This window comes from Harpegnathos saltator, unplaced genomic scaffold (genome assembly GCF_003227715.2).
Source record: "Harpegnathos saltator strain DR-91 unplaced genomic scaffold, Hsal_v8.6 scaffold103, whole genome shotgun sequence".
Classification (NCBI taxonomy): Eukaryota; Metazoa; Arthropoda; class Insecta; order Hymenoptera; family Formicidae; genus Harpegnathos; species Harpegnathos saltator.
The window spans coordinates 1,138,110-1,209,968 of NW_020229877.1; the positions used below are offsets into that span (position 1 = coordinate 1,138,110).

The following is a 71,859-nucleotide window of genomic DNA, read 5'->3' on the forward strand; positions in this document are numbered from 1 at the left end:
ATGTCGGCCATCATGCGTATCGATGTTTTGCGGACGAATAAATTATACGTTGTTATAAGAATTGAAGAACAAAATGTCATATACATGGAGCGGTCAATCCGAGGTGACACTTTGGGTAACCGTATGTGCGTATTTGTATTATAAATTATATATATGCATACAAAAATGTACGAAAGTCACACTATTATATAAGGTATCCTGAATATCGATTGTATAACTGCATATCGTATATGTCAGCAGGGAAGTTGAGTTAATTATTTTCGTTTTGTGGGAACACGAGAATAGAAATCTACTCGGCTCTTACGTTTGTTTCTAGATCTACATCTTGTAGAATTGCTATAAGTCATATAAAGATATATATAGTCATATGTTATAATAATCTCTTATAGAAATTTACTTATCTCGAGCATGTAACATATATTGCGTTATAAAGCTCAGCTGGTATCTATACAACACATATTATATAAACAAGTATATGTATCAGCCGAGTTTTCTGGTACAATATACAGGGTGTCCCATTTTAAAGGACTCACTCAAATATCTCAGAACCATTGCGTTAAATCGAAAAATGCTTAAGACAAAAGTTGTTTGGCTTGAAGGAGGACATAAGATAGCGATAACATTTTGTTTATAGATGGCGCCACTTTCGAGATATTCACTGACCATCAATTTTTATAAATGAAAATCCCAATGTTTTATTATATCATCTTTTTCTACCAATTAATTTGAATAACTTTTGTCTGAAACATTTTTTTATTTGCTTAATATATTTTGAGATATTTAAGGAAAACTTGGTAACTTTTCCAACATTTACCTTACGATATCTCGCTAACTATTCATCGGAAAAAAAATAATATTAGATTTTTTTACTTTATTTATTATCAAGAATATACTACAATAATAGTGTCCTAACTTTTATTAATTTAATAATTTTAAAATTTCCAAAGGTCGATAAGTTAACAAAAGTTAGGGCACTATTGTATGTATGTATGTATGTATGTATGTATTTATTGTTCTCTTCCTTGGAGTTACAATTCCTTTTACAATTTCTCCGCCGCCGCCCTACACTCTGCATCCTACGCATCTCGCTCCCTTCTTACCCCTCATACACACACACCCCTTCTCTCCGGCCTAATTATCTTATCTACTATTTACATGCTACTTACACACTACTTAACTCTATCTTATGTACTTATATATACTTGTTCATATTTATTATTATTGTGGTGGGACTTCCGTTTCCATTCTTTCACTCTCTCTCTCTCTCTCTCTCTCTCTCTCACACACTCTCACACTCCCCCACTCTCTTTATCTCTCTCCTCTCCTCCCATCTCTCTCCCCTCCTCCCAATCCCGTTATCCTCCACTACCCTCTCTCCACTCTTCTACTATCCTCATCCACTTCTCTCCCTCTCCTCCTCCTCCCAACATCTTCTCCACTATTCCTGCCCATTCCACCTCTTCACTTCCTTCCCATCTCATGCACTCCTCCCATATATGTTCCCATGTCTCTTCTTCTTCCCCGCACACTCTACATTTCCTTTTCTCCTTCTCTTCCCAATATTCTCTCTCCCTCATTTAATTTCCTATCCTGAATCTCAACACCCTCCTCCATCTCCCTTCTCCCTTCTACCCATCCCTTCTCTAAGTATTCTGGTATCCCCTCTCCTTTCACATATCTGTACCATTTGTTATATTTTGAATCCCTTATCTTTCTCCATCTTTCTTCCCATTGTAATTTCTCTATCTTTTCCTTCTACCTCCTCGTATTCTATTGTTTCCCGCTTTCCTTCCCCTATCCCTCTCTCCTTCATGAACTCCTATCTCTCATGTTCCCATTCCTTGTTTCCTATCATCCTCTTCCTCTTCCACCTTTCTTTCATTTCCTTTCAGCATCTCCTTGCCACCTCTCCTCCCTCTCCCTTCTGTAGCTATTTCTCAAACCGCTCTCTTCCCTGCTCTCCCCCTCATCTTCTCTCTCCTTGTTTCCTCCCTCACCAAGTACCCTGGTGTTCTTCCCTCTGCCCCCATCGTCCATCTTATGTACCTATTGTATGTCCCCTCCAGTTTTTTCCTTTCCTTCCACCCCCATACCTCCGCTCCATATCCCATCACTGTCCATACCAGTATATCATATAACCACAATCTTCTTGTCCAGTCTTTTCCCCACACCCTCTTCCCTATTCCCCATACCACTCTCATTACTACTGCCGCCTTACTATTCCTTTCTCTTACATGCACTTCTTGTCCTCCGTTATTCTGAACTGTGTACCCCAGATATTTATATTCCTTCACTTCTTCTAATCTTTTCCCTTTCCATCTCCATTCCCTCTTCTTTTTCCTTCCACCTTCGATTCTGAACCTCATCATCTTCGTCTTTTCTACATTCACTTCTATCCCTTTCCTTTCTACGTATCTCTCCAGCCTTGCTATCATCGCCCTCATCTCCTCCTCCTCCTCCGCCATCAATACCACGTCGTTCACATATGACAACGTGTATACCTTCTCACCCCCTACCTTGACCCCTCCCCATTTTCTCTTTTGTATCTCCTCTTCTAAGTCCGCTATCAATATATTGAATAGCATTGGGCTCAGTGAGCATCCTTGCCTGACTCCCCTCGCTGTCCAAAACTCTTCTCCTGTCTCCTCTCCTACTCTCACTCTGCTTTTTTTTCCCTCATTACCTCCTCCACCCTGCTCACCAATCCTTCTCTCACTCCTCTCTCCCTCATCGCCTCTATTAATTTCCGTCTATCCACTGAGTCGAACGCCGCCTTTAGGTCTACGAACATCACCATCAGCTTTCCTCCTTTCCTTCCTATTTGTCTGTTGATCAAGTAATTCAGCGCGTATACTTGATCCACTGACTCCATCCCCTTCCTGAATCCCGCTTGATTCCCCGATAACAGTTTTTTCCTCCTCCTTCACTCTTTCTGCTAGCACTGCCGTGTAAGTTAGGGCACTATTATAGTAATATATTCTTGATAGTAAATAAAGTAAAAAAGTCTAATACTATTTTTTCTTTCGACGAATAGTTAGCGAGATATCGTAAGGTAAATGTTGGAAAAGTTACCAAGTTTTCCTTAAATATCTCAAAATATATTAAGCAAATAAAAAAATGTTTCAGACAAAAGTTATTATAATTAATTGGTAGAAAAAGAAGATATAATAAAAAATTGGGATTCCCATTTAAGAAAATTAATAATCAGTGAATATCTCGAAAATGGCGCCGTCTATAAACAAAATGTTATCACTATCTTATGTTCTCCTTCAAGCCAAATAACTTTTGTCTTAAGCATTTTTCGATTTAACGCAGTGTTTCTGAGATATTTGAGTGGGTCCTTTAAAATGGGACACCCTGTATATATTAAGTGTGTAAAATAATTACATTATAAAATAATGAAGTGCGTTACATATATATATACATATATACATACATATACATACAGACATACATACATATATACATATAACTGTATCTTAACAATATCCGTAAGATTGTTATGTTAATATCTTGTAGACACGAGTTTTTCCAATTAAATTGGATTAATTTCATTTGAGATAGATCAATGTGCGTCTTTGTGAATGGTTTGGTCCAAGGTAATGGAATCTTATGAGATTGCATAGGAATTTATTGAATGTATTCTGAACTCGATACTTGTTGAAGATTAAAACATCATCCATGTATGCGCGCGCACACACTCACACACCACACGCATTTATTTTTACCCACAATTTAACTGAAAATATAAATGCTATCCCTGGATAGCATGAATCATATATTGTAGGGCAGCCATAAATTAAATACCTGAAGGTATCTCTAACCCAAGTTAGATAAATGTAAATGTAGGGATCGTATGACGTACATGTAAGAGGAACGCAACTATATAAAAAGGAGCTATAAGTATTATTGTAATCCCTCTTATAGAGGAATAGCGAAAGAGATGGGTACGTTCTCGAAAAAAGATCACGAGCGCGCAGCAGATACATAAAAATTTATATATAATGACATATCACGTGAAAATACGACATTGTGCGTAGCTTTAGCGTAGCGAACGTATCATATGCTTATTATTACATATCATATGCTTATTATATACTTATTACTTGCACCCATCAATACTTATTTTCCCCATCAGCCGCTTGTGTGTATGTGTGTGTTTATTTTTTTATTATTCTTCTTTTTGTTTTTATTTTTATATTTAACAATTTGTATCTCTTCTTGACGGGTTAAAGTATAATTATTAATAATTATTAATTTAAAATGTGCGGGATTGTATAAATACTTGGACATGTTTGTCGTTAAAGATAAATTTTGTGCAATCTATTATTTTATAAAATTTGCAAAAATGGAAGCAAAACTAATATGAATAAAAGTGCATTCAACGTACTTTAGCAAATAATAGTTGCCTCATAACAGTTAAATTGGTTTACAAAGTTACATCATTATGTATTACATTGTATAAATGACACGTGAGACAACCAGCAGACATGTATCGACATTTTAATTTTTATTTCAATAAAATATTTAGATAAATTGTGATTTGGCAAAACTTGTCACCATTTGTAATTTGATTAAAAAGTTTAGTGAAGATTCATCATGTCATCTTTCAGTTTAACTTGATATTCACAATACATATAATTAACAATCGTGTCATAATTGCAATAAAACAGCAATTCGTAAGATTCTTTTGTCTTTTTTAAAGTAATTTTACAGTAAAAAATGTTGCGAAGTTATATTATAATATAATATTTTATTCGCTGTATTGCTCACAGACATTTTTCTATAAGAAAAATTTGTACAATTTTATTCGCTTAATATTATTTGAAAAATGATATGAAATTTTTCTTAGCAATTACATCAAAAAACTTTTAATATATTTCATATGTATGTCAAAATTTGCACAAACGGTGTCAAGTTGTCGCACTTTTAAAGCAGCCTTGTTACTTTGCTCGCTATACTCATATATATTATTATATATATATTTATTTAGTAAAATTTTAATTTACAAGTTTCTCAGCTTATGGTAAGTAACAATTATTCTCATAACATTAATTTTCTATTGCAAACGACGTCGTTTTTTTTATGATAATAGGCACAAGCAGTCAAATGCCTGAATAGTCAATTTGCTTCATTTAAGATTAGCATTTGTATTATAATTTATTGTTATCCAAATATTTCCTGATTAATTAAGTGTTAACACATCGCCGATCGGGGAGAATCCTTCCTTTTCGTAATGATCTATCAGAAAGAATTTTGAAGTTACTTTTATAAAATTAACTATATATGAAGTTAATTATAATTGAAGTTAATTATATTAACTTAAAATATCTAAATTTATAAGAATGTTACTACACATGTTTGTATGTGAAAAATGTGCGGTGGCAGCGCATAGGCAAGCATGATTCACGCGGTTGGCAATGTGTTAATAAGTGAGCCATTCGGATAGTTATATCGGATGGTTAGTACATTGTCGACAACGTTAGCGTTTTTCAATTAATCGACAGGTCAAAGGTTATTGATGTATGCTGACGTTCTCGGCGATTTAGAAATAATAAGAGGACGCTAACGATACCGTAAGTAGTATTGAAGTGACATGCAAAAATCTCAAGCATATCATTTGATGTAGCTTCCTAGTCAGAACCAAAACGTTGATTCGACGTCGATGAGGGTTGAATTAACGTTGATTCAATGTTTCGTCGACCATTTCAACGTCAAATCAACGTTATGGTTCTGACTGGGTTCTGTTATATTGATACTTATCGACTCGATTGGACCTCAATGACTGAAGAACATAGATGGCAGCAGTTTGACTCCGAATGATTCACTTTGCACACTTGGTGACCCAAGACGTTCATTTTTCACAGCTTTTGGCTAATATTTTGCTACGACGGACGCGCAAAGGTCATCTTCGATGTGCTTTCAGCAGTCTCGATACCTTCTTTAAAAATCAATTCTCTTTGAAGAATCGCGAAAATTACTGAGGCAATCATCTGAATCCGAATCATTTTGTAACGAACGCGCGAATTAGCACTCCTCCCCGTTTTGTAAAATTTGTCTTCGATGTTTTCTTAGCGACTACCATAAACGCGCACGATACTTTCGACATTTCCGGTGAATTAATAGTTTAAACACGAGACTCATTCTCGATGAATGGAGGTTAAAACGTGCTTTCGGATCGGCTTCGCGGGCTTAACTTGTTATCCAGCGAGAACCCAGTCAGAACCACAACGTTGGTTCGATGTCGATAAGGGTTGAATTAATGTTGACTCAACGGTTTATCGACCGGTTTAACGTATTTCAACGTCAAATCAACGTTGAATCAACGTTACGGTTCTAATTGGGAAATGAGTCATTGATTGTTGTTGAAACAACATCGAATCGATGTCGAAAAATTCAACATCAATTCGACAGTCTTTCGTTGGCCTTCGTGGCTGTTGGATGTAGTTTTTGTTACAACGAAACTACGCATACCCAGATAGACAAATTTCGGGATATTGTCTGCATAGAGACTGAATTCGAGAATTAAAATAGTAACATAAATACATAAAGATATATCTTCATACAAGAAGCATTATAGCAGCATATAAAAGAAGCAATCTGCTGCAATGAAAATTGTGGCACGTATTGTGTTGCGGCAAGGAGACGCAATTAATCAGCAATACAAACAAATTGATATTTTGCTGCAAAGTATGGGATAATAAATACGTATTTTTTACAGCAAGCATATTACAAACATATTATGCCGCTTCAATAGCATTATAAAATATACATTGAATGCGTGCATGCTATTGCCAACACATGTCTGTCTATCTGGGTAATTTTTGATTGTTGGAATTGCGTTGTCCCTGTTTTTACTCTACCTCATCTTTATTTTATTTTAACATTTTATGTTCGATTATCTCAATGTATCATATAATAGCATTGAGGAATTCGCTTTAATAGGCGTCTAGAGCTAATGTTGAAAGAGAAAAGAAGAGAGAGGGGGAGGGAGAGACATTGTTTCGATGTCAATCGATAAGTCATTTCTCACTGGATGAGATCGCTCAAATCTGACTGGTCACACCGCCGTTTCGCAACTGATTGAAATTGCAGCGCATGAGTTTCTCGAACTGCGATATTATGTCTATTCGAGAAATATCGATTCGTTCGACACAGTAACTTCAGTCGTGAGAAATGAAATCGTCGAGCATAATAGACTTGAGAATTGACGTACGTTAAATTTTCACGAACAATGTAAAGAAATTCTTGTCGGAAAACTTTAATATATCGGGATATTGGTATCCCATATGGATATTGAAAAATTTCAAGGGAAGTGAATGTGAAACCACTTCCCTTCAAAATTTCCTTCTGGTTTCCTTCTTACACGTTTAAATTATTTTGCTCGCAATAAAATTGTCGTAAAATGCCACACCGATTGTTGATGGATCGATATTTAAGGTCAGAAATATCGACTTTTTGTTGTCCTACTCAGGAAAATAATCTGTCGTTAGAAATACTGTCTGAGCGATTGCAAACTAAAGAATATACCTACATCGCGGCGATGACACGTAGACACAACATTTAGAAAGGACGACGGTCTGTTTACATCGCCGTGATCCTTATTGCCTTTCTGACTGTGTGAGTGGTGCCCGCGTTTGTACGTACGAACGTGTAACGTGTCATTGAAAAATAACATTTGCAATAACAGTAACGGCAAATTGATGTAATTTTGCATCTCGAGACGAGCGGAACACGACGGATTATATCAATTTGTCGTTACCGTTAACGCGAGTGTTATTTTGCAATATTATCACCGAAGAAGCATCGATTAATCGCATCAACAGATATACATTTGATAGATACAGATAGCACGTAATCGTACGGTATCGAATACCGCTAAAAACTTCCGATCGCCTGGTGTTCGCTACCAAGTCGGTGACTGTTTTAATTTACGTGAGATGAAAGAGTCAAGGGCGGACCTATACGAAATTGTAATTACGGTGACGCGTATATTGGTGCAACGTTCGCAAAGTCTCCATCGAGTGTGTGATTACGCGTGGCGTTCACGCCTGTGTGCTCTCTCGCGGAAAGGCCTGCTGAAGAAACTGCGGTTCTTGATAAATCATTCGGACCTGCGTACGATTGTCAAGTGTTTTAATCGCGGGATATTCGCCGACGACCCGGACATTCTCTGTATCGTGTACGACGAAATTGTTTTACGTGGCTTACAAAATACCGTGTACGTGGAGGGCATAGTCGGACGGTACAAAAAATATTACCGTAAGTATAAGAAATCTTTTCTCTTCACGTCGACGTTAATAATTCCTACGGAAATTTATTACTGGCTGTAATAAATTTCCGTTAGAGAAGCCGCAACATATATAATTCAACCTGGTTGAATTAGAATCCCAAGTAAAACAGGAAAGATCACGAGAAAGCGATCGAACTGTGGTTGAAAAGTCAGTTTTTATAGTCATTTTCTCGCGTTTCTTTTGATGCCTCGTGGTTTTCTGCTCTACTCGGATTCATGCATAATAATCGCGTTCCGTTTGTCAGCTACTATTTTGAACGTTTGCAAAAAATACATTTCACTGAAAAAGAGCAAATGACTCATCAGATGACATGCACATACCGGGTGTCGATCAACACCTTCCGATCTTTGTTCAGGCATTAGGGTGTTAGATATGTGGATTTTTGTGCGTCTCAATTTCAAATAATCAATGGAGATATGACTTGTTTTCGTCGATAATTGTGATAAATGAATTGACGAAGTCGACGAAAGAAGAAGTACGATGTGTTCGATTAAAAAAGTCAAGGCAAACATATTAAAAGTTGGAATTAATGATATACACTTTCAATCTTCATAATCAGATATTTTCGAAACGGAATCATCGATTCGTTCTTGGATACTCGTGACTCGTGTTGGTTACGGAGTGACCAAATGACTTCCTTATTGATCACTTGAGGTTACGGTATGAAAATATATTTGGACGTTACGCGTTCGTTTCGAAAACGACTAAAATGAAAACGGAAGGCAACAATAACGTCACACGTTATTGTACATACTTCGATCGCATTTGAACTGTATTTGATGGCGGTGGGTAAATGTAAGGCTGGGCTTGAGGACTAGGGTTAGGTTAGGTTGGACCATTTATGCGAAAAAACGGCAATGGCGCTGCGGATTTTCGTAGTACCAGAATATAATTAAAATCAATGTAAGTACATAGTGCGCGCGGCGTATTGCGAGCGTTTATTTTTGCCCGTGTATTTCCAAGTTTTCTAAGCAAGACGCACCATGTCAACTGGACTGGCGTTGCTAAATAACAACCAACAATCGAGTCAGACAAGTACGAGAAATGGCTCTATTGATTTTCCATAGTTACTTGTGGTATCTTCACATGTTTGTACGTTCTGTGATTTTTCAGAGTGCGACGGTTCAATGGTTGCCGCTAATAATACTTTAACGGAAAGTCCGCAGAATGGAAATACATCATTGGTGAGTGGAAATTTTATAATTGTATGTGAAGGGTTACATGACATGAGGGGTTATACAAAACTGTCTTCCCACCTGTTAATAGAATTTAGGTTATCTTGGGGCATCTCCAAATGAGAAGTTTAACATATAATAACGTTGTGAGGTGATATCTCATACTGTTCTTAGCATTGTAGAGTAATGTGATATGAATTATACTGAGCAGATATTTCTATCTATCTTTTCGGTTAGAATTATCTGCAGGGTTCAGTCCGAGTGCTTAGGTACAGGTACAAAATTTTCCACAATTTTGTAAATTATCACGGTAAAAAATTATTGAGATATTAACGAAAGAAAATTAGCTAATCAATAGGCACAATATGATGAGGCTAACTTCAAACCATATTAATTCATTATATCTGATCCTGAAACCATCCAAGCTAGTTTTAGTTAAATCTAAATAATGAGATAAATATTTATATTAGGAAGGATCTCACCTATGACCTTGACATATATTGTCAAAGTTATGATTCAACTATCAAAATTTTTAATATATGTTAAAAACTCAACGATTCAGTCAGTAAGAGGAAAAATTTATATCATATTATGCTTTGAAATTATGTTCTGATAATAGCACTGATACTAATACGTGTTATTCTTTCAAATTTCTTTTATTAATAACTTTTTAATAGACAATGACTGATGGTAAAAAATTTTTGATAGTTTATTATCTTAATGATTTTAGTCACATATAAATATTTTACTTAATGATATTAAAATTAAAAGTTTAATATAATAAGTTTAATATGATGTAATAAAAATTTAATATAATAAGATACTATGCAATAACAAGATATTTTTGTCATTAGCTGATTTAACCTTTAGTCGGTGTTGTGAGTTTTACGTTTGTATTTGATATTGGCTGTATCTTAAATTATTCATATTATTTATTATGCATCACATTTTGTGGCATAGAACAAAACTGAACACAAAAATACACATTCACCTGTGAGGAAGGATAGCATCTAAGAAAGCCTTGAATTGGCACAAGTTGTGTACTGGACCATGACACCAACTAAAGGTGAATGATTTTGAAGTCAGCATAACATAATAATCTCGAGCTGTTATTCCGCCAAGCAACTAATTTTTTTACCACTTTGTGCTTCTCAATGTATAAGAAGCAATTTGTTAATAATCAATGATATTACTTCTTTTCTTTTGTGATAGTATAAAAGATTTATTTATTTTGTAATCTATCAATTAATACCATACAATAGTGGGATAATGTTAAAATAAAAATTTAAAATATATTCTACGTCAAATAAGTTATAACTTTTTTTAATTTGCACTTCTAATCTTGCTGATATGGAACAAATGCAGGATAAAACTCAAAATACAAAGCTACTTGTTTGCTTGATGGAATAAACATGGAGAAAAATGTTTGGTTGAATTGGATGAAATAATTTTGTGTTGAAATATAAACAATTTAGAAATTGCAATTGAAAATGCCAGAATTCTATTCAAATTAATCAGAAATCTTGGTAATTTAGATTGAATTCTGATAACTTCAACCAGAATTTCCGAATCATTCGTATTTTATTGAAAAATTGTTTCATTCAACCAACCATTTTTCCCCGTGAAACATTAATTACAGTCTCATGAATTTATTTCACAGATGGGGCAAGGAAGCTTGTCAAAAGCCATCCTTAAAAGAGCATCAGAGGCTGATATAGAAGGTCAGTAATTGTTGGTTTCACATACACCTATCTACATTTCATATTATGTATGCTACATAAATTATATTAATAATAATAATTCATTAGAATAGCACAACAGATATTGATTTTTTTATTTAATTAGATGTCAGTAATGCTAAGAGACGTCATAAGAATCCACAGCCGAAGAATGCAGTATGCGCGCTGAACGAGCTAAAAACTGGAGCTATTTACAAAGTGGTAGGCCAGACTGGACCCACTCATGCTCCGATATTCACAATTGCGGTACAGATCGATGGGCAAACGTACGAGGGAAAAGGACGCACGAAGAAAATGGCAAAGCATGCAGCTGCGGAACTTGCTTTACGGAATATCATTCAGTTTAGAAATACACCGGAGGTTCATCAAGCCATCAATACTTGTCAATCTGTTGTACCTCTCGAACCGGATTTCACAAGCGACGTGACTGAACGCGATAATCATCTTGTCAACGCATTTAAAACACTAACGCAAGAGCCAAAGAACACGAGTAAATTCTTGGATAAAGGTCCAGTGGCGTTAATCAACGAACTCTATCCAGGCGTTATATACAACTGCATATCCGACAATGGAGAGAGTTACGCAAAATTCACAATATCCGTAACTATTGACGGAGAAACATTTGAAGGAACAGGTCCGAGCAAGAAACTGGCCAAGGCAGCGGCGAGTAAAGCGGCTTTAGCGAAATTGCGAAATGTTCACAGTTCCTCATTTTGTATACCGCTCCCTGTCCGCATCTTGCCCAATTTCTCTAATTCCGCACATTGGCAGGAACAAATGACTCTTCCGCAAATGTTAGCCGACAAAATTGGCAAGATGGTGAACCAGAAATTTAGCGAACTCATCCAAAGCAAACCGCAGCACGCGAGACGTAAGGTTTTAGCTGGTATTGTACAAACGAAAGGAACAGACGCTGAACTGATATGCGTCACTACTGGTAAGATACTTTGAGTTTTGTTTTGCACTCACGATATTGAAGCAATGATTTAAAGGTGTTCCCTGTGAAACGTTTACTGAACGTCTTCTTTTTCGGAATTGAAGGTACAAAATGCGTGTCGGGCGAACATTTAAGTGTCAGCGGTGGTGCCGTTAACGATTGCCATGCGGAGGTAGTGGCACGTCGATGTCTCTGTGAATATTTGTACAAACAACTAGAACTATACACTGAGGGCGACAGTATGGAATCTATTCTCGAGCCAGCTAAGAAGGGATTCAAATTAAAGCAAGGCATTCAATTTCATTTATACATAAATACCGCTCCCTGTGGAGACGCGAGGATTTTCTCGCCTCACGAGGAAAACGAGTCCGTGGACAAACATCCCAATAGGCGAGCGAGAGGTCAATTACGTACAAAGATAGAATCCGGCGAAGGGACTATTCCCGTCAAGAGTAACGAGGGTATCCAAACTTGGGACGGCGTCTTGATGGTGAGATCCAATTTATCCCGCCGTCGATAATATTTGGTAGAAGAAGAATCCGGTAGTCTTTTTCACACGTGTCTTCGATAAATTTTTTAGGGTCAAAGACTGCTGACGATGTCGTGTTCGGACAAAATAGCTCGATGGAACGTACTTGGTGTGCAAGGTGCGCTTCTAAGCCACTTCATCGAGCCAATTTACTTCCACAGCATTGTTCTCGGCAGTCTTTTGAACCCCAGTCACATGTACAGAGCAGTGTGCGGTCGTATCGAAAATACCATTCAGGGCTTGCCGCCGCCGTACAGACTCAACAAACCGTTAATGAGTCTAATCACATCATCTGAGGTCAGACAACCTGGAAAAGCTCCTAATTATAGCGTCAATTGGACAATCGGTTTGTACTTGTTCTTAATCTAAACACACGGTACGTACGGTTAATTTAACGAACACTTCTTTCTCGTTGCGTATTTTAGGACAGAGCGAAGCCGAGGTCATAAATTGCACGACTGGGAAAGACGAATTGGGAAAACCTTCCAGAATATCTAAGCAGGCATTCTTTAGAAGGTTTTTCAATCTCTTAGGTAAACTTTCGACCATAGAGGATGTTGATGAGAATCGTTGTCGTCATTATCTTGAGGCAAAATTGTCGGTACAGGACTACTCGGTAAGTATGATCACATCGCTTACAAATATATGTATATATCATACGTATCTAAATACGTGTGTGTGATAAAGTATCTGTATTTATCATATTCCGTTTCTCTTCTTTCCTTTTAACTAGCTTGCTAAACGTCAATTGAAGGACGCTTTCGTGAGAGCGCAGCTTGGCAGTTGGGTGAAAAAACCGATTGAGCAGGATATGTTCGAGGTCGATATCTGACTAAATCAGAGTAATAGTAACACCTCACCAGAGAAAAGTAACGAAAAGAAACAAGTCGCGGAGTATGTAGTTCCTAGTGCAAAATAGATCGCTCGTTCGGCGTGTCATAATATGGCAGAATTTGGTATCAGTAAAGCATAAATCGTAGGATCTCGCGCATATAATCGATCTTGCGCCCTGTATGATCTCAATATATTCATCGTGTTCAAAGTGTGTATTACGAATCATTTGTTTTATTAATTACCAACAGTAATTTCGACGCAATGTAGTCGGTAGAGAGAGGTATGCACCAGGACTTAAAGCTTACGTTATTTTGACGTGTCTCAACCAGCGATTATAGATTATAGATGTAAAGTCGATTCAGCACATATCTATAATGGAATTTTATAGTACTAGCATGGTACAATATATATTATTTTCCATTTTCTTTCTTTTTTCTTGGATACATTTCCTAATTTCGATATACTATCTGAAGAAGAGAGCAAATGAGATCTGTCCAGTGGTCTTTCTCTTTCTCTCTCTTTCTCTCTCTTTCTCTCGTATAAATGAGTTTTGCCGAAAAATTTTATTGTTTTGTATACAGATACTTTTAAATATATAATTTCTACCTGTCCGTTTTCATAATGCGTGAGCGATTAATGTCCAAAACCACTTTGAATAGTTCTTGAATTAAAATAGTATCGATAGGCAATATAGTTATACTATACTATAAATGCATTAAATCTTATAACATACCCAGATAACATTCTACTATGCCAGAGATATGCAAATTATACAGCAGAGAGGTATAATCGCAGTCTTCTGAATAGAATTGTAATTTAACGTTCGGTACGATGCATCTGACATGCACTATACGCACGATAACGTAAACATCATGTATTATACACAATGGACATATCTTTGCGTAACTGTGCACGAAAGATCAGCGTTAATCTCGAATGATCTTGTATGTTTCGATCTCTCAAAATATCGGAAATTCGGAACTTTGCTGTCAGTTTACGAAATGCTATCTGGGATCTTTCTATAGAAGTACATTAGGTATCGTAGCAACGAGTTAAGTTGCAATATTTTGCACTCTCAACGGCTGTGATTGGATTCAGATCTGAAAAATGGATCTTAATCATAAAAGATACCACTTCGTCGTGAAATTCAGTGAAAAAGACGGACAGTATGTCTCTCATCAATATTTGTACATTAATTGCAACTTTCCATTATTTCCGTAGCGACCAACAGCGTTCTCGATTATTATCGCTATTCTCACTAGAACTCTAGCATCATATCTGGGAATGCATCCAATTCTTTTTTTATTTTCAACATGTTTCCTATATATATATATATATATATATATATATATATACACATAGCGAGAAGAGTATATGATTTAGACATCGCGTAGAAACAAAATCCCTGAGAACGAGTTAGGAACGGATCGCACGTGTTTTAATATTAGAATTACTGATTTCAATACAATTAAAATCGTAATGTACATCCGTGTACTTCGTTACGTATGAAATCTGCAACTGTCCGCAGCCACAGATTAATGTAGTAGTTATTATTCAATGTACAGGATATCTCTCGCATCAAGCGGATTTACTTTGAAAACTTTTCTCCTTTACCTCTCTCTCTCTCTCTCTCTTTTTTTTCTTCTTTTCCCCAATTTTGAGTAAATTTTTCCTTAGCAAGAATGTCAAAATTAAGATCGTTTATGGGAATTTTCTAATTTGTAACATTGTATGCAAATGTAAACATCCTTGAGTTTTAGAAAATTTTGTAATATATAAATGGCATGAGTTTATAAAATTTTATTGCGTTGAAGTTAACTTGAAATGCACTGAGATATATGAAAAGTGACACAATATTATAAAGAAAAAATTGACTCAAGATTGGCCAAAAATACAATCCCAAAGGAAATACGCTTAGTGCGGCACATCCTGTATAGAAATTAAGTGAATGGAAGAAAATGGAAGTGGTGTAAAAAGAGAACATGATAATAATTACTTGTGCGCGCGACATGCATAATTATATAGTTTTTCAGGTAAATACGTTAAATAAGCATCAAAGTAGTGTATTTAGAGAATCCTAAGGTCATTGCCTCACTGTGCCAGTATTACGATTAATGCAATTCTGCCGTAGTGACACACTGCCCGGTGCTGGTCCAGTTTTGCATAAAGAACTCGGTTAATTTTATTTAAACTAATGCGAACAAAAGACACCAAATAATAATTTATTTTTTAGAGTTGCAATATAGGCGATTGTTAGCGAGACGTTATCAGACGTTATGTATTATTTTCTCGAACAAGTGTATATCTTTGTAGAGGAGTTAGAGAGGGAAGGGTGAGAAAGAAGGAAAAAAATTAATATAAGCGTACGAATTTAACTTAAGCATAAGTGGTACACGCAATCGTTTCGACAGATACACAACTTTACGATTAATAAGTCAAGTAATTTCTTTTCTTTCCATTTTTATAACCAGTGGAGAAAATTGATGTATTTGCGTTTGAGTTTGCTACGTTTGAGTTCCTAAGAAGTGCGCGAGACATCAGAGCGTCCGAAACAAATAACTTATTTTCTTGCTTTCTGTAAGGACCTGGAGAATACTTGAAACGTTTTCTTCTTTGCATGCGCGTATCTAATATATTGCATGCGATAAGTTGGCTCGCGTATAATCATATTAATACATAATACACCAGTCGTGTATTCGTGCCAAGCGCAATACGCGCCAACGGCTCAACGAATTTTACTTTATCTTCGTCTGTGTTCTCTAGTTTTCTAATAAGTGCATTTTTCTAATAAGAGTACGTTTTTCGTCTAAAGAACGATAATAGCTGAACTTCGATATTTAGAAAAAGGATGCCTCGTTATGTTGCACGAATCTAACGAGTTAATAGCCGAAGGCGGTGATGTACTGTCTGTGAGAGAAAGTGGCGTTTTAACAATTGTACTGTATTATGATGCTGCATCGCTCTCGACTTTTCACGTGCAATAATGCTCCGAATGTCGATGAGGCAAATTTCGCTAATATAGCGCTTACATATGCATATACGTGTGCGATATGTCGTTCTATAACTGGTGATACAAGCAAGAAGATGCGCACATGTATGAGACAGAAATGAGAATATAAAGCTATTCCAACCAAAAAATAAATCGAAAATATAGAGTGAAATAATTGAAAATTATTCAATGAGGAAGAAAAAAGAAAGAGACATTCACTGTCCAGTATCTGAAGTCTCTTTTTCTTGAGAGCAAAGCGTTGCTTGAAGAAAAAAGAAAAAAATTTATCCTGTATTTCCGATTTAACTTTTTATGTGGAGTCATCATCTTACTTCCTGATGATCATGTCGCCAGTTACAGGATACTCCATATATGTCCGATTCTGTATAGTTTTGAATAGTTAATGAATAGAGTCATAAGAAACTATTTTTAACGCATTTGCGGCATAGAGGCAGCGATTAATTATAAATAGGTTATACAATTATATACAAATTAAATTATATAAGAGAAAACCCAAAACGATTATTTCGTTAGAACAACTCTAGGTTGACTCAGATTTATCAATAGGCATGTACACAGCGAATTCAAATATAACAAATAGATAATACGAGTAAGGATTAGCAAAACATGTTTATTTGTTACATGATCTTGGCTGTTCGATGAAGTTTCAAGAAAGCAAGATTATAAGTGTGATCTATATGTTATATTCGAATTCGTAATGTCCATGTATTAATTCAGTATTGTTAAAAACACCTTGTTGCCGTACATATATACACATATATGATTCATATAATTATCGCTTACTGTAAAACGGCGCGCTGCAATTATGTTAGGAAGTTTACGATAGTCTTCATCTATTTATTTTCTGTATTAAAAAAACATCAAAATCATGTTATTTATCGTGACTTATGAACGTATTGTTCGCATTGTATATTATGCCGCGTATATAGCCAGTGGTGTTGTTTATACATTGAAATCCCATGCGCGCTGGCTATCCCACGTTGTGAATATTTCAATTGTTGTCAGTCTAACATTTATATCCCAAAATTAATTTATTATTTCATCGAAGATGTATTCTCGAGAGATTCTGAATAATTATTCCTTCATTCTCCATTTTTTTTGCGCTTCGAATTTTGTTGCTACCGTTTTCCTTAACACCTCGAATATATTTATATTTCCTAGATGTTAATCGATCATTCCATTAATCAACGATCGTAATTCGATCTTAAACTACTTAACACTAGAAGGTTGCTTTAGAAATCTACGTCTGTCTACGTCAGACGGCGTGTAGCATGGGAATAATCACGAGAATAGTAAAATGGATTTGGACTTTGAAGTTATGCCTGTTTGAAATCAGTGCAAAGGAAAATGATAATCAAGAAGAACGGCACGTAAAGAAGAAAAAAGAACATATAATTTTTCTGTATATTTATATATATTTAATAATGATCAAAGAAGCAAAGAATACGAAAGTATTAAAAAATGAAGTAAAAACTTCCCTTTATCTCTCATAGTAAAAAGAACAGATATGATAAATCAGATTGACAGTTATTGTTTGAAAATAACAAAGAAATGGTAATTAATATGAAATGAGATGGATATTAGTATGATTTTCAAACTAGGAAGGAAATTAGTTTTTTTTTTAATTTTTTAACAAAAAAATTGCTGAAACAAATAAGCCCTATTTTAGTTATATATAATATGTTTCAATTTGTATAAACGTCCATAAAGCTTGAGAATATGATAATTAATTATAAAACGGTAATATGACGTCAAGAGGAATCGTATGACATAAAATTTCAAGCAGGCATTAATCAACTATTTCTATAGCAATTCTTTATCGTATATAATACTTAAAATAATTAAATATATTATAAATCTACTTACAGACGTTCCCTTTACTCTATTATTGCAGTATTAATTGTCAATGTCAATACACGTAGCATTTTGATGACTACCAATTATTTGAAAAAAAGAGAGGCGACCATCAAAAGTAACTTCAGCTGTCACACCTAACCGTGGATATCAAGAGTGCAAGGCGTATAAATGACATTTAGTTATTGAATATGCAATACAAGGAATAAGTATAGAGTTTTATAGCGTCTCTTATTAATAACAATCAATAACAATATGGGAGAAAACTACTTATATATTTGTTCTCTTGATCTCTTCTTCCATCATAAAATGCAAGTTTTAGCGAATATCTTTCTTACACACGTAATCGCTCATTCACAATACTCAAAATAAACGATGCAAAGTTAGTTTAAAGATATTTAATATTAATTACTAGGTTTAGTCGAGATTTCACTTCAATTCGCAATCTTTCACCCGTTATACGCTCAGACGCCAACTGTGTTTGACAGCCTGGGCGTAGATCAATATATTAGTTATCGGGTGTGATAAATAAATTTGTAGTCGACTAGATTTTAAGCTTGACTAGTGCCTCTAGATGTAAGTATTCTAGAAACTAAAACTTAACTTAGTTAAACTTACAAAATAAACATTTATTTACCAAGTTCGTGGTTTGTCACCTTGACACCTTCCGAACTCCTTAATTCTAAAATTTGTATTTTTCATAAAACACAAGACATTGATTTTTAAGATAAGGATTTATTATATTAAATATAACATTATATATATATATATATATAATGTTATATATATATATATATATAATTGATTCAATTTGTATAATGACAAAAATAACAAGTTATTTAATGGAACTTAAAACAATAATAAGTGAAATGCCGTTAAATCATCCACACTATTCTTTATAACATATATCTGTATATGTACACATACACATGTGTATGCACTTATATGTATATATGTATATGTATATATATATATATATATATATATATATATATGTGTACACACACACACACACACACACACACACACCACACACACACACGCACACACACACACACGCACACACACACACACACATATATGTAACGATTATTAATTTTAAATTTGTCTTTGTTGATGCTGCATTGTTAATCTTGCTATCTCTTTACCTAATGTATCGATATTGTCCTGCAAAGATAAAAAAACAAAATAATATAAGGATAGAAAATAAAATTTATGGTATTATACGATCCTAAACGATAGTCCTAAACGATATAATCCATTATATTATCTTAAACTATATATATACCATTGTATTTATCGTATTTCTTAACTATTAATAAACATATATATAATTCCTCATTTATAATTTTTATTCGAGATATATACCTTCAAAGTGATGTTTTTCAATAACACGTCTTCAAGAACTGTTTGTAACTTCTGGTTTATTTCTAAAGAAAGTTTTAATGTCATGTTCTCGTCCGAAACCTGATGATTATAAACGGATGCCATTATACCTCCGTGCCGCGCCAATTCCGCCTATATGTTTCAGAAACAATATGTATGTTTATTTACATATAATAAAGTAGATACTGTATATTTAATTCAATATTTTTCAGTATTTGATAGCACTGCTTAATTATAACATGTGCTTTTTCGACATATTCTAGTACAGATATTTATTTTCTTACACTTACTGCATCCTTCTTGCTTTTGATATGCTTGATTATAAAAAAAAAAAAGAAATAACAATGTCTATTATTATAGACATAACGCGGCTTTGTATTAATTTGTCGTTATTTAAGTGCAATACAAATATGAATACAAGTTACTAGTTTTTAGACTTTGGCGACCATTGACACAATCAGGGTGTGTTTCTTCTAGATGGATACCGCATTGTAATTCAGCTTTGTGTCGACGTTTCGCAAACATTTCAGCTTACATCATCAGGGCTAGAAGCTCCGATACTGAGTCTTCCTGGTTTGTAGTTGTCCTTATATACTCTTCCATTCTTCTAAGTGGAGTTGGGAGAAATGGGGAACGGGGTGGGGGAAATGTTCTACCAATCATATTAATTGGCCAGCTGATAAATTAAAACCCGGGAGAACAGCTTGCCAAATAGGGTTCACCTGAAGATCCTTATCTCTCCGGACTGTACCGTACGTGGCAAGCACGTCGCTACAACGTAATGACATCATAGCGATGTGCTTGCCACGTTCTTGCCACGTCTATGCAAAAAGTGTCGGTTAACATTGTTGGGATGTTTCAGAATTTCCAACCCTTCTCGATGTTTTCTGGCGTAATAGTTTTGTAAGAGGATCAGAATGGTTGTTTTGTCAAATTGCACGGTGTATCCAGTCTTCATCCAGTGTTCAGCCAAGGCAGATTGAGAAAAGTGACCGTATTTGGTACATCGCATTCTTTGATCCGTGTACTAATCCTCTTCCCGGTTTCTCCTATATATATTTTTCTGCATGCACAAGGGATCTTATACACACCTGGTGTCCAAGTGTGGTTTCTCGTCTTTCGGTTGGGGAGTAATTGTGAGATCTTTATTGGTGTCTTGAAAATCACTCTGATGTTATGTTTGTTTAGATTCCTGCCAATACGTTCTATTATACCTTGAAGATGTGGGAGGACAACCGTCTTGTCCTTTTCTCTTTCTTCCTCTGGTGACTCAGTTTTTACTCTTTCTTCCTTTGGCTCTTGGGTGTTGTTCGGATCCGAAATTTTGTTCTTAAGTTTATAGGTTACTCGATTGATGTCTTTACTCTCGTATCCGTTGTTGGTTGAGGTCCGATTGAGGTGTTCTAATTCTTCATCTAAGGAAGCTGTTTCAGAAATTTTTAAGGCTCTGTAGACCAGGAAACTGATGACAGATTTCTTTTGTGCTGGATGGTGATGAGAGGTTGCGTGTAGATATCGGTCAGTATGTGTGGGTTTTCGGTAAATTCGGTGACTTAGTGTGCCATCTTCGTTCCTTCGAACCAGTACGTCCAGAAAAGGAATTTGTTTATTTTGTTCCACCTCCATTGTAAACTGGATATTTGGATGCAATGAATTTAGGAAGTCAAGAAATTGGGGAAGCGTTTCCTTGCCATGACTCCAAATGACAAACGTATCATCCACATATCGAAATCATACCGAAGGTTTAAGAGGTGCGTTCTTCTGGACTTCATTCTCAAAGTATTCCATAAAAATGTTGGCAATGGTCGGCGACACTGGAGATCCCATTGCAGCTCCTGATGTTTGTTCGAAGAATTCCCCTTGGAACTAAAAATAAGTAGACGTTAGGCAATGTTCTATTAGAGGGAAAAGGTTGGCAGGAAGTTTATCGGATTTCTTAATGATATTTAATGTAACTTGGATTGGAACATTAGTGAATAACTATATCAAAGCTTACTAAGATGTCATTAGTTCCTGTCTTCATCTTTGTTACCTTCTTTATGAAATCCATTGAGTTCTTTATGTGTGAGTCATTGAGCCCAGTGAGCTTCTGGAGGGGTTTTGTGAGATAGCGGGCTAGTTGATAGGTAGCTCCACCGATATTGCTAACGATTGGGCGTAGGGGAACCCATTCCTTGTGAATCTTAGGAAGACCATACAATCTGGGTGCTGAAGATTTTCGGGGAGTTAAATATTTGATAATTGGCGCAGGGAGACTTGAGTTTTTGAGCAAAGTAGCTGTTTTCTTTTCTACGCTCGAAGTTGAGTTGCGTTTAAGTTTCTTGTAGATTTTGTGGTCTGAGAGCATAATATTCACTTTGTTGCAGTACTCTTCCCTATACATAACCACTGTGGCGTTTTATTTGTCAGCTGGTAGGATTCAGATCTTGTCCTTCTTTAAGTTTTTGGACGCTAGATTTTCTTCTCGTCTTATGTTCTGTACAGGGGCTTTGGCCTTGCGGAGAATGTTGGCTCTCCGATCCGATTTCTGATGTCGTTGCTAGCTTCCGGAATAAGATGGTAGATAGCCGTCTCCACTTGGCTGATTATTTCCTCTATGGGAATACTGGATGGTGTAACTGTGAAATCGTGTCCTTTGGCGAAGACGGTGATCTCAGATGGAGATAGGGTTTGTTTGCTTATGTTCTTTGCTATATCTGCGAGAACTGGTGTTTGGGCTTGTGGATTGATTTTGTTGTACTTTTTTTTCTGCTCCCGCGTTTTTCTTCAGCGAAGCGAACAGCTTGTTCGTACGTCACTCGGTCCAGTGTCTGCCATCGTTCAGGATCTAATGTACCTGCAAGAAAGAGATGTAATTCTAATAGTTTTCGGGAAATTTTAGCCAAATTTTTCTTAGTAGCCAAAATTCTTTCCTTGACTAATCTTGACGACGTCTGTCGTAAAATTCCTTTCGCCTGGATTGAGGATGGAACAAGGTTTTTTAATTGAAAACATTTTGGTATTACCTGGTGGTCACGGCATCGTTTTAAAAATGTTAGAGGACACAGTTGGACGTGCAAGGACTTCCTAACTTTGATGAATAGGTTCACCGACCCTAGAATCACCTCCCCGTGGAGGTTCTTAATACTAGTTTTTAGACTTTCGCGGCCATCGATATCAGGGTTTCTTTTGAATACCGCGTTGTAATTCAGCTTTGTGCCGACGTTTCGCAAACATTGCAGCTTGCATCATCAAGGCTAGGAGCTCCGATGAAGAATGAAAGAGTATATAAGGACAACCACAAATTAGGAAGACTCAGTATCGAAGCTCTTAGCCTTGATGATGCAAGCTGCAATGTTTGCGAAACGTCGGCACAAAGCTGAATTACAACGCGGTATTCATCCAAAAGAAACCCTGATATCGATGGCCGCGAAAGTCTAAAAACTAGTATTAAGAACCTCCACGGGGAGGTGATTCTAGGGTCGGTGAACCTATTCATCAAAGTTAGGAAGTCCTTGCACGTCCAACTGTGTCCTCTAACATTTTTAAAACGATGCCGTGACCACCAGGTAATACCAAAATGTTTTCAATTAAAAAACCTTGTTCCATCCTCAATCCAGGCGAAAGGAATTTTACGACAGACGTCGTCAAGATTAGTCAAGGAAAGAATTTTGGCTACTAAGAAAAATTTGGCTAAAATTTCCCGAAAACTATTAGAATTACATCTCTTTCTTGCAGGTACATTAGATCCTGAACGATGGCAGACACTGGACCGAGTGACGTACGAACAAGCTGTTCGCTTCGCTGAAGAAAAAACGCGGGAGCAGAAAGAAAAGTACAACAAATCAATCCACAAGCCCAAACACCAGTTCTCGCAGATATAGCAAAGAACATAAGCAAACAAACCCTATCTCCATCTGAGATCACCGTCTTCGCCAAAGGACACGATTTCACAGTTACACCATCCAGTATTCCCATAGAGGAAATAATCAGCCAAGTGGAGACGGCTATCTACCATCTTATTCCGGAAGCTAGCAACGACATCAGAAATCGGATCGGAGAGCCAACATTCTCCGCAAGGCCAAAGCCCCTGTACAGAACATAAGACGAGAAGAAAATCTAGCGTCCAAAAACTTAAAGAAGGACAAGATCTGAATCCTACCAGCTGACAAATAAAACGCCACAGTGGTTATGTATAGGGAAGAGTACTGCAACAAAGTGAATATTATGCTCTCAGACCACAAAATCTACAAGAAACTTAAACGCAACTCAACTTCGAGCGTAGAAAAGAAAACAGCTACTTTGCTCAAAAACTCAAGTCTCCCTGCGCCAATTATCAAATATTTAACTCCCCGAAAATCTTCAGCACCCAGATTGTATGGTCTTCCTAAGATTCACAAGGAATGGGTTCCCCTACGCCCAATCGTTAGCAATATCGGTGGAGCTACCTATCAACTAGCCCGCTATCTCACAAAACCCCTCCAGAAGCTCACTGGGCTCAATGACTCACACATAAAGAACTCAATGGATTTCATAAAGAAGGTAACAAAGATGAAGACAGGAACTAATGACATCTTAGTAAGCTTTGATATAGTTATTCACTAATGTTCCAATCCAAGTTACATTAAATATCATTAAGAAATCCGATAAACTTCCTGCCAACCTTTTCCCTCTAATAGAACATTGCCTAACGTCTACTTATTTTTAGTTCCAAGGGGAATTCTTCGAACAAACATCAGGAGCTGCAATGGGATCTCCAGTGTCGCCGACCATTGCCAACATTTTTATGGAATACTTTGAGAATGAAGTCCAGAAGAACGCACCTCTTAAACCTTCGGTATGATTTCGATATGTGGATGATACGTTTGTCATTTGGAGTCATGGCAAGGAAACGCTTCCCCAATTTCTTGACTTCCTAAATTCATTGCATCCAAATATCCAGTTTACAATGGAGGTGGAACAAAATAAACAAATTCCCTTTCTGGACGTACTGGTTCGAAGGAACGAAGATGGCACACTAAGTCACCGAATTTACCGAAAACCCACACATACTGATCGATATCTACACGCAATCTCTCATCACCATCCAGCACAAAAGAAATCTGTCATTAGTTTCCTGGTCTATAGAGCCTTAAAAATTTCTGAAACAGCTTCCTTAGATGAAGAATTAGAACACCTCAATCGGACCTCAACCAACAACGGATACGAGAGTAAAGACATCAATCGAGTAACCTATAAACTTAAGAACAAAATTTCGGATCCGAACAACACCCAAGAGCCAAAGGAAGAAAGAGTAAAAACTGAGTCACCAGAGGAAGAAAGAGAAAAGGACAAGACGGTTGTCCTCCCACATCTTCGAGGTATAATAGAACGTATTGGCAGGAATCTAAACAAACATAACATCAGAGTGATTTTCAAGACACCAATAAAGATCTCACAATTACTCCCCAACCGAAAGACGAGAAACCACACTTGGACACCAGGTGTGTATAAGATCCCTTGTGCATGCGGAAAAATATATATAGGAGAAACCGGGAAGAGGATTAGTACACGGATCAAAGAATGCGATGTACCAAATACGGTCACTTTTCTCAATCTGCCTTGGCTGAACACTGGATGAAGACTGGATACACCGTGCAATTTGACAAAACAACCATTCTGATCCCCTCACAAAACTATTACGCCAGAAAACATCGAGAAGGGTTGGAAATTCTGAAACATCCCAACAATGTTAACCGAGATAAGAGTCTTCAGATGAACTCTATTCGGCACGCTGTCCTCCCGGTTTTTAATTTACTAGCTAGCCAATTAATATGATTTGTCGAAATATTTCCTCCACCTCGTTCCCCATTTCTCTCAACCCCCACTTAGAAGAATGGAAGAGTATATAAGGACAACTACAAACCAGAAAAACTCAGTATCGGAGCTCCTAGTCCTAATGATGCAAGTTGCAATGTTTGCGAAACGTCGGCATAAAGCTGAATTACAACGCAGTATCCATCCGGAAGAAACACACCCTGATGAATACAAATTAAATAACAATTTAAGTACAAATATGAAAAAGTTAAATATATGTCATATATTGTACATAATTATCGTTTTCTACATGAAATATTGATATTAAATTATTAAATAGGATTGCATATGTTTGTACAAATATATTAAGAAGTTGTTTAAGTGGTCATTTTTATGTACTGATGTTCATATATTGAAGTAAAATATAATTAACTCAACAAAGACATATACCTTATGTCTATCTCTTTCGTTACATCCCAAAGCTCCAAAATTTTGTTGTAAAATATAGTTTTGTATGATTTTCTTTTTCTTCTGCACCTCTTCGACCAATGCTTGAGTATGTTCTTCTAAAAAATCTAGCTTTTCGGCTCTCTTTGCATTTATCTCTTGAAGTTTTATAATGTGATTTATCAATACTTGTCTATTGGGTTCTACAGAGTGAATATGGTCGCCATTAGCATTGTTATCCGATAAGGCACCGTTTAATGTATCACCTGAGAAAAAAACAGAAATAGACTATGCGTTTTAGTGATTCAGTTTCAAACATTTATTGATACTGAACCTGTATTTAAAGAAGTATTAGATCCAGTCCTGGATGCAATATCCAAGGAACTACTGGGAGATGCAGCTTCAAACATTTCTAATTTTCTACGGCACTGTTGCAATTCCCGTGTTAGCTCCTTGATAGAAATTTGATGTTTCCTTTTTAATACTGCATTCTCGCCTTGACTATCCTCCAATTTCTGGGCAATATTTTGCGCAAGTTGAGTCTGTTCAGCGACATGCTTAGCTAAAATTTCGCATTCTTCTTTTCGTTTTTTTTGCTCTTCCATCAAGTCTCTCTCCAAAACTTTGACTTTATTGTTTAATTCGTTGATACAATCACGCAATGGACCATGTTCGGACTCGAGATAATCTGCTTTTCTTTGAATTATGATGAATTCTGATTGAAGACGTACGTTTTTGTCCGTTAATTTTTGCGTGAAATCCAACATATCAGCTTCTTTCTGACGACACGCTTGCATGTCGGATTGCAATTCTTCGTTAGCCGATCGTAATTGCTGTATTTCGACTTCGGCCGATGTTATATACTCTTCTTTACTGCAAAAATGAAATGAGTGATTCATAATTAAAGGTTAATTTTTCCATGTATTCATATGTAAGGGATAGATATGTCAGAAATTTTTAATGTTTTCTCTATTTAGGTAATAAAAGGACCCCGCACAGATCTTATGGGAATGTGCCCTCGGTTAAATTGGATGGAATTGAAATATGTTATGGTCCTCGACGTCTCCAACGAAAGTCTCAATAGGCACGACTCTCTAAATTCAATAATTTTCCGTCCGGAGAGGTTTAAAGTAGCAACCTCTCAATGAAAACCTACAGATGGACCATGCTTTTTCATGAAATAAATATATGAATATCTCTCTTTCTATACACACACACACACACACACACACACACGCACACACACACACGCGCGCGCGACAAAAGAGATGTAAATCCGACTAATTAACTTCCACGTGGTACATCTTGGCTAATGCCAATACGAGCGGTACGATTTCTATATATATATATATATATATGTGTGTGTGTGTGTGTGTGTGTGTGTGTGTGTGTGTGTGTGTGTGTGTGTGTATATATATAGAGAGAGAGAGAGAGAGAGAGAGAGAGAAAGAGAGATATTCATATATTTGTTTCGTGAAAAAGCATGGTACAACTGTAGGTTTTCATTGAGAGGTTGCTACTTTAAATCTCTCTGGACAGAAAATTATTGAATTTAGAGAGTCGTGCTTATTGAGACTTTTGTTCGAGATGTCGAGGAACATACTTCAATTCCATCCAATTTAACCGAGGGCATATTCCCATAAGATCTGTGCGGAATCCTTTCATTGAATATAGTAAACTTCTCAAGATATGAAAATATAAATAAAATATTATTAACGTAAAACACTTACTGTTGCAATTGAAATTTCAACGTCTCTAAGTGAGCAACTTTGTCTAACAATCCGTTAATTTGTTCTTGACGTTGTTTCGCCACATTTTTCAAATCACTCAAATTATTTTCATAGCCCAATCGAATTTTTTCGGACTCTTGAACTTTCAAATTAAGTTTCTTGTTTTCTTCGATCAAATCCTGTTGTCTAGATTTTAAAATTTCTAGTTCCTTCTGCAATTGAAGCCTTAGCGTTTCTTTATCTTCCGTAACGTGCCTTTCTAAAATTAAACGCGCCTGATGCTCCTTCAACTGCTGATCCAACGTCACAGCTTTATTTTCTTCGGATTGTTGAAATTTGCGGAATGATTCTTGCGTCTCGCGACGTATCTGCTCGCATTCCTCTTTCATATCATTGATTTTCATCTGCAACATACATCTAAATAATATTTACATTCTATTAGAGAATTTTTTTCCTCTAATGATCATGTTTTAAAATTGTACAAAAACAAAATTGTACAAAACAAAATTGTAACATATATTCTACTTTACCAGAGCCCTGTCCAATTTCTGTTGAGTATCTTTTTGTGAATCCATTTCAGTCTTAAGTTTATTTTGTGCCCATTTTAATTGGATTTCCTTCATTTTAGCATCTTCTTTCAATTTCTCTATTTCCTTTTGATGATCAACAATTTCACGACGTCTTACTTCCAAGATGTCACATATCCTTACGCGCTCACCTTGTGTTTGACGCAATTTGCATTGCAATACCTCCTGATCCTTCAGAAGTTCTTTAACTTTACATTCTGCAGAGTTTTTTGTTCTGTTGCATATATGTTACAAACAATTAAATCAATAGGTTTCACTTAAGATTTAAATACTCAAGAAAGAAAGCATTTATGAGAAGTAACATAATTATAATAACAAATTATATAGTTTCTTTTTGTTGTACATACCTTTGCGAATCAATCAACTGTTTCTCACTAATTACATATTTCATAACCATATTTTCCTTTTCTTTATTTATCGTGGTGCACTCCTTTTTTAGGGCTTCTTGTGTGGCCAGTGATGCCTTCAAATCAATTGTTAATTTAATCATAGCTTTTTCCAAGTTCTCCATTTGCAAATTGTATGCATTTGTATTTGCTTGTGCTTCATTATCTGATTGATTTATTTTCTCCAGATTATCCACTTTTTCCAATAATTTTAAGTGTTTACGTTTTAAATGGGTGTAATCCTCTAACAACATACGATGTAACGGATGTTCTAATGAGCCATATTTTGATGTATCTAAATCTAGTAAGGTATGGAGATCAGACGATTCTGTTCTATATATATCATCATGTAATTTTTCTGTAGTCTTCATATTCCCTTCCGTTTCCATCAATGAAAAATTGCACTTTTCTTGTCTATTGGTATTATTGCAATCTGATTTATCTGTATTATTTTTGTTAATAGTATAATATTTTTTCTTATTTGATACTGTCTCATTCTCAAGCTTGTCCATTTTATTCTTTTTTATAGATGCAAATAAGTCGACTTTGTTTTCACTTGTTTCATTTGCTGTATTATCTGATTTACTTTCATTTTTATCATAATCTTGTTTCACAATGCAATTCGTCACAATAAAAGAATCATTTGTATGTGTTGTTAAAACTGTATCTGATTTATTTATTATATCTCCTAAAGATTTATTTGGTGGAAGAGGAGCACAAAGTTCCCCCATAGTATCAGTTTCAATAGATTTCAATACATGATTATATTTCATTGCCAAATGTTGTGGTAGCAAAGCTTTCTCCATAATATTTGTTGACTTTTCTGTTATGAAGTTTAGAAAGTTACGACTTCTATTTAAAAGCTGAACATTTGACTGCATTATATTTATTGGATTTGTCAGAAGTGACATTTTAACAAGTTTACTATCATCAGCTAATGTTGGTTGAGATATTAGACTGTTTCGCATGTGGGTATTTACTGTTGAAGGTACGTTCAATCTATTTTCTTCATATAGATCTTTACAGTTTTCAGTTTTTTCATCTGAAGCTTCAATATTATTTAAATGTAAATCTGCTATCTCTTTGCAAGATTGTTCAATTTTTAATATATTATTTGTTATATGTTTCTTAAAATCATTTTTATCATGTTCAGTTTCTGATGACTTATTTTTACAAACATTAATACTGTTTTTATTAACAAAACATTGTAAATCAGATTGAACATTTCTTGTTTTATTTGACTGATTAAATATTGTTTCTTCTTCATCAAAACATGTTGCAACATTTCTGTGTGTATATGTATCATTATCAGATCCATTAAATTTATTTTTTACTAAACCTGTATTTATAGATGATATTGATATTGCAGGTAAAGAAAAACTAGTATATTTGGAAAGACAACCATGTAAAGACCTATCATTGTACAAGAAGCAATTTTCATTACTAAGTAAATGGCAACAACTTTGAAGTTCTGTATCAGGAATGTTAGCAGCACATTTGTCAGTACCAAAATTAATCATTAAATTAATACTGTTCTTCATTAATCGGTCCAATTTTAGTTTTTCATTGTCTTTCCTCCATAATGCTGAATCACTTTTACTTCTGCATATGTTACTTCTATAATGATTATTTTGCAGAACACTATTTTGCATCGTCAATCCTAATTATATACAAAATTATATTAGTTTTTATATATCGAATAAAATCATTTCTCTTGAATAGATTGTTTTCTAATAATATATATAGATAAATATGAGATCTTGCAACTAACGTTTAATACGAAAAGTATCACATAAATATATTGATTACGTACCTTCGGTTAATTGAACATCTTGCTTTGTAATAAAATTAGTGTAGTTATATTTTTCCGTAAAACTTCTTTCGTGGTTAGAAGATTCTGATTTGTCATCCATTTCAAAGTATCGTGTCGGTGCACAAAATCGATCTTATCTCATTGTTTCACTATTACGAACATAAACCGACGGTATCGAGTAAGTCCATTGATTTTTAATATCGCGAAAAACAGACTGCGACATTCGAAGCTTTCTACAAACTTAAAAAGATAACCTAAAAATGTTTCATGGCGATAAACTCAACTACTTATGAACGTTATCATACACCTGTCCATAGACATAATATATCTAGACTGCGCGTTCTCCCAAATTTCAAGAGTGGGGGTATAACTATCGTAGAAAAGGAAGCACTGTGTTTTTACTGTTCGTTCTCTCTCGCACAGTCCCGATGGAAGAGGAATAGGGGCGGTGGTTACTGTACAGCACTGTACAGTCGCGGACATAAAGGTTGTCACTTTTTTTTTAATGACTTTCGGGACGCATCCCGACTCGAGAAAGATGAGAGCTACTGCTCCGCCTGCGGAGCACGCCTGCGCAGTAACTCACAACGAAATGCGAGAAATGAAATATATGTGGTATGACATAAGTACGTCAACAATCATCGCGTTCAGCGGAGAAAACCGCTTAGTAAACGATTAGTGACTAAAAAAATACGATTTCATTTAAAATTTAATATACATACCTGTTTAAGACCTTGCAAAAGACGCATTCCCATTTGAGTGACTTGCACTATGTATCTATCCTTCCGCTGCTGATTTTTCAAAATGTAAGAATTGGGTGCGTTCACGACACTCAACGGTTGAGCAACTGTTGAATAATTTATCAATGTTATTGATCTAAATATAAGGATCGAACAGTAAGGACCAATAGTCACTAATCGCTCATTGAGCGGTTTTCTCCGCTAAACGCAATGATTGTTGACATACTTATATCATACCACGTATATTTCATTTCTCGCATTTCGTTGTGAGTTACTGCGCGTGCTCCGCAGGCGGAGCAGCAGCTCTCATCTTTCTCGAGTCGGGATGCGTCCCGAAAGTCATTAAAAAAAAAGTGACAACCTTTATGTCCGCGACCGTACAGCAACTGCCTCCCCTACCATCGGGTCTGCTACCCCTTCCATCGGGACTGTACGAGAGAGAACGAACAGTAAAAACTAGTGTACCTCAAGGGAGAGTACCATAGATTTATAAAGATAGACTGCGCCTCCTTATGGGCGCGTTGAAGACAACATTAGAGGACAGAGATATTGCGTGAGTGAGGCTCTCTCTCTCGCTGTGTTAGGAGAGGGGAGAAAAGGACATGAGGGGAAAAATAACGTTGTACCGCTCGTACAATTCTCCTACTCTCCTTCACCTCTTCGGCTTCCCCCACCAAGACACATATTAGACAGAGCACACTCACTCTGCTATCGATCCTCTCACTTTAATGTTTTCCTCAAGTCCTCTCATTGGACGCGCAGTCTATCTCTATAAGTCTATGGAGAGTACGGACACCGATCCTGTGGCGGCCATGTTTGGGTCCGGGAAACCGGAAATTTAGTTATATGCGCGGAATGTTGAAATTCTACTAAAAGAGATATCAAGCAAGATATTTATATTTAATTTTGATGACTTATAAATAACATTAATGTTACTATAATTGTAAGATAGAGGACTTGTAAAATTGAAGTAGAAATATCAGGTGTAGTAAAAAGAAATCCATTATTTTTGCATGAAATTGAAGACTTTAATTACCATAGTTAGAATGATCCGATTTAGGTCAAATATGCGCCGTTTTGTTCGATAACTTGTTGCCATTTTGAAGGTAATTTCATTATGCCTCTTTCATAGAAGCCCTCGTCCCTATTGGCAAAAAATTGAGACAGTCGATTTTCACAAGCCTCTCGTGAAGCGAATTTTTCACCAGCAAAATTGTTCGCCATGGACAGGAACAGATGGTAATCACTTGGTGCCAAGTCCGGGCTATAAGGTGGATGCATAAGAACCTCCCAACCAAGCTCCCGGAGCTTCTGGCGAGTCACTATCGATGTGTGTGGCCTGGCGTTGTCCTGATGGAACACAATTCCTCTCCTATTGGCCAAAGCTGGCCGCTTCTGGGCGATTGCTTCCTTCAGACGGTCCAATTGTTGACAGTACAGTTCCGAGTTAAGAGTTTTGCCGTAGAGGAGCAGCTCATAGTAGATAATTTCCTGCCAATCCCACCAAACACACAGCAAAACCTTCCTGGCCGTCAATCCTGGCTTGGCCACCGTTTCCGCCGGCTCACCGCGATTCGACCACGACCGTTTTCGCTTGATGTTGTCGTAAGTGATCCACTTTTCATCACCAGTGACCAACCGCTTCAGAAATGGGTCGATTTTGTTGCGATTCAGCAGCGATTCGCAGATGGAAATTCGGTCCATGGTTTTTTTCGTCAACTCGTGTGGCACCCATACATCGAGCTTCTTTTTGTATCCAGCCTTATTCAAATGGTTCCAAACGGTTTTTTGTGCAATCTTTAGCTCTTGGGCAATCGAAACAGTGCTTACATGACGGTCGGACTCGACAATGTCCATGATTTTATCGATATTTTCGACAATTGGCCTTCCAGTGCGTGGTGCATCTTTGACATCGAAATTACCGGAACGGAATTGACGAAACCAAAATTGTGCGTGATTGGCTGTTACAGTATCAGGACCATAAATACTATTCACATTTTCAGCCGCCTGGTTTGCTTGCGTTTTCGCCTTTATCGAAGAAAAACTGTAAAATATAGCGTATTTTCTCTTTGCTAGTGTCCATCTTTGACGCGCGCTCAAACAAAATTGAATCAACTAATCACAAAACTGTCACAAAAGTTTTTTTAGTACGAAATCTCATTTTTCTAACCCCATCTATTGGAAAAATAATGGATTTCTTTTTACTACACCTAATATAATAGAGTTATTTTATATATAAAAAATATTATTCATACATGATCATAATATAATTTCACAAATAGTAAAGTAATAATTTAGTAAATAGTAAAGTAATAATAAAGTAATAGTAAAGTAATAATTTAATGACATCGTGTTGACATTGGAAATGTCAAGAAAACGTCATAAAGTATAATAAAAAAAATTTTTTTTCTTTTTTTGCTGTCGTACCGTATCTTAAACCTTCTCCGACGATATTTGTAGCTGTCAGAAATGTTTTCCTGTAAGTTACTCCATTCTATTTCCTGTAATAAAGAAAGTGTTTTATAGTCTCTCCCCTTCATATCTATTATATTATTCACGTAGAATCCACAAAATCACATGGATTTCACATGGACACAACGTTCCTGTTTTCATGGAGTATTGACTCTATAATAACAAAGCGGATTCATTGATAATACCTAAAATAAAAATTTCTTAATAATGAAAGTTAAATATTTAATGATAACGATATAAATACAAATAATGTTATATAATATATAATATAAACATATCATATGAACATATAATATAAATATCTTTTCAGAGACACCAGGTAAAAACTTAAAATGTTCTAAATGACGAGTTAGAGTTCGAAGAGAAGGCAATGGGAAATTATTTCGGAGTAATTGTTCATACCCATGCGATCCGAAAGCGAATTTTAAGTGATAAGCCTTAATTAATGTGTTGTTACATCAACGCGGCATTTTTTTATAAGCATTAGTTAAAATTTTAATTTGATCTTCATTAAATAGCTTATTTAACATTTTTATATGTCATTGTTCTTACTTCCTGCTGTAGTCTCTCCAACTTAATTTTCATGTCCCACAATTGTTTCATTTCTTTTTTGCTTTTTTCACTTTGAAATAAACGTTTTTCTAATTTTTCTAATCTTTTTTCATATTCTGGAATTGTTTTGGAATTACTTAACGTCAATGGTTGAGTGGATTCAATTTCAGTTTGTATATTTTCATCTTCTTATTCCATACTGTTATTTTGCTCCAATATCTTTGTTGTATCTATTGGTGATTCCAACATTTCGTTTGTATTTGTATTCTCTTGATTTACACTTGTTGATAAACTCTTTTCCTCGATAGATAGTTCTTAAAAAACAAACAGCATATTATTGTTCATCTGTTATAAATAAACATACTGCTTATATATAAATAATGTTATATATATTATATATAAATAATGGAAAGTATTCCACTACTTTTATATTAACGTCACACATTTTACATTTAACTGTATTATGACTTTTAAGGCTGATCCACGATAAAAATATGGCTGTAAGATTGTAACGTAGGCTGTCAGCAAATAAAAAGAATTTATTTCGCATCTTACAGCTTTACAGCCATATTCTTAAGTCATTGTAGATAAATCTTTAATTGTATACCTTGCTGACATTTTTTTTTATTACATCTATTCGAATTTGAGTATCTTCCCCAAATAGTGTTAGTACAGCTTTCCATTTTAACTTTTTTTTGCCATCGACTCTCATTGTTTCTCACTGATCATCAGCAAAATGAAACTATGCAAAGAACAACATAAAGTAAACAGGTATTGAATATAGAAACAAAGAAATTGTGTACATATTAAAACAGACAACATAATTATATTGTGTATATATTAACAGACAACATAACATACCTCACACAAACGTGAATCTTTTCTCGGCTGCCAGTTACTTCGACCTATATTTCTTATCCACAACATTTGAATTTCCCTTTCTTGTGGAAAAGAACACATTTTAATTCCCTTGGTCGATGCACTCTTACAATTTTTTGCAATATATTTAGGCATTTTTGTGCTATAATAAAGAACAGATTATATAACTTACACCTACACGTATATTTACACAATATATTGATTGCTACATATATTTTTATATTATCTATTTTATAAAAATATCAATCACAATATATAAAACACAAAACTTCACTTTTCTTTTAACACACTTCCACTGTGTACACTTCTTTTTCTTTTTCTATAGCAACGAGTATAAATGCCATTAGCCAGTTATAGACGACATATAACTTTAATCGTAATCAGCTGATCCTTTAGCTCATATTTCTTGCTTCTCCGCCTGTTACCTGGCAATGTGCACGGAACTTTACCGGAAGCGGACCCAAACATGGCGGAACCAATCAAAACGCTGATATACGGTGTCCGATCGTGGACATAAAGGTTGTCATTTTTTTTAATGACTTTCGGGACGCATCACGAATCGAGAAAATTGAGAGCTGCTGCTCCGCCTGCGGAGCACGTCTACGCAGTAAAGCTAAAGCTAAGACTCCATGCATGCGGTGAACTGCGGCAACGGTTGCGGTGACCATCAGGAGGGAGGCGCAAGTCGGTTGCGGCAGCTCCGGCATGCGTCTGTCTCCTGATGGTCACCGCAACCGTTGCCGCAGCTCACCGCATGCATGGAGTCTTAGCTTAAGACTCCATGCATGCGGTGAGCTGCGGCAAACGGTGCGGTGACCAATCAGGAGACAGACGCATGCCGGAGCTTGCCGCAACCGGACTGCGCTCCTCCTGATGGTCACGAACCGTTTGCCAGTTCACCGCATGCATGAGTCTTAGCTTAACTCACAACGAAATGCGAGAAATGAAATATATGCTGTGGTATGACATAAGTATGGTTGCGTTCAGAAAACAAAGCGCTCACTGAGCGCTTAATAACTATTGGTACTTACTGTTAGATCCTTACATTCTGACCAATAACGTTGACGAATTACTCAACCGTTGTGTAACCGTTGTGTTTTCTGAACGCAGCCTATGTCAACAATGGCTGCATTCAGCAGACTCAACAGTTGGACAACATTACTCGATTTTCCACTGAATCTCGTTCCTGATTGGTAAATACTTCTGGGTCTGAAGAATCTAATAAAATGCTCCAATCACAGACAATAATCACTAAGCGCTCCTGATCATTTTGTTCTACTGAACATAGCCATTGTTCGTTATCCATTATGTTAAGGGCAAAAGCATAGGCTTTTGCATAACACATAATACATAACGCATAAGAGAATAAACCAATTAGTTTTCTTCATTTCCCTCCTCAGGACAGAAATGAAGAACTCTGATTGGTTGATTCTCTTATGTGTTGTGTATTATGCGTTATGCAGAAGTCTGTGCTCTGGCCCTAAGCCTGTTCGTTTTGTCTGCACTGCTGAACTGGTGCAACAAGTTGAAGTGAGAAAAACCAGCCCCCCGTTTCTCGTAGTTTCAGGTGTCCACTTATTGAAGTCGCGGCGCTGGCAACAGTCAACACAGTTAGTATATATGTGTAATGTTAAAGGAAAAAGGTTATATGATATAGGACCAGTAAATGCGTTCCTACATATGTTACACTTTCTAAATTTTAATATGTAGTTACATAAATATACTGTTATATGATAGATAATACAATCTGTAATTTCAGGTAGATAATAATACTTTATTATGAACTTATTGAAAGTCCATTCGCTTTTTTCACAATAGCATAATACAAATTTATATGTATATGTTACGAATTCTTACTATAGATGTTTGATCCATAATAATATATATATATATATAAATTAATAAAAATATAAATATATATATTTCTTTATAATTATATAATCAAAATGTATAACACAAAATAAAATAGATAGTATAAAATAAGGTAGGTACATAAATAATAAAGTATTTTTGTTGTTTTAGGATATTTTTTATTTAATTTTTATAATATTTCGCAGTTTTTTAAATATTTTGACTTTGTTTCTTTTTCACATTATTAATTTTATGGCAGTATTGTCTCATGCGCATACAGATGTAAAATTCGATTATTTTTGCTAAAATAGCATCACCATGTTCTTTACATGGAAAAGACAAATTTTCTATATAAATATTATCTATAATGGTCTCATATATATCAGCACGATGACAATATTTTGAAAATAAGCTTTCTAAGTAAATTATAAATTTAAACATGTTTAAATTTATAATTAAATTAGAATATAATTATAATAATATAATTAAATTAATAATTTAAATTTGGATGTGTTAGACGACCATCAGTTTTGATATTTGTTAACAGCGCTGCAGGAAAAAGGCTACATGCTATGGGATCAGTAATAGCGTTCTTATATATATCACACTTTGTAAATTTTAAAATATAATTACATAAATATCTCGTTGTACAATAGACGATACAATCAGTTATTTCAGGTAGATGATAGTCATGATCTATTATTATATCATCAAGAATCCATTCGCTGTATTCAACAGCATGATCCAACTTGTCTTTTAATTTTGTTAAGGATTTATCTGGTTTTTCATATAACTGTTTTATATCAGATATAGAAATTATAGGTTTTGTACTATCTGCAATAGAACAATTTCCATAACATGGGGGCTCAAGGATGCTTGAAATACTCAAAATTTTATATAGTTGGAGAAAGGTAGGGGTTCCGGGATGGTCATTACATCCTGCTGCTTGTCTTATTGAACCAAAAAATCTCTATGGAACAATATATAGAAACATATTAATACTAACTTGTAATAAAAATAATGTTTTAAATATTTCCTATAATAAACGTTCAAAGGTATTACGAAAAATTAAATATTTCTTGTCACAGTTCTAAAATGTATTGTATATATTTTTAAATATATCATAGAATATACACACACAAATACACATATACACACATACACACATTAATATCTGAAAATATTTTAAAAATATGAAACGAAAACACATTCAAGAAACATATGTTCAAAAAAGTGAATTGATGGATTGATTTTATAATCAATATTTTAAGATGATCTAATGTTTTTTATATACTGTTCTAACGGTGCAAGGTTTTCCTGGGGACGATTCAAAGATGTTCTAAGCATGTAAATAATGTTAGGATTGGGTATATATATATATATATATATATATATACATATGTCTTTCATAATTAAATGTTTGCATATATAGACATATATATATCCAGTCAACAAAATGACATCAAGTGACATTAATAATTTATTAATGACGCCTTTAATGTCAATAATACATCATTAAGACGTCTTTAGATGTCATTCTGTTACCTGGAGACATATCCCAGCAAATACGATGTTACATGCAACGTACATGTTAATTAAAATTTCCTACTCAACAATGTAGCTATTATGTAACATGTGTGTTATATAACATTTACGTGTTAAGTAGGAAATTTTAACTAACATATATGTTACATATGTAACATTATGATTACTGAAATATGAGCTTTGTTATCAAACCTCGAGTGAATCTTGATTCAAGCGGCCTGTTAAAACAGAGGGAAAACCAGCATTTGTCGTTAAATATTTTATTATATCTAATGTTGATTTTATCGTCACGCGAAGACCTTCAGCAGTTTGTCTCGTTAAAAAATTTTCCTCTTTAATAGTACCATCAAGGACATGTTGCTCCCAAGCATCTAATTTTTCAAGAGATGTCTCTAAAATCTATTAAGAAATTGAACGTTTAGCATAATATTAGCTTCTTCAAAATACATAGACAAAAAACGAATATAAATTACAAAACAATTATTAACTAATTGAAAATATTTAATTTACTTTGTAGTCCGTGTTTTCAACAGTCAAACCTTCAGAAACTTTGTTTCGATTTAGTGCATCAAATAAGTTATTTATCCATTCACAAAAGTTTGCAGTGTTATCGCATTCTTGTAATTCAGGTAAGAAATTTTTATAAAATCTCAATTCATGAAACATCGATTTACTAAAAACCTATAACAATGGCGTTTATATAAAGATATATTTTGTAAACTACTGGACTGTTCTATTAAATAATCTGTTAAAACGTTAAATAAAATACTGTTAAGATGTTTTACTTGAGTAGCTAGACGAACTCTCATTTTAGCTGCGTTAGTAAGTATTAAATGATTGGTTGTTATTTTTGGATATATTCGCATTAGAGCTGGTAGCGATTTATCTTTATTATGTAATATTCGGAAATAATCCCATTTGATATGTTTTTCATCAGGATTGAGCTAAAAATAAAAACGAAAGAGATTAAATATTTTAAATTTTCGCATTGTGAATAAATATTTGACTTGGTTTCCAACTTTGCGCCGCATTCTTTGTGGATTTATTTTTGACGATTCGTGAGAATTCGTGAGCATTTCATTTCATTTCTTAGAATAAGGATCGATTTTATATTGAATATACAGAATATCAAATTGATCCTCATTTTCAAGTAATGAAGTAAAAGGTTCACAAAACGTCAAAAACAAATCTATGAAGAACGCGGCATAACGTCAAAAGCTAAATGAAATATAAGAGAAATTCACTATTTTTTAGAAAAACAATAATAATACTTCGATTTTCCGAAATCTCCCTTAATTACATTATGCACGAAGTAACACACAACCACATAAAAATTGATTTATTATTTTACCTGTAATGATGTACTATATAATCGATTTCTAATAGTTTTGATAAGGTGTGATGTATCTGAGAATACATATATATAACGTCCGTTTACAGTGGGGTGATTAAAAACATTAATTAAATCATCTTTTTTTCCAGATACACCTACAATATTCCAAAATTTTCTATTAGTTGCAGCACCGTCAGTAATTATACCATGGACTTTAACATTGATATTCTCTAATAATGCAATAGCCTATAATATGAAAAAAATAGAAACAGTATGAAGCATATTACATATTTAGCAATTTTTTGTTGAATTATGAGAAAAATATGATATATATAAAAATATTTGCACTGCATATTGTATATACCTTAATTACTAGTTGCGCAAGTACTTCTCCTGATACAGGCCCCTTGGAAGCAAACACTGCTACTGGTTGGGAATAAGAATCTGCAAGTGGCTGAAACATTATTACTAATCCATGGTCTGCTTTATCATCAAGATTAAATGATAGTATCCCTTCACTTCCAAAGTTAACCCTGTATATGTGAGATTCTTAGAGTTCACATTAACAGACTCTGTAAGATGTATTTCATCGAGCAAAATTACACCATGTTTTTGTCTCTCTTCTTTTTTTCCAATGCTAATTTAAACATCTCAAAAAATTTTGTGTCGAAACCGCATGGTGTATCAATAAGTGAAATATATCTAAAACCAATTCATATATTGCATTGTTATATAAAAATCGCCATATACTCATACCATATTATACATATTTCTAAGTAGAAATTATATTAAAATAATAAAAAAATGTACGTATATTACCTTTGCATAGTTCTAATACATGGAAGGGGTAGTATTTTGTTTTTTCTTAAAAAGTTATAAGCTTTAGGTGACTTCATACGTAATAACATAATAGTATCCAATCTTCACTATATCTGTGACCTTTAATATTTGTATGTTTCGCAGCTTTTATTATTTCTTGTATTGCAGTTAACTGATGTTGAGAAATTTGTGTTTCTTTTAATTGGTTTTTTATGTTCTCTATTGAAATTTCTTTTACTTTCATCATATTATCTGCAAGTTCTTTTCTCAATTTATTTGATATATATTTAGCTCTATTTTTTGCTTTTTGTGCTTTATAATATCGTTTGCGTAATAATAAAATTTTCTTTTGTTTTTCTGTTTTTGATACAGCTATTTTTATTCTTTTAATTGATTTTATTATTTTTCTCCGACGGTATTTTTGATTTATAGATTTGTTTGCAATGGCACAAAATTTACATTTCTGGGATGAAAGTAATAAACATTTCTTGTGTCTCCATATACCATTAATATCTTTAAAAGCTTCATTATATTCAACATCTTTAATCTCACTTTTATTTGTACCACAACATATGTCAAGGCTATCAAAAAAAAATAATGTCTCTTGTAGCAGTTCTATTATATTGATATTATTATAAATCTGTATGTGTGATGGAATATTTAAAACGGGTTGCTTTAAGACATTTATTTGTAATGTCATATCTTCTTTGAGTATGACTTCTTTGATAGGGTTAAATGAATATCTGTCATTATAATTTTCTATTTTGTTGCATGTTGCTAAAAAAAATACCAATAATCGTGTGTCACTACTGCAATATTGTATATGCATCCATTGACTTGGCATATTAAACTGTTTTCTGTTTATACTATCTATTAAGCTATCAAATGATAACATTGTCGTACGATCCTCTATTGTATTATTTAATGATGGTACTATCACATGTTCATTTTCTTCATGTTGTTCAATATGCAGGTCGTGTACATTTTGATCAATATGTATAGAATATGTATCTTCTATATTTGGAGTTTCTTCAAACCAGGGGAATTGTGAAGGCACAACCCCTTTACATAGCCTTGGAATTTTAAATGGCGCAGACTAAAGAAAATATTTACAATATGACAATTAATAATGACAAGTATAACTTACATAATTGTTATTTAAATGACTATTATTTAATAAGTCAACAAGTGAATATTGCTGTTATATATATATAAATTATTAAACATTATTGACTATATTGCCTACTTTATACTGATTATTTAATACTTGTACTAAATAGTAACTTTCTATTTAATAATTTTAATTTATGCATGTAAACAATGGTTTATTAAACTAGTATAATAGTTTTTTTGATGAATATTATATCAGTATTAAATGATCGCTGTAAATTAAGCAAATGGAAAAATGACTTAGATAACTAACATAACTTACCACACCAAGAACATTTCCCTTCTCATCACAAATTTCACGTTTCCACAAAATATCACTACTTAAAAAGTGATGATGGCATACAGCTTGTTTTGAGTTGATAGTTATATCGTTTCTTTAAAGCTGCTTGCCATGCTTTTCTCACATTTTCGTCCTTTGGAATAAATATAAACATAAATAAATATAAAAAAAATGAACTGTTTCATGATTAGAAGTGTAACCTGATGTACAACCAAGTGCAATACAGCGCGGCATCATTTAATTAAATTAAGATTACTTTTATTAGATACATATTTGATTTTACTTTTTATTTTGTTATTTTTCTCGCGAAGCTTTAACACACTTCTAACCTCAAGTCATTGAAATTACAGACGTAAACACATGGTGACTGTTGCTAGCGCCACGTAGCGGCTTGGCTTCATTACGTAGACATACCGTAACAAAGGATATAATAGCAAGTGTCAGGGGCCTGAGAAAAACTACATTTGTCTCACTTTAACTTAACGCACCAGTTCAGCAGTGCAGACAAAACGAACAGGCTTTTTCTTATTGGTAAGATGTGTTCCCGTGGAAATGTGGAATGACCTTAATCTTGCCATCAATGTGATAATACCTCTGGAGCCCTATTTTTTAATCTAAACGCAACTTTACGTATACACACGTTGCGAATAGTAAAAATGCGCATACGTTTCTGACACGGTATTCTTGAACTTAATTGTGTAGTATTAACTATTAGGTTGTTCGGAAAGTTCGTTTCAAATTTCGCGCGCTCCACATTTCTATGTAATCAGTAAGAACGAGGGCGCTCTAAACGATTTTATGTTTGTCAACAAACATTCCCGGATCTATGAGCCCGCTAAGAAAACTTCGCAGATCTTCCTAAGTGTAACTATTTCGTCAGAAATCAGTTTGAAAAATGGAGAACCAAAAAGTCCATTTTCGTCATGTGATGCTATATTGCTTTAAACGTGGCTTTACGGCTTCGCAGACCCTGAATGAGATGTTCTCAGTATATGGAGATGCCTGCGTTACCAGACAGTTCGAAAATGGTATCGAAGATTCGAAGCTGGCGATTTCAACATGGAAGATCAAGCTCGCTCAGGCCGGCCTCAGGAGGTTGATGAAACGCTTCTTATGGATCTCGTGTACGAAAATCCTCGAGTGACAGTTAGAGAACTCGCCGACACTCTGCACAAGTCTGTTTCCACCGTGCATGACCATCTGAAGAAGCTAGGATTCTCAAGTCGACTGGATGTGTGGGTGCCACACGAAATGAATGAACGGCATTGCTGGAACATGTGAATGTCTGCGATATGCTGCTTCAACGGCATCAAAAAGAACCATTCTTGAAGAGGATCATAACAGGCGATGAAAGTTGGATCCTATACAATTATGTTAGCCGCAAGAGGTCGTTGGGAACTAGCGACGCGTCTACGCAAACAGTGGCCAAGCCGGGGCTTCACGCGAAAAAGGTTCTTCTGAGTATCTGGTGGAATTTTAAGGGCGTGGTATATTATGAGCTTCTTCAACCAAACGAAACCATCAACGCGGCGAAGTACAGCCTTCAACTAGACGAATTGAAGACTGCCATCGCACGGAAGCGCCCTGAATTGGCCAACAGGCGTGGAATTGTTTTCCATCATGATAACGCCAGACCTCACGTCGCAATGTCTATCCGTAGGAAGCTGTTAGACTTCGAATGAGACGTTCTTCCTCATCCTTCATATTCTCCCGACCTTGCCCCATCTGACTACTATCTATTTCTTTCTTTAAAAAATTTTCTTCGGGACAAGAAATTCGAGTCTTTGAAAACCCTCAAAAGTCATCTTGATAAATTCTTCGCCAATAAGAAACCTTTATTTTGAAGCAAAGGCATCATACAGCTTCCTGAAAGATGGGCCAAGGTCGTTGAGCAAAACGGTACATATTTGCTTCAATAAAGTTCCTCTTTATGTAAAATATTGCGCTCTTAATTTATTTCAAAAATTTGAAACGAACTTTCCGAACAACCTAAGAAACATACACGCTTTCCGTTGTGTTTAATTACGTTTGACAACATTGGAAAACATATGTACTTTCTGCAAATATCGACCAAAAATACAATACGACGAACTTTAATTGGCTGCGTTCAGCAGAACAAAGTAGAAAATATGGAACTAATATGGAACTAATATGGAAAAATCTTCTTGGTTCTTCCATTATTTCAGCATGTTCTAACGCATTTATAACTGGTATGTTTACTATTATATCTAAATCCATTATTGTTACACAATTTTACTCTATAATTAAAATGCAGTGAAATTTATATGCTATTTTCTCTTAAATTTCGTATTTATTATTTCTCTTAGGCGCAGTTCCAAAATTTGCTTTAAACTCCGTTTAAAGCAAGTTGTGGAACTGGGCCTTACGGATATGTAAAGTCAGCTATTATTTTTCACTCTTTTAGCCGTCTTAGCGTTGAATTATTTTTCTTCTTAATAACAGTGTGCTTTTACGTGTACTTTTATACTCCACTTTCTGTACTTTGCATAATGTATCACATATGTTTCGAGAGAAACGGATGGTATTACCCATTCGTTGCATTGCGAATGATAATTTGCGTATACGTTTCACTTGCGAATGATAATTTGCGTATACGTTTCACTTGCGACTGTCAAGAATACGGTTCTAGGGATTTTCCATTGCGATTAGTCGAAACTTGCCACTTACGTATACACGAGTAGTTCAAGAATAGGGCCCCTGTTCGTATTTGGTAGCTCTTTGAACCACGGGCCTTGGAGTAGATTAGGTACCATTTTTCTGCATTCTTTTCCTTTAAATAAAAATTCATTTTCAAGATCTTGAAGTGCGTTCTTCTTATTTTATTTTATTTTATTTTATTGCATTCTTCTCATTGTTCTTTGATTAAGTCTTCTGATTGGATAGTGCAATATTGTTCTAAAGGGGGTTCGCTGTTTATCATTCCTAATTTGACAAGCTCATCTGCCAATTCATTCCTCGGAATGATTCTATGTCCAGGGATCCATATGAGTTGAATATCGATTCCTTTCATTTTAGCTAGATATATTTTATTTTTGATGTTATATATGAGTTCGGACCCTGATCCTTCAATATCTAGTTTATATAGTCTGCGTTCCGATATTCACTGCCAGTATTAAAAATATATACTTTATGTCACATATATTATGAATTTTCAGTACTGGCAGTGAATATCGGAACGCAGCCATAGAAGACTCAGTGAGCTATATGAGTCGGTAAAAATATCAACTTTACTAGCACTCATCTCCATTAGGGAGATCTCCACAGCGCGTAAAATGGCCATAGGGCCAAAACACAAAACATGTCGTAACAGTTACGACAAGTCGTAGTCGTAGTCGTATGTCAACGCACAAGCTTTGTCGTATACTTGTTCGTAATAACAGATCTCACTGTGGTATGTATCCAAAAGTAGGTACATAATCTGATCAATTCTACATATATTAAAAGTTATTATATTTAAGTTAATTGAACTTTTTAATTACTTTTCTAGAAAATTAATACTGAGCTCGTATTCTTAAAATATATGTACATAAGTTTCTTTGCGCAGGTATAATCATATAACTCATTAAATATTATGTTGGTGAACATTATGTTGGTTAGGTTAGTTTGTTGTAATTTTTTACTCAATAATATAACTGTTATATACCATTTACATTATTGAGTAGGAAAATAATAGTAGGAATAACCCACATAGCACCGCAATATTGCAGGAATATTACAGAAATGTTGCAGGAATATTACTAAAATATTGCATAAATATGATAACAATATTGCAGAAATATTTAATGTCCTAGGCATAAGTCTCGCAGAAATATTGCGGGAATATTGTTATGTTGTAGGAATATTGTCACAATATCACAGAACTATTGCCGCAATGTTGTTGAAATATCGCCACAATCTTGCAGGAATACCTATGAAATATAGCCACAATACTGCAGAAAAATTGCAAAATATTGCCGAAATATTACTGCAATCGTGCAGGAATGTTGCTACAATATTTCTTAAATGTTGCTGCAATATTGCAGGAATATTACTGAAATATTGCATAAATATCACAGCAATATTGCAAAGATACTTAATGTCCTAGGCATAAATCTCACAAAAATATCTCAAGCGTGGTCTACAATGGCAGTAAGCAGTAAGAAATAAGCGTAAGCGGTAAGAAATAAACCAATCACAGTCGATTATGACAAAAATAATCAACTGTGGTTGGTCCATTTCTTACTGTTCACGCTTTCTTCTTATTGCTTACGGCCATTGTAGACCACGCTTTAGAAACACTGCGTTAAATAAAAAAATGTTTCAGACGAAAGTTGTTTGACTTGAAGGGGGACATAAGACAGCGATAGCATTTTGTTAATAGATGGTGCCACTTTCAAGATATTCACTGACCATCAATTTTTATAAATGAAAATCCCAACTTTTTATTATATCTTCTTTTTCTACCAATTAATTTGGACAACTTTTGTCTGAAACATTTTTTATTTGCTTAATATTTTTTGAGATATTTAAGGAAAACTTGGTAACTTTTCCAACATTTATCTTACGATATCTCGCTAACTATTCGTCGACAAAAAAAATAGTATTAGACTTTTTTTACTTTATTTAATATCAAGAATATATTAATAGTGCCCTAACTTTTGTTAATTTAATAATTTTGAAATTTCCAAAGGTCGATAAGTTAAAAAAAGTTAGGACACTATTATAATAATATATACTTGATAGTAAGTAAAGTAAAAAAGTCTAATACTATTTTTTTTTTGACGAATAGTTAGCGAGATATCGTAAGTTAAATGTTGAAAAAGTTACCAAGTTTTCCTTAAATATCTCAAAAAATATTAACCAAATAAAAAAATGTTTCAGACAAAAATTGTTCAAATTAATTGATAGAAAAAGAAAATATAACAAAAAATTCGAATTTCCATTTATGAAAATTGATTGTCAATGAATATCTCAAAAGTGGCGCCATTTATAAACAAAATGCTATCGCTTTCTTGTTCTCCTTCAAGCTAAACAACTTTTGTCTGAAACATTTTTTGATTTAACGCAGTGTTTCTGAGATATTTGTGATGTGACATTAAAATGGGACACCCTGTATATAAATTATTTCACACTGCAGTATTGCGGCGATAATCAAAAATATTACGTAACGGTCTGTCATGCTGAAATATAGCGGCAATATTCCTGTGATATTGCAATGAGATTTATCATCGCGCAATAATGTTGTAATATTGCCACTATGTTGCCATACGATAGTCACATTGTAACATTGCAGTAATATTCCAGTGATATTGTAATATTCCAGTGATATTGTCTGATATATCGCTCATCTGTTAAGTCCAAACGCAAATATTTTCGGTAATCATAGCTTCAGAATCATAAATTTTATAAGATTTGTAAGATGCTATAAACCATAATTGTTAAAAGTTTTTATTAAAATCAGTATCTTATCATTATCATTTTTATAATAAAAATACAGATGTAATATTAACGTATATATATATAAGACAATTTTCAATAATAGAAATATAAATATAATGATAGCATAAAGAATAATGTTTATAGAAGTTCTCAATAAGAACTTTTCATAAATCGAAAAAATTTTATGTCTTATTCAGTAAAGGATTCTGAAACTGAGTACAGCAACCGTCAATAGCGTGACTATAAACTTTAAGTTAACAGATATTAAAGAAATCGCTAATAATTCTTTTCGAGAATAATTTTTTTAAGAGTTTTCGGGTAAGCTTCTTACAATTTGACCATTTAGATCTAAACAAAACGGCGTATTTTCTTCAGTCTGTCTTTTATGAAAATCATTGATTTCTTAAAAAAAATTGTTATTTTATACCGGAAACTATAAAGATCGCGTTATTAACATTTATACCTTAAAAATATGTGGGTAGTTTTTTTTCTAAATTTTTTTTCAATATAGCGGACTCAACATTGCAGCCGAAATCACGAATTTCATCTTGTTACGTTCTGCAGATTTACCTAACAAAATTGTCTTTTCCTCTTGCGGATTTATATTCTCCTAATATAACTATAATAGGAATATATACATATATAAATATAAATTAAGAAACAGACCCATCTGGCGAATAGCCGTCGCGCCAAATGAAAGGCGATTTGGGAAAAATTTCATAACAGGAAACAGTGCCCTGTTGCAAAAATCTACACGTTTTCGTTTAAAGTTTATATCTGGGTAGTGTTCGCCAAGTGTGTCCGTCGTCCTAGCTATAAAAATTTGAAACTCTGCGCTAACAAACCTTTAGTAAAATAAAGTAACTCAGAGCATCCCTGCTCTAAAACTTGAAACTTATACATCTTCCCAATCCAAAACCATATGTGCCCTATCAGTCAACCAACAAAGCTTACTTCACCGATGGTTATAAACTCTTATCTCAACCCTTGATTTACGGCATTTTGATTTTTCCAGCCGGCCACTTATATATATTTCTCTATCTCAAGAATCCACCACCTCCACGCTTGTCGCGCCTAATCCATTCAGCTAATCATATCATATCCACCTAAAACTATGAGACACCCACGCTCCACCCTTTAGCCCTTTCATATTCATATCTCCAAAAACTAACCGTCTCCTCCCACGATGTCTTTTAACTTCACTAATGGCTAAGACTTTTTCCCACTACTATCAACCAGGACCAATAATAAAAATTAGTAACAAAATCTTTAACTTCATTGGGTTCTCCTTAGGGTTTCACCCCTCCCTAAAAGGGCCATCTCTCTACCCACCCTGATAGCTTCTGCCTCCGATCATTGATATAAAAACCGCGGTAATCCGCCTCCGCGAACAGAAGAACACGGAAACAAAAAAGCTCAGACTCGCACTCTCACGCAGATATTCAGAACTCAGATATTCAGAACTCGGATATTCAGATCTTGAGCATTAGGACTCAGATTCAAATCTTCAGAATTCCAGTTCATTCAAATATTTAGTATTCAAATATTCAAGCATTCGGATTTTGGAAAAAGTGTGGGCTTCCTCTTTATATAATATAAGTGAACGACTATTTGGTGCCTCAATCGGAATACGAATATTGGAAACGAGAACACTTACGCAGATCTGCGTAATTCTCACTTCTGCTTGTGTCAACTCATCCTGAATCAGTAGTAAGTTTCATTTTCTTTACTGTATCTTTCCTACTTCTATTTTATTTATTCCACCCTTGTTTTGAAATCCGGTTTTAGTGGGCCATTACCGTCATTCAGTGGTATCCATCCAACAAGTCCTTCGTTTCTTTGAGACGGTGTACGGGACTAGAGATCTATATGAATTCGAACATCATTTGCAATATCTCCGTTCCATTATAAATATTTCACTTGAAACAGACTTTCACCCAGACCCGACACTCCTATCCCCTTTTCTACTTCGACGTCTACCTATTAGTCCTCCCTCGTCTCCCCCATGCGCATTCACTCCTACCCCTTCAATCTCATATTCTCCCGTCTCTTTTTCTGAACTGTCCACTCCTTTAAATTCGCCATATCACTATCGTTCTCCTTCACCTGATTAACTTCCTATTCCTATTCTTTCTCTTTCCAATCCTTTTCTTCTTCCATTTCATACACTCACACACACATACATACACTTATTCGTCTAAATGTATTAGGTGCGCAACTAAGTTCCCGCTGTTTTTCAAGAGATGGCTCCAGTAGTAAGTGCTGGTCGATTGTGACATAACCAAAACGTTATGAACCAAGCTTAGACATATGGTAAACAAACCGCTTTGACACATTAGTGATTTTGTTTTTGCATCATATACTTTTGGTTGTGTGAAAATGTCTTATTTTGTGCCAAATAATCGTCATTTGCGGGAAGTGTTGCTTTTCTTCTTTCATTCGAAGAAAACGGCGGCTGAAGCGCATCGAGAACTTCAAAAAGTTTACGGAGATGCTGCTCTAAGTGAAACAACGTGCCGTGATTGGTTCCGTCGCTTCAAAGACGGTGATTTCGATGTTGACGACCGTTCGCGTGAAGGAAGGCCAAAAACCTTCGAAGACGTTAAATTGGAGGCATTGCTCGATGAGGATCCATGCCAAACGCAAAAAGAGCTCGCTTCAGCATTAGGAGTTAGCCAAGCCATTTCCAAGCGATTGCATGCGTTGCGAATGATTCAAAAACAAGGAACTTGGGTTCCTTATGATTTGAAGCCAAGAGACGTTGAGCGTCGTTTTTTCGCTTGTGAACAACTGCTCTAGCGGCAAGAAAGGAAGGGTTTTCTTCATCGCATTGTTACGGGTGATGAAAAATGGATTCATTACAGCAACCCAAAGAGAACAAAATCATGGGGACTTCCCGGTCATGCTTCTACGTCGTCAGCTCGGCCGAATATTCACGCTGCGAAGGTTTTGCTGTGTATTTGGTGGGACCAGGGCGGTGTTATTTATTATGAGCTGTTGAAACCGAACGAAACCATCACTGGGGAACGGTATCGAACTCAATTGATGCGATTGAGCCGAGCACTGCGCGAAAAGCGGCCATAATACGAGCAGAGGCACGAAAAAGTGATTCTACAGCATGACAACGCTCGGCCTCACGTTGCCAAACCCGTTAAAACCTACTTAGAAACGCTCAAATGGGAAGTCCTACCTCACCCGCCATATTCCCCAGATATTGCGCCATCCGATTATTACTTGTTCCGTTCGATGGCACATGGTCTGGCTAATCAGCAGTTCCGCTCATATGAAGACATCTCAAAATGGCTTGATTCGTGGATAGCCTCAAAAGACGAACACTTCTACCGTGACAGTATTCGAGCTCTGCCAGAAAAATGGGAAAAAGTTGTCGCTAGCGATGGGCAATATTTTGAATGATTCATTTGTAACCATTTTTTCACAATAAAGTTGCATTTTCATCAAAAAAACAGAGAGAGACAACAGCGAGAACTTAGTTGCGCACCTAATATTTATCTTAATAAATCTGTAAAAATCCAAACCGCGCCGTTATTATCAAATTTGCTAATTCAAACCGTACTGCAATATCATTTTGTTATCTTTATTTCAATAAATCTGTTAATAGTTATTATCACTAATTAATTTCAAAATCACATCCACCCTTCCAACAGTCAACTCATGGTTCTATCCCCGGTAAAGGGACTCGCGTCCTTGACCGAAAAACGGACCGCTCGTCGTACGTCGGTGTCCGAGTAAAGGAACCCGTCGGGTCCCTGACCCGTTCACTGACACACGTGTACGAACGAGGTTCGCCTTTCCTGCGAACGAAAAGGTTGTGCTCCTCCTCTAGGACGTAACAATCTTATATCGATTTTTTTAACGTTTTTTCACTTTATAATGCTGATTTATTCAATCTGTCTGATATATCACTCCGCAACATTGTTATAATATTCCTGCGATATTATAGATTGATATATCACATTGAAGTATTACTGCAATACTCAGAAATATTACGTAGTGGTCTATCATGCTGAAATATAGCGGCAATATTCCTATGATATTGCAATGAGATTTATCATCGCGCAATATTGCAGTGCTGTGTGGGAAGTAACGTGTACGTTACATGTATTTGTGTTTACTGGGTAAAATAACTGCATAATGAAAATTACGTATATATAAAAACGTCAAGAATATGGATTCTGGCTGTAATAAATTGGCCAATGATAAATTATTGTTGCTCAATAATTTTATTTGTACATTTTTTATGTTTATATAAAAGTGTGTGAAAAATTTTGATAATTATTTAGAAGTCTGGCAACACTTAAATTAAGAATATTTATATAAATACTTTTCTCATATGTCACCTTGTGTAGGGGCCTTTGCTAATCTGTTCAGAATCTATCATTTTAATATATGGTAGACTCATCAATTTAGTAAGGCAAAGATTTAAAGATATATTCTTTTATAATTATTATACACAAGATATGAGTTATTTTGAATTGTACAAAAAATAACTTCTATTTTGTGTACTGTAATTATAAAACAAAATGTCTTTAAATCTTCGCCTTATTAAAGCGATGAGTCTACCATATACTAAAATGATAGATTCTGAAAAGATTAGCAAAGGCCCTTACGCAAGGTGGCATGTGAGAAAATTAATTATATAAATATTCTTAATTTAAATATTTTCATTTAGTTGTTGCACTGTGCTATACTAGTACAATAAGTGTAACGAAGACTTTACCTTGTAATGACAGGTTTCCTAACATCCCTAACAGCATAGATGTCCAGGAGACGTCCAAAGTACATCTTGAGGACGACCTCGGAACGTTTCTTCGTCCTTAGGATGTCCCTGGGATGTCCTTAGGAGATCTTGTGCTATCTGGGATATCATACCTCTATCTTTAACAATTTTGTTCTCGCTTTGTAGAGCCGAGCGATGATTTTTACTTTCAGATTCGGCTTCTACACATGAAAATATATAATATAGCTGAGATTCAGCAAAATCCAAGGTGGTGTCAGGCTTTTAAATAATTACCAACATTTATTTTGTTAACTTATTTCCAATTAATTTATAAATTTGTTTTGTTTACAGTGCGATTAAAAGAGATTGTTGCATATAATGTCTGATCACGAGAAATATTGTATAACTAGTGTAGCAAATGAAATCCATATTGAAGATGCTATTGAAGACATGGAAAATTTGTCTGATGATGTTGAAAGTATTATTGATACACAAACAAGCAATGATGACTTTCTTATAGAGTTATATAGAGAACGACCATTTTTGTACGACAAGAGAAATTCTAATTTTAAGGATACATTAATGAAACAAAATGCATGGAACGAAATATCTAAAACAATGATTCAGACAAATTGCGGTAAGTATTTATTAAAATGTTTATTGAATCATTTAGGATCATTAGATAGCAGGGTGATATCATTATTTTTTTTGGTGACGCAGGGGAAATCCGTTATGGATACCCCCGACCCTTGGGGGGGTCGGGGGTTATGTCGGACTTTTACCGACTAAAACCCCTACGGGATGCCTATCTGTCGGACCGGTGTGGGGGGAGTCAGGGGCACTGCTCCCGCATTCCCTCCCCGAAACCCCGGCCCCAGGGCTCTTTTCTAAGAGCCCCACGCCACCTGTTACCGCGCCCTGTTTCGCAAAGGGAATCCAGGGCGCGGTCCCGGTCGGTCTGAGACCGACCGGTTAGCCTTCTGGTATCACCTATGGGGTGAGGGGACATCCGCTTTCACCCCTTACCCCCCCTCCCCGTTAGCCAGGGAGGGAGGGTTTCTGGGGGAGTGGGCTCGTCCCCAAACGGGGCACCGCTCCCCCCCTATCCCTCCATGTCCGTGGCCATCTTCCTCTAAGAGGAAGAGCCGGATCCCCCCTGCCAACGGAAGCAGGCCCGAGGCGGCCGAAGAGGGCATGGACCCCCGCTATTCGGGGGTCCTTCTACTTCTTCGGCCGGTGATACTTCAGGCCCGCTGCCTAGGTTATCCCCCCCTCATGGGTCGCCGATCACCCCGTCGTCGTCCGCGACGACGGGTTGAGCGTGGTCGGCGCTCCCTCTCGGCGGCCTCCTTCTTGGACATAACATCCCTACTGAAGGAGGCCGCCGCTTCCCAACCCTCCTCGCTCCCGCAGATGGATTGGACCATGCGCGGGAGCGAGATTTCCCCAACGCGACACCCCATCGCCCCGGCCAGGACACAGCACTCCCCTTCCCAGGCCGGACAAGCGGCCAGGGTGTGGAGCGCCGTGTCCATAAGCACGGGGCAGTGGTGGCACCTGGTGGTGAGCTCCTTCCCGATCTGATACAAATACTTGCCAAAACACCCATGGCCCGTCAGTATCTGCACCAGATGGTAGGACAATCCGCATCCCCTCCTGCCCGCCAACTCTGGCAGGCAGGGGCGGACAGCCTCCGCCGTCTGGCACCCGTACCCCCGTGGGTTGGACAGTTTGTCCGCCCACATCTCGTGGGTACGGGCCACAGCTTGGGTTTGTAAGGTCCCTGGCCCTTAGCTACCCCTCCTTGCGGAGCTCCTTGACCCTCCAATAGAGGATTCGTCGCTCTTCAGCGAGGAGCTCCACGGGAGGGAAGTCGGCCAGGGTGGTCGCCGCCATGTATGAGACCGTGCTGTATCCTCTGATCGTCCTTATGTACATTGGTCTCAGCGCCTGCCGCATGCGGCGTATGCCATCGCGGCAGGCGCTGAGCTGGGGCGCCCCGTACAGGGCGATGGACAGCACGGCCGTCACGTATAGGCGGCGAGCCCTCCATTCTGGATCCCCAAGGTTGCGCAGGAGACTGGCCACTGCCAGTCCGGCCTCGCGCACCCTGGGGGCCAGATTCCTGAAATGCGGGCCGAACTCCCATCGGCTGTTCAATGTCAGGCCGAGATATTTAATCGTCGGCCCGACGCGGATGCGGACGCCATCGACCAGGACCTGAGTCTCAGGCGGCGCCCCTCGACTGCCGTCGTGAAAGAACACGGCCTCAGTCTTATGGGGCGCCACCTTCAGACCCAGGTCCGCGATGGTTCTCACCACCGATGCCACTGCAGCCTCCGCGCAGAGGCGAGCTTCCCCCCAGCTCTTTCCCCCGGCCGCCACTAAAGTGTCGTCTGCATAACAGACGACGTGGCAGCCCGGGGGAAGCGGACCGGGCACAACGCCTGGTCGAATGCGATGTTCCATAGTAGGGGGCCGAGAACCGACCCCTGCGGAACACCGCGTTCCATCGCGCGCCGGCCTTGGACCCCGCCCTCCTTCGGGAAGGCGAGGTCCCTGCTCTCGAAGTAGGCCGCTAATATCCGCCGGAGATAGACGGGCACCCCGTGGTGTTCGAGAGCCCGTCCGATCTCCGAGCAGGGTGATATCAAATAACATATTAATTATGTTTTAATAATGTCCCCAATGCCAATAATATGTCATTAAGATGCTTTTAGACATTATCTTACTACTTAGGATGTTTTCATTAATTTATTTAATAACTTTCACTGTAGGCGATTTGTACACACCAGAGCACTGCTAAAGAAGATGCACTTCTTTAAGAGAACAATACAATCGTGAAAAGAAAAAGATAGAAAATGAATGTAAAAGTGGAAGTGCTGCTCTAAATCCCAAATCTAAATTTTCATTATATTCTAAATTAAAATTTTTGGATGAAGTTATTAAAAGGTATTATAATGTCAATAAACTTAACAATGTAATATTTATAATATATCTTTTTTGTAATTAATATCATTATTAATATCATTATTTAATATCATTTAATTAATTAATATCATTATTTGTTTCAGAACTTATAGTAATGTACCAAAATGGCAATCGAATTCAACTTTAATTGACAAAAGTGTTTCAAGAAATAAAGCATGCATCTCAGACAATGTTGACATTTCTTCAAGTAATAAAGAAAATGAAGACATTAAGAAACAAGAAATTATTGATAAAGGAAGTTCTCCTCCAGAAGTTTCAATAAATTCTGCAGCGCCAAAAAGAAGAAAAATGCATGAAACGAAAGAATTTGAAGAAACGTTTTTGAATATGAGCAACAGAATAATGAATTATATGGAAAGTTCAAAATCATTCGCACCAGATAAGGCATTTATGCAATTTATTACAGCACAGTTTAAAAGTCTATCTGAATATGAGAAAACTTTAAGAAGGAAAATGATCATGGATGCTGTATGTTTGCCATTACCAAAGACATAATTTCATTTTATATATTTTATTATCCTTTTATATATTTTATTACTTAATGTTTTCTAAAACGTATTAATTATTTTCTTGTCCATTTGACGTAATTTAAAGTATAATTTCAGTTTGTTTACTGTAATAATTTTATACTGTGATAACTAATTTTAATAGTGATTTTTTACTGTGATAACTAGTTATAAATTTAATTTATTTATTTATCATAGTGATTATTACGTCTCTAAATATATAGTATATAGTAGTATAAGTATATAGTAAAGTTTCAATAATCTCTTATTGATGTTTAAAACATTAGTAAGACGTTATTTGATATCACATTGTTTTTAATTTATTGCAAATATCTTTCAAGTTACAAAAATCTCGCAAGTTTTGTTTTTCTATTGTTTTACTGTCACTACAATGAGATTATATTGAAATTAATTTATATAACTACTTGAGACAAGGACTTATCTGTTTCTTTTTTATTATTATGATTATTATTGACAGTGAGATTATAATTAGATTAATTTATGTAACTACTTGAGAAAGAAGACTTATCTGTTTTTTTTACATATTCTTTTTACTTAATATACTATTTTACTATATTGAATATAAATATATGAATATAAGTGTAAAATATATGAAAATAAATATGTGAATAAATGTATGAATATAAATATACAATTATAAAAGTTGAAAATTTTAATATACCTTTTTACGTTATATATATGAAGAATTGTATTTAATTAACGTACAAAATGTGTAATAATTCAAATTTTTTTTTTATTTCATCCATCTGCATGAACACCTCTACGGATAAAGTCATACTGCCACTCTACTTGTCCAGGTGGAGAAATAAAATAATTGCATAATGTATTTCTTTGAGCTTGAGCTTCTTTTACATTACCACTACATTCTTCAGCATTTGGTAATGACAACCACATCGCATCCTACAATATGATTTAAGAAATGTTATTTAAATAATACAAAAACATGTGCAAAACAACTTATATTTCTCTAATTACTGAATCATAATTAATCATAATTGTTTACCTCATTTATATTTTCTGGAATTATTTCACTACTATAATGGTTATATCTACAGCATTGTTCTTCCTGTAATACATAATTATGTAGACAGACCGAAGCTGTAGCCATTATATTTCCAGTTTCTGGTAGTGTGCAAATAGCTGAATGAAGTATTCTCCATTTATTGGCAAGAATTCCAAAAGCACTCTCAACAGTTTTGCGTGTTCTGGAAAATCTGTAATTACAAATTTTCTGTTCATCGCTCAAATGTTTACCAGAATAGGGTTTCATTATCCTGGTTGAGAGTCTAAGGCCCGGTTCCACAACTTACTGTAAACGAAGTTTAACTCGTTAACCCTAGTTTAGATGAAAAATTGCGTTCCACAACTGCCTTAAACCATGGTTAACGTTGATTTCTCGTAGTTAAAGTTAAACCCAAAACTTTGGGTGTTTAATGAATTTAAACGAAGTTTAACACTGCAGTACCATCAATTTGAGAAAAAAATTTATGACTATCCCGGTTTTGAAGTTCAGTTGACAAATATTTTGAACGTTTGAACACCAAGATATGGCTTTAGAATACATATTATCTTCATCTAAAGATGAAGATTTTGAAAATCTAATTTATCGACGGACAAGAAATATAAGAATAAGACGACCATCATATTTGGAAGAATTTGATAATGTCGATTTTCATACACGATTTAGATTATCAAAAGAATCTGTTATTGTAGTTCTAGCAGAAATCGAGCATGAAATTTCTTATAAAACAGAACAGTAAGTATATAAATTTAATTTAAAATATTGGGTTTTTTGCTTCGATAAATTATATCCCACTCGGCATGTAATATTGCTGAAAAACTGTAATGATACAGAAATATTTCATAAACATTTCAACTGTAACTTTGCATCTGAAGTATTTCAACGAAGTGCCTACATCATGTGTTTTGTAATATTGCAATCGCAATATTTCTGAAATTTTGAAGAAAAATAAAAAAGTTAGCGTTCATATTAATATGTTTCTATAGTATTGCAAAAGAAATGTGGCAGACGTAATATTTCATATATATTTCTGAAGCATTATAAAAGTAATATTACACTTACTTTGTGCAAATAATATTTCTGTAACATGTCAAACGCAACATTGCAATTAAAATATTTCTGAAAATTTTCTGAAAGGTTGTGTAGATAATGAAAAATTGAATTGTAAATTTAATTGCAAAGTTGATATCTGTAATATTTCAGAAGAAATATTGCAGATGCAATGATTTAGAAATATTTCTGATACAAGATAAAAGTAATTTTACATTTACATTACACATATTATATTTTTATTATTATATTTATTATATTTCTAAACATTTCAGATGCAACATTGTATTTGCACTATTTATGAAAATTTGTTGATAGACTAGAACTTACAAAAAATTAAATATATATATTTATAATTAATTATAATAATTATCGTAATGAAATATAATATAAACTTTATATTTGAAACTTTTAAAACAATTAAAATGCCGCGTTAATAAACAATTTTTTGAATTTTATTTAAAATTGATTGTAGTATAAATTGTGTGTGGGTGTATATGTGTGTGTATAATCTTCAGTTATATAGGATTATTTATCATGAAAAACCATGCAAATTTGATATAAAAACATAGTTTTCTATATTTAGTAAATAATAATAAAATAAAAGTGTAGATGAAATATGCAATAAAATTGAAAATATAGATTTTAATGTACATATATTTTATTAGAAAGATAAAATTACAAAAGTTTTATTTACAAGAAATAAATCTTACATATAATTAATTGTAGTATGCAAAATAGGAAAAACGATAACGGAATGTGCTTTTTTATTATTTTTAGGTAATTTTAGTAATTTGGCCCTTATAGATGAACATAGCCATGATAAAATAACATCATTTACTTTACACATGTGGATCGAAAAATCAGATGAACTCATAGGATATTCATATAAACTTTTTAATTTCACAAATTCTCTACCAATAACATATGGTATATTATCATGAAGAACAAAATTTAGCGCTTCAACAATAGAGCCATCATCTAATAAACAGCAATTATTCTTGTTATCTATAATACAAACGTAAAAATCATCTTTGTACATTTCTTTATATTGTTTTAAAAAGAATGTATTTTGACGCATAATACCGTTATAATGGCGTTGTTCCAATTTGATTAAATTTCCAGAAATTTTTATTTTCTTTTGCGACGTTAATTATATATACTCTTTCAATCTTCTGGAAATTTGTTGGAGTGGCTTTTCACCCTTTTTCACAAGTTTTATCAATGTTCCTATAAAATTTTCGAATCGAAATGCGCTAAAATTGTCTAAGGCTCCATATTTCTTAACATCTGCTGCAATATGTTGCAAATTATGCACATTATGACTGATATATCTTTTACCATACAATGTTTCAAAACTCGAAACAAAATGATTTAATAATTGTCCCGCATAAGATACATTTACATCATGAAGAGAAAGAACTAGTGAAGCTAAGATAGTAATAGCGACATGTAATTCTAGGAAATGATTGTATAAATCTTTTCTTAAATGTTTACGTAAAACTACTGATCCCAAGTATAATAAAAATAAACGAAATTCCGTGGCTTTCCAATATTTTAAGTATTTCAGAGCTCTTGGTTTTCTGTTAAAATCCGATGGTATAAATTGTACAAAATCTGTTAACGCATTAGAAATTTCATGCACAATGTTGGACTGAAGTCGTACATTTTTATTGATTGGTCCGTTTAACCAAAGCTTATGCATCACTCCTAGACACACCAGATGTATATTAACTTATGCATCACTCCTAGACACACCAGATGCATATAATCTAACGGAACGTTAGATACCAATTCAAAGTACGGTATGTTTATGAGCTTGGTTTCTTTATTTTGATAATCTAAATTATAATTAAAGTTTTTAAACATTTCGTCAGTTCTAAGTACATCGCAAAATCCTGGAAAACATATTGTGTTTTCAATGTAATCTTCATGAATACAACATTTGGTACAACTATCATAGCCGCTGTGACTTTTAACCATTAAAATAAACGCTTTAGCTGGTGAATCATATATCATTCCCTTGATTCGTATTTTATAATTATTATTATTAAAATCAATACCCTCATTAATTAATGAAATCGCTTCATCTATAAATGATTCTAAAAATTTATTCGCATCACTCGGTTTTCCTTCTCCATAGTAGATACCGACAACATGAACTTCTTTAATAATGTCATCTGAACATAATATAGGCCACAGACATTTTTGCGTTGATTTATCAAGAGGTGCACCGTCAACATTTATGAAGAGATTAACTGTTTTATTATCTAAATGTAATTGTAAATATTGCCTTTTATTCAAAATATTTATTATTGCATTTCTTAAATCACTATGCCAGTATTGTCCTTGACACATTTCTTTAACATCTGTAGATGTAGGAATATGGAGAAGTTTTCGTGGATCCTTTGGAAATTTTACATTAGTATGTAAATTTAAAATTCTCAATAAATCAACCTTGGCTTCTCGTGATGTTTTGAATTGTCTCATCCATGTAGCAATATCTTGTATGAAGTTATCATTAATCATAATTTCATCATCATTCTCTGCTTTATCCTCAATCGACTCTATATCTGATGCTTCTGTTTCATTATCGTCACTTGAATTGAAATTTGGGTATTCATAACTATGAATACTGCTATTGTAGAGTCATCGTTTTCATTACCTAATACCTCATGTATATCATCTGTAAAATATACATCTTTGTTTACCAATGATTAAATGTACGTATAAGCTAAAATTTTAAACTCATAATAAAAAAAATTACATATATATGTATATATATTAATTATCATTTTGTCTTTACGTTTCATTTTTTATAAAAAATAATTTTAAACGCTTATTTATAATTTATTTATAATTGTATGTAAAATTTGTTTATAATTTTTATATAAAATTGTATATAACATTTATAATTGTATATATATAATTATATATAAAAATAGTATTATATTATATAATGTAAAAATTTAAATATATTTTTAAATATTATTTTATTCATTATTACTGCATATTAGCGTCATTATTATTGTGTTCTTTTTTATGTTAAATGTAAGTATCAATTATTCTAATTTTACTAAATTACTATACTTATGCGTCTCAATACAAGCATATATATTATTAATATTATTAATATATTATTAATTATACTTATATATACTTATATACTATATACAGGGTGTTTGAAAGCTTATCATGCAGACGAAAGTTGGAAATAGATTGGGTGTAGCCGAGAAGAAAAGTCATGTACCATAATGTCAAATTAGCAATAGTTACCGAGTTATTAATTGATACATGTGAGCCAACGAGCGCGTAGAGAGCGGAGGGCGGCCGCAATAAGCACGTAGACATTTGATACAGGCGGAGTCAACGAGTGGCGATAGGTGAGCGCGCGCGGCGAGGGGCAACATAAGCGACAAGAGGTAAGCGCGCGCAACGAGGAGCGAGCGAGCGCGAGCGACAAGAGGCGGTCACCCAGCGCTCTCTACGCGCTCATTGGCTCACATGTTTAAATTAATAATTCGGTAACTATTGCCAATTTATCATTATGGTACATGATTTTTCTTTTCGGCTACACCCAATCTATCTCCAACTTTCGTCTGCATGATAAGCTTTCAAACATCCTGTATATACTATACACTTAAATATTATATATTCATCCTGCAGTTGCAATATGTCATAATCAACATTGTCATACTCACTATGTTCCAATATTTGATCACTAGTATGAATCAATCTCTCATTTCCACTTGGATTAATCGTTTGGATAGGGATAAATGATGATGGCAGATTTTCTAATGCACCAAAAATTCTGTATACATTAGCTTCAGTTTGTTGTTGTATGAGACGACGGTTGTGTTTATCTGAATAGAAACGAATTTGTTTCTGTCTCTTATCATCCGCCATTCTACATTCAGCTGTAAATATTAATATTCTAAACATTAAAAAGTATCATAAAAGCAAATATATACTCCCAGATAGCCAAACCTGTGCGAGCAGATTTCGAGCAAAGCCTGCTGTCATAGTTTGATGGCAAATAGGCAACAAATTTAATGCAAAATTTGTTGCCTATATCAAATTATGCCACCAATCTGCGGTCAAATATGCGCCAGATCCTGCTGTCGGATATTTGATGGCAGATTTGTAGCAAAAACCGCGCAAGACTTGTAGTAATTTGACGGCAAATTGGCGGCAAAAACTGAGCAAATTCTGCGCGCAGACTCGGCGTATAGTTTGGTAGCAGGACCTGTGCGGTTTCTGCCAACAATCTGCTCGCACGGTCTGCACGCAGGACTTGTCGACAAAGCACGAGCCTAATGAGGACACAGATGGCTATGATTTTGATGTGGGGATCTGATCAAAATTGGCGTCAATCTGCGCGCATTCTGCTAGCATTTTGCTTACTGGGTTATATTAGTATACACAGTCTACTTATTGTTATCATTTATCAGGTGTGAATAAGTTTCCAGCGTTATTTATTGAAAATGACAGGGCTTATTGAGAAAATGGAATACAATCTTAATTATCAAAGTATATTTATTATCAAAATATTTTTTCTTACTAAAATGGAGTAATTGCTGTTGCGCTCGGCAATTGCTCTGAGCAAGAAAATGGAAGAGAAACGATTGTTTACTGGTCAAGGAACGCAACAGGTCATACTGCTGCATGACAATGTTCATCTCCATATCGTTTTATCGACAAAACAAAAACAATTTTCGACCTAAGGTGAGAAGTTCTTTCACATGCAACATATTCAACTGATCTCGTTTCTTCAGATTATCATCTGTTTAGGTTCCTACAGCACACACTTTGTGGGCAGTGCTTTGCAAACGTCGATGATAACAAAAACTGCTTCGACAACTTCATCGCCTTTAAGCCACAATCTTTTGTGCAAAGAATGTGAAAACTACCTGATTTATGGGCTAAAGTGGCCTAGAGGCCTAGAGAGATTTATGGGCTACAGAGTCAGGAAAATACTTTCATGATTAAGATTGTATTACATTTTCTCAATAAATACCTATCATTTTCAATAAACAACGCTGGAAACATACACACAAACTTAATATATTATTTGTATGTTTTTATTTATTATTGTTATATTATTATTGCGGAACATTTTCTGCAATTACCATAAAAAGGAGCTCGTCTTATATTGCAAATGATTATTTTTTATTAATTTATTAAAATAAGAATGTTATAAATTGTTGTGTTAACCTCATTTATATTTCTGTAGGGAGACTATTGAAATGTTGCGTTATTATCCGAAAATCAATTTCTTGGCACAATGCGAAACTAATATATATATATATATATATTTACACACACACACACACACGCACACGCACACGCACACGCATACGCACACGCACACGCACACGCATACGCTCACGCACACGCTCACGCTCACGCACACGCACACGCACACACACACACACACGAAAATTTGAATGATAATTGTTAATGATTAATAAATATATCAATCAATTTATATGTATATATTAATTTACAGATGATTACTCAAGTGCAAAAGACATTCTACAAATTATTCAAATAGTATCTGATGCAGAATTGTCTGAATTAGATGAAACTAAATTGAAAAAATCAAGATCAAAACGTCATAAAAAATATATCAATTTACAGATGATGCCACCACTTCAAACGACGAAAGTTACAACAGTGCTAAATCTACTAAAAAAGTCAAAAAAGTGTCTCATAATTTGCCATTAAAGCCAGCACAATTTCAATCTTTTTTGCAATATACTACAACTACAAATAAATCTTTAGGTGAGATAATCTCATAACAATTTTATAACGTATTCAATAATTTTAAAATAAGTACTTTAAAGTTTTTCGTTCTAATATTGCTTTAATTGAATGAAATTGTGATAAATTATAAATTTTACATTACAATTTTTTAATAATATTAAGTTATATGCCATCTGCTTTACGCCTCTCTCTCTCTCTCTCTCTCTCTCTCTCTCTCTGTCTCTCTCTCTCTCTTTCTCTCTCGACGCGAGACGTTCTGAATGTGTAAATAAATGCGCGTTTTCGTCACACGTTTTCCTCGCGAAAATGATTATCTATGCTATCCTTTCCACACCACCTGGCAATAGATAGTATAGCGCGTTTTTTTAGTGATATCCGCAGGAAGCTTAATAGTTTTGTAAATGTATAATTATCCACTCTGTATAAATGCTATAAGTTTCTTTTATTGTATTTTTTTGCGTTGCATTCTTTTTGTGTTGATTTTATAGATGCTAAAAAAACTCAGGTAAATTTTGAAAAGGAAATAGCAGTTGGTGATAGTCTTAATAGTAGTTCTTCATTAACATTATCTGCAAAGTACGATAACAATGATAATCAAAGCAGTTCAATAGTATATCAAAAGAGTCTATTGAAACCAGCTGTACATTTAACTCGCCCCAGTAGTTCAAACATTGAAGAAATGCTTTTAAGTCTTATAGGTAAATATCACGTACATGTGTTATTGAATCAATTCTAAAAATGTTTTTGATTACTTTTTTTATCAGAGTTTGTAATTATTTGATGTAATTTTTTTTATTTCAGAATTTAGCAAGGATATAATTAAGAAAGTTAATAAATTTACAATTTCAATTGAAGATTTGAATAAAAGAATACAGATTATTGAAAATATCTTAAATACAAGAAAAGGTAGATTAACAAATGAAACTTCTATAACTGACGAAATTGAAGATTTTATATCATTGCAAACAGTTGACAAGTTTAATGAATTTGACAACAAATTAGATAAACATGAATATCTTCGACAAGTGGTAAGTACACAATTGTATTATAATTTTTGTCCTTATTATTAATACTATAGCTCTAATTTCTTTAAAAATTATGAAAAACTAACAATATATAAATTATAAAATATAAAAGTATTAAAACGTATTAAAAATTATTATAAGTAAAAAATTATAAAAACTAAATTATTTAAAAAATTATAAAATATTATAATATAATTATTCTGCCTGTTTGGTCGACAATATAAATTTGTCCTTTATTGAAATAATATGCTGAAATGCACCTTGCTTGGAGCAGATATAATATAACATTAATAATAAAACATTTTTAGGTACAAGAACAGTAACTATAGGTTCATGTATAATTTGTAAGAAGGCAAAGGCTACACGGAAAACAATTATAATTTTTACCAATATGAGATTAAAAGGTAACTGTAGTGTGTTTTAATGAGATTGCTTACTATAGTTGTGGTTATTGGGTAAAATTCTTATAATTTTTATTTACATATTTGTTAAAAATTTTGATATTTCAGATTACATTGTTTTAAATTAATGTTTTATTAATCTATTTTTAAAATAATTCTTAATTTTAGATTTTAATTAATATTTTCTGCATTATAAATATTTCAATAAAAAAAATTTGTATATTGCAATAATGGGTATATATTATGAATGTTTGTACATGTATGTTTATACAATAGTTATACGAATTGATGCAGGAGTGCAGTGAAAAGCATATTATTTTTATATGTTATAAGAGTTTACCTTCTCATTTTACATTAAATATATACAACCTTGCATGGTCTTAGAAACTAAAGGTGTAGGAAAAGCACAAAAATTAGTAATTGAAAGACTACTTTTTAACAAGAATCGTGTATCTCAGATCACCAGAACTGAATATGTTGTCTAATATTTTTTATAAAAAGAATAAAACTTCTACCAGTTATTTACTCTTTTATTTAAAATATTCTACTATTCTACATTTATTATTTTACTTACGTATATGTATACTCTACAATATTCATAAAAAATAATTAGTTTAAGGAAGTTTGCAACAGTTTGTGCACAATCGGTTATTTGGAATAACGATAGTACTCTTTTTATAATATTTTCTTTTTTTCTATAATAGAAAGATTTTCTATAATAGAATAGATTTTGTTACATTTATTATTTTAATATTTTTTTATCTTTTAACAAATTTATAATTACTGAATGAATTGTTTATTTCTGTACTTGAACATTACTTATTCTGTAGGCTAAATTCATGAAATGTATTGGTGGCTCAGAGACACACGAATTGGTTCAAAATATTCTAAGAAGATTTATAACGAATAAATTGGCTACATTTTTCAATATTCAAGGCAAAAACTTAAAAAAAAAGGATGACGCACAGTCGAAAATAGCGTTTAAAAATACGAATTTATTGAAATGCATAATCAGTAAGTTTTGATGATAATGATATCAATTGTATAGCATAAGTGTGCACAATTTAATTTATAATCAATAATAACTTTTAGAAGCTGCTCAACTTCATCGTAATAACGTTGACGAGTATAATGTGCAACGTAGAAGTATTGCACCTTGGTTAGCCCAAGCAAATTTACGTTTATCCAGAGAAAAGTAATACTAACTTTACTTAAAAGTTTTACTGTATAAGTATTAAAATTTGTATAATGTATTAAAATATATATATTTTTCAGAGCTAAAGAGACAAAAAAAGACGCAATTCTAATTGAACAACATACTTCGAAAAACAATAGTGATAAAACTACATCTGAAGACGAAGAGGGAACTATGTAATAATATTTTAAAGAGGTTTCTTTACATTTTTCTGTCTATGATTTAACATATTACATTTTTCTGTTCCATGATTTAAAAAAGTACATCTGACGACAAGAAAGAAACTATATAATAATATTTTTAAGAGGTTTTTTTTACATTTTTCTGTCTATGATGTACTACATTTTTCTGTTCTAAGATTTAACATACTATATAACTTAAAGTGATTATACTTTAATTATCATAACTTAAATTACTTAATTACTAATATTGTCTTTTTCTCTTGTAAGAAATATAATAAAAGAGATATTTAGAAAACCATGACAAAAATAGAAGTGTTCAATTTTTTACACGCATTTTTATCATAATGTAAATTAATTATCATAATAATTAATAGAAGTTTACCAGAGGGTGCGTTTCCACTGAGTGCGTCATGCGTCGCAATATCCGTCATTAACCGATCAAAACATCCCATTTTATTACTTCACAAATAGAATATTTTGATTTGCTAACAACAGTTGACGCGACGCATGACGCGTTCAGTGGAAACGCACCGTCTGGCAAACGACTTCTATTAATATAATCAATGTAAATGTATTAGACATATTTCTGAGATATATTTATTTCAAAATATGTATTACAGTAAGTATATATATAAGCAGTAATATATATATTTCTAGGGCTTGATTCTCGAATGCGTACGATAAATTTTCGCATACAAAAGTGATGCTGTGCGTCCATTGATTGGTATGTAATTTGAGATTAAAAAGTTAATACCAATCAGTGAACGCACAGTATTACTTTCGTACGTGAAAATTTATCGTACAAGTTCGAGAATGGAGCCCTAGAAATATATCCACAATTTCTCGGAAGAAATGTATCTGAAATATATATTCTGAGGTGTTCCTGCAATATTACATAGACATGTTTCAGAAATGTTGCAGTCATATTACCAAAATATTGCGGAAATTTTCCAGCAAGGTTGCATTTGAAATGATCGCGGACATTGAAACATTGCAGAAATGTTTCTGAAACAGTCCTGAAATATTTCTATAATAATGCTTAAAGGTGTAATATTTCAAATGAAACATTGTAGCAATGTTTTAGAGATATTACATGCCGAGTGGGATTCTAAAACAGAGTATAAAACTATATATAAAAAATTATTATATGATAAATGCAATCAAATCAATAATATAAGCTAATTGATTATTATCTAATTATCTATAATTATCTATAATTGATTAACACTGGACTTCCACCTTTTAATACTTTTAATACTTATATACAAATACAGCAAACGTTAATGTTGGTTAGTGTTTACTTCATACGAAACAGATATATTGTTCTCTACTAGATGTCACAGCATCCAACTTATTTCAATTTTCCCTCTTTTCACTATTAGCAACAACCAATCATACTCTACGTTTGAAAAGAAAGAGAAGTCGTTGACAGTTTCTTCACAGACTATAGGTTTAAGTAAACTACAGTTAAAAACATGATGTGGAACGCGATATAAGTTTAACCATGCCGTTAAATGTAACGTCAGTTCAGATAATCACGGTTTAAACTTGATTTTGTGCAACTGGATCTTAAAGCATCATCAGCAATAAAATATCCAAATGTCTTCAAATTGCTACCAGGAAGATTAGCAGTTCCTTTCGGCAGATTTAATTGCTCATTATTTAACTTTATTCCTATTTCAGAATTGTTAAAAATTTCTCCATCGTTATCTTCTACAAAATCAAACATAATTATTTTGCTTTAAATGTATTTTGCAAAAGTGTAAATAACATGTCGTTAACATATTACTTATAATTTAAAGGATATCACAGGCATAACACATAGATACTAATATTTTTTTAAGACTTACTTCCATAAACTCCTATATCAACTAAATCTATATAAATAGTCCGCTACTGCCATTAAAACTATGCCATAATATTTTTTATAATTATAAAATAAAGTTCCACTATTAGGAGGACATCGAATTTTTATGTGCTTCCCGTCAACTGATCCAAAACAATTTGGAAAATTCCACTTCTTCCAATACCCATCTGTACATTTTTTCCAATCTTCTTCAGCAGGAAAAGTAAAATACATTGATTGTAAAACTTTTATAATTACTACACAAACTTCCTTTACTACTTTCCTTTTTCTTCTTTTTTCTTTCTCACGCAGGGGAAATCCATCATGGATACCCCCACCCCTTGGGGGGGTGGGGGTTATGTCGGACTCCTACCGACTAAAACCTGCGGAATGTCTACCTGTCGGACCGTGAGGAGGGGAGTTAGGGGAACTGCTCTCGCATTCCCCCCCAACCCCCCGGCCCCAGGGCTCTAAAACGAAGAGCCCCACGCCCCGTGTACCGCACCCCCTTCCCCTTTCAGGGAATTAGTGGGAGGGCGCGATCCCCGGCGGGTTGCCCCGCCGGTTGCCTTCTAGTGTCACCTAGGAGGAAGGGGACATCCACCCTTCCTCCTTATCCCTCCCTCCCTGTGAATCCCAGGGAGAGGGGAGAATCGGGGAGGTGGGCCCAGCCCCAACTGGGTTGTCCACCTCCCCTTTTCCCTACTTATCCGATCAGTCGGGGGAGGAGGATGGGTCTGACCCATCACCCCCCCCCCGACTGACGGAGACGGGCCCGAGGCCCCGACCCGTATAGGTCAGCGGCTTCTCCTCGGCCGATGCCACTTCCGGCCCGCTGTGAATCCCCCCTCCCGGGGAGCGCTGGCCCCGTCGTCTTCTACGACGACGTACCCCGGGCCGACGCTCTCACTCGGCGGCCTCCTTCCGGGACATCACGTCCCTGCAGAAGGAGCCCGCCGCTTCCCAGGCTTCCTCGCTCCCGCACATAGCTTTCACTAGGTGCGGGAGCGAGAGCCCCCCCTCCCGGCAATCCACCGCCCCGGCCAGGACACGGCGCTGCTCGTCCCATGCCGCGCAGGCGGCCAGGGTATGCAGCGCCGTGTCCATAGGCTCGGGGCAATGGTGGCACCGAGCGGTGGGCTCCTTCCTTATCCGGTGCAGATACCTCCCGAAGCAACCATGCCCGGTCAGTATCTGCACCAGATGGAAGGACATTCCACGTCCCCGCCTGCCTGACACTTCGGCCAGGCAGGGGCGGACAGCCTCGGCCGTTGCAAGCCCGGACCTTCGGGGATCGGCTAAAACGCCTTCCCACCGCTCCAGGGTCCGGGCTCTGGCCTGGGTCTTCAGGGCCTTCAGGCCCCTGGCCGTCAACTCTCCCGCCTCGCGGAGCTCCTTTATCCTCCAGTAGAGGATTGCCCGCTCCTCGGCTAGGAGCTCCACGGGCGGGGAACCGGCCAGGGTGGTCGCCATGTACGACACGATGCGGAACCCCTTGATCGCCCTGATCAGCAGCGACCTTAGGGCCTGCCGTAGCAGACGTTTGGCCACCGTGCTGACCTGCAACTGAGGCGCCCATATTGGCGCCCCGTACAGGGCGATCGAGAGAACCGCACCGATGTACAAGCGGTGAGCCCGCCATCCTGGGCCCCTTTGGGCGCGCAGCAGGCTGGTAACTGCCATCCCTGTCTTGCGCACCCTGGGGGCCAGTTGCCTGAAATAAGGCCCGAATCACCATCGGCTGTCCAACGTCAGGCCGAGATACTTGATCGTCGGCCCGACGCGGACGTGAACGCCATCGACCAGGACCCGGGTCTCCGGCGGCGCCCCCCGACTGCCGTCGTGAAAGTACACGGCTTCAGTCTTGAGGAGCGCCACCTTGAGACCCAGGTCCCCGATGGTTATCACCACCGATGCCACTGCCGCCTCCGCTCGGAGGCGGGCTTTCCCCCAGCTCTCCCCTCCGGCCACCACTAAAGTGTCGTCTGCATAGCAGACGACGTGGCAGCCGTCGGGGAGTGGAATGCGAAGCACCCGTCGAACGCGATGTCCCATAACAGAGGGCCGAGAACCGACCCCTGCGGGACACTGCGTTCCATAGTGCGCCAGCCCTGGACCCCGCCCTCGTTGGTGAAGGCGAGGTCCCTGCCCACGAAATAGTCGGACAGGATCCGTCGGAGATAGGCGGGCACCCCGTGATACACGAGGGCCCGCCCAATCTCCGGTCAGGACAGGGTGTTGAAGGCGCTGTTGATGTCGAGAGATACCGCCAACAACACCCCGCCCTTCCTCTCCACGACCGTCTGGGTCAGGTCCCGGACCCACTGGATAGCACCCAACGTGGATCGTCCGGGCCTGAACCCATATTGCCGGTCGTGGAGGTCCGGCCCCTTCGAGGACAGGTGCTGGACGAGGCGGTCGGCAATGATGCGTTCCAGCAACTTGCCCACCTCGTCCAGCAGGCATATCGGCCTGTAGGCCGACGCACTCCTGGGCGCCTTACCCTCCTTTGGGAGGAGGACCAACTTGGCCCTCCTCCACTCTGGGGGGAATACCCCCTCCTTGAGGCATCCTGTCATGACCCTACACATGGCCGTGGACAGGTCTCCTTCGGCCAAAGCGAGAGCCCAGGCGCGGCCAGGAATCGCATCGGGGCCAGGGGCTTTCCCCTTGCCGCCGAGCTTTTTCCTGGCCCTCTGAGATGAGCTCCTCTGGAGTGACCTCCAGGCCCTCTTCCCAGTCTCCTTCCCCCAATTCAGGGGAAGGGATCGTGGGAGGGCCCCCTTCCGCCCTCGGAAAGAGGGCGTCTAGGAGCCCATCGAGGACCTGGGAGTCCATCGTCTCCGTCGGTGGGGGCGCCTATAGACGAACTTTCCCCATCGTCCTCTTATACGGGCGCCCCCACGGATCCTCATCCAAGGAGCTAACCAGTTGCTCCCAGGCTACTCACTTGGCCTCCTTAATGGCCTTCTGGAGGACTACTCTCTTCGCGAGATAGTCCTCCTTTGCCCTTGTGGCTTCCCGGTCGTGTCGCCGGGCCCGGACATAGGCCCGTCTGGCGCGGCAGGCGGCATCGCGAAGCCTCGCGATGTCCTCTGATCACCAGTATGCGGCCCGGCGCCGACGGGGGTGGGATCGCGGCGTCGCAAGCCGACGCCACGATACCCGTTATTTCCCCAGCCCCTTCGGGGGGGCTGGGGCCCCACTCACTTGGCTCCATATTCATGTGCTAGGTGGCCACAAGGACAGCGGCCCGCAACCTGTCCACATCGAGTCGACTGAGGGCCCATCTTTTGGGGAGGGGAAAACTCCCCTCCCCTGGGCAATGGGCCGACACTCGTTTTGGTTTGGGGAGGTGGAGGGCCCACACCACGTACCTGTGGTCAGACAATGTCTCGCCCTCCACCTCTACCTTCCATTCGGATACCATCCGAGCTGCCGAGAGGGAGGCCCAGGTCAAGTCAATGATCGAGGACCCCCCTCCCGGCCTCATACAGGTGTCGGTGGATCCTCTGTTGAGCAACAGAAGGCCCAATCCCGC

The 71,859-nt window shown here is 35.8% G+C and overlaps 4 protein-coding genes and 5 long non-coding RNA genes across 25 annotated transcripts; 4 read left to right on the top strand and 5 right to left on the bottom strand.

The window, feature by feature from the left end:
- The first annotated feature begins 7,503 nt into the window (after positions 1-7,503).
- Adar (adenosine deaminase acting on RNA) lies at positions 7,504-16,084 on the top strand. Of its 3 annotated transcripts, none has more exons than XM_011142580.3 (8): positions 7,504-8,262; positions 9,408-9,478; positions 11,130-11,190; positions 11,315-12,145; positions 12,250-12,635; positions 12,726-13,020; positions 13,100-13,290; positions 13,408-16,084. In XM_011142580.3, the coding sequence occupies exons 1-8, from the start codon at positions 7,941-7,943 to the stop codon at positions 13,504-13,506; spliced, it is 2,256 nt and encodes a 751-aa protein (XP_011140882.1). In that variant the 5' UTR covers positions 7,504-7,940; the 3' UTR covers positions 13,507-16,084. The 3 variants fall into 3 exon arrangements, with proteins under 3 accessions (XP_011140882.1, XP_011140885.1, XP_011140886.1); XM_011142583.3 differs by lacking the exon at positions 7,504-8,262 and adding an exon at positions 9,115-9,329; XM_011142584.3 differs by lacking the exon at positions 7,504-8,262 and adding an exon at positions 10,430-10,535.
- Positions 16,085-17,419: 1,335 nt separating this feature from the next.
- LOC105184049 (uncharacterized) lies at positions 17,420-19,100 on the bottom strand. Its single transcript, XR_849822.3, has 2 exons — positions 18,385-19,100; positions 17,420-17,675 (listed from the first exon to the last, which is right to left on the bottom strand). It is a non-coding gene; the product is annotated as an uncharacterized LOC105184049 (long non-coding RNA).
- Positions 19,101-19,411: 311 nt separating this feature from the next.
- Positions 19,412-30,946, bottom strand: Golgin104 (coiled-coil domain-containing protein 186). Of its 9 annotated transcripts, none has more exons than XR_003112975.1 (10): positions 30,497-30,946; positions 28,645-30,343; positions 28,241-28,511; positions 27,711-28,114; positions 26,315-26,853; positions 25,984-26,246; positions 25,643-25,754; positions 21,791-22,594; positions 21,496-21,624; positions 20,082-21,182 (listed from the first exon to the last, which is right to left on the bottom strand). XR_003112975.1 is itself a non-coding variant. In XM_025299288.1 (9 exons), exons 1-9 carry the CDS (start codon positions 30,594-30,596, stop codon positions 19,471-19,473), a joined length of 3,519 nt encoding a protein of 1,172 aa, XP_025155073.1. In that variant the 5' UTR covers positions 30,597-30,946; the 3' UTR covers positions 19,412-19,470. The 9 variants fall into 9 exon arrangements, 4 of the variants coding, with proteins under 4 accessions (XP_025155073.1, XP_025155070.1, XP_025155077.1 ...); XR_003112977.1 differs by having other exon boundaries at positions 20,082-20,874; positions 20,973-21,624; XR_003112976.1 differs by having other exon boundaries at positions 20,082-20,913; positions 20,973-21,624.
- On the top strand, positions 22,615-25,636 carry LOC112588648 (uncharacterized). Of its 4 annotated transcripts, none has more exons than XM_025299305.1 (3): positions 22,615-24,315; positions 24,446-24,574; positions 24,888-25,636. In XM_025299305.1, exons 1-3 carry the CDS (start codon positions 23,929-23,931, stop codon positions 24,894-24,896), a joined length of 525 nt encoding a protein of 174 aa, XP_025155090.1. In that variant the 5' UTR covers positions 22,615-23,928; the 3' UTR covers positions 24,897-25,636. The 4 variants fall into 4 exon arrangements, with proteins under 4 accessions (XP_025155090.1, XP_025155091.1, XP_025155085.1 ...); XM_025299306.1 differs by having other exon boundaries at positions 22,615-24,279; XM_025299300.1 differs by having other exon boundaries at positions 24,446-25,636.
- Positions 30,947-33,241: 2,295 nt separating the features above from the next.
- On the bottom strand, positions 33,242-35,677 carry LOC105184623 (uncharacterized). Of its 3 annotated transcripts, XR_003112987.1 has the most exons (6): positions 35,414-35,677; positions 35,122-35,281; positions 34,868-35,002; positions 34,261-34,574; positions 33,664-33,893; positions 33,242-33,280 (listed from the first exon to the last, which is right to left on the bottom strand). It is a non-coding gene; the product is annotated as an uncharacterized LOC105184623 (long non-coding RNA). The 3 variants fall into 3 exon arrangements; XR_003112983.1 differs by lacking the exon at positions 33,242-33,280 and having other exon boundaries at positions 33,550-33,893; positions 35,414-35,673; XR_003112985.1 differs by lacking the exon at positions 33,242-33,280 and having other exon boundaries at positions 33,551-33,737; positions 35,414-35,672.
- Positions 35,678-41,070: 5,393 nt separating this feature from the next.
- Positions 41,071-42,598, bottom strand: LOC112588665 (uncharacterized). 2 transcript variants are annotated; one of them, XR_003112996.1, is made up of 3 exons: positions 42,552-42,598; positions 42,120-42,270; positions 41,071-41,783 (listed from the first exon to the last, which is right to left on the bottom strand). It is a non-coding gene; the product is annotated as an uncharacterized LOC112588665 (long non-coding RNA). The 2 variants fall into 2 exon arrangements; XR_003112995.1 differs by lacking the exon at positions 42,552-42,598 and adding an exon at positions 42,467-42,536.
- A 10,071-nt stretch (positions 42,599-52,669) lies between these two features.
- On the top strand, positions 52,670-55,238 carry LOC112588710 (uncharacterized). The gene is made up of 2 exons (XM_025299415.1): positions 52,670-52,951; positions 55,092-55,238. The coding sequence occupies exons 1-2, from the start codon at positions 52,693-52,695 to the stop codon at positions 55,118-55,120; spliced, it is 288 nt and encodes a 95-aa protein (XP_025155200.1). The 5' UTR covers positions 52,670-52,692; the 3' UTR covers positions 55,121-55,238.
- Positions 55,239-56,645: 1,407 nt separating this feature from the next.
- LOC112588714 (uncharacterized) lies at positions 56,646-57,125 on the bottom strand. Its single transcript, XR_003113011.1, has 3 exons — positions 57,087-57,125; positions 56,836-56,898; positions 56,646-56,732 (listed from the first exon to the last, which is right to left on the bottom strand). It is a non-coding gene; the product is annotated as an uncharacterized LOC112588714 (long non-coding RNA).
- An 8,821-nt stretch (positions 57,126-65,946) lies between these two features.
- Positions 65,947-66,419, top strand: LOC112588521 (uncharacterized). Its single transcript, XR_003112895.1, has 3 exons — positions 65,947-66,109; positions 66,188-66,290; positions 66,371-66,419. It is a non-coding gene; the product is annotated as an uncharacterized LOC112588521 (long non-coding RNA).
- The last annotated feature ends 5,440 nt before the right edge of the window (positions 66,420-71,859 follow it).

What these genes read in the sequence shown, in the direction of transcription:
- Adar (XM_011142580.3), top strand. Translation starts at nt 7,941, where the DNA reads ATGAAAGAGTCAAGGGCGGACCTATACGAAATTGTAATTACGGTGACG. An exon ending in ATCAGAGGCTGATATAGAAG is followed by an intron (nt 11,191 to 11,314) that starts GTCAGTAATTGT and finishes TTATTTAATTAG; the next exon opens with ATGTCAGTAATGCTAAGAGA. An exon ending in TGTCGGTACAGGACTACTCG is followed by an intron (nt 13,291 to 13,407) that starts GTAAGTATGATC and finishes CCTTTTAACTAG; the next exon opens with CTTGCTAAACGTCAATTGAA.
- LOC112588648 (XM_025299300.1), top strand. Translation starts at nt 24,686, where the DNA reads ATGGAGGTGGAACAAAATAAACAAATTCCCTTTCTGGACGTACTGGTT.
- Golgin104 (XM_025299285.1), bottom strand. Translation starts at nt 30,596, where the DNA reads ATGGATGACAAATCAGAATCTTCTAACCACGAAAGAAGTTTTACGGAA. An exon ending in TTGAAATTTCAATTGCAACA is followed by an intron (nt 26,854 to 27,710) that starts GTAAGTGTTTTA and finishes TCATTTTTGCAG; the next exon opens with TAAAGAAGAGTATATAACAT. An exon ending in GCAAGAAGGATGCAGTAAGT is followed by an intron (nt 19,891 to 20,042) that starts GTAAGAAAATAA and finishes TGAAACATATAG; the next exon opens with GCGGAATTGGCGCGGCACGG.
- LOC112588710 (XM_025299415.1), top strand. Translation starts at nt 52,693, where the DNA reads ATGTCTGATCACGAGAAATATTGTATAACTAGTGTAGCAAATGAAATC. An exon ending in AATGATTCAGACAAATTGCG is followed by an intron (nt 52,952 to 55,091) that starts GTAAGTATTTAT and finishes CTTTCACTGTAG; the next exon opens with GCGATTTGTACACACCAGAG.